Source organism: Homalodisca vitripennis, chromosome 3 (assembly GCF_021130785.1).
Source record: "Homalodisca vitripennis isolate AUS2020 chromosome 3, UT_GWSS_2.1, whole genome shotgun sequence".
In the NCBI taxonomy this organism is placed as follows: Eukaryota; Metazoa; Arthropoda; class Insecta; order Hemiptera; family Cicadellidae; genus Homalodisca; species Homalodisca vitripennis.
The window spans coordinates 12,969,085-13,036,320 of NC_060209.1; the positions used below are offsets into that span (position 1 = coordinate 12,969,085).

General features: G+C 32.1%; 3 protein-coding genes across 7 annotated transcripts; 1 reads left to right on the top strand and 2 right to left on the bottom strand.

The window, feature by feature from the left end:
• Positions 1–1,940: 1,940 nt before the first annotated feature.
• On the bottom strand, positions 1,941–15,745 carry LOC124356587 (peroxiredoxin-5, mitochondrial). Its single transcript, XM_046807678.1, has 4 exons — positions 15,614–15,745; positions 7,623–7,757; positions 6,000–6,131; positions 1,941–2,370 (listed from the first exon to the last, which is right to left on the bottom strand). The coding sequence occupies exons 1-4, from the start codon at positions 15,734–15,736 to the stop codon at positions 2,176–2,178; spliced, it is 585 nt and encodes a 194-aa protein (XP_046663634.1). The 5' UTR covers positions 15,737–15,745; the 3' UTR covers positions 1,941–2,175.
• Positions 9,438–26,796, top strand: LOC124356586 (ankyrin repeat and SAM domain-containing protein 3-like). 5 transcript variants are annotated; one of them, XM_046807674.1, is made up of 7 exons: positions 9,438–9,627; positions 18,422–18,523; positions 20,838–21,036; positions 21,887–22,005; positions 24,947–25,128; positions 26,434–26,566; positions 26,646–26,796. In XM_046807674.1, exons 2-7 carry the CDS (start codon positions 18,438–18,440, stop codon positions 26,707–26,709), a joined length of 783 nt encoding a protein of 260 aa, XP_046663630.1. In that variant the 5' UTR covers positions 9,438–9,627; positions 18,422–18,437; the 3' UTR covers positions 26,710–26,796. The 5 variants fall into 5 exon arrangements, with proteins under 5 accessions (XP_046663630.1, XP_046663633.1, XP_046663629.1 ...); XM_046807673.1 differs by lacking the exon at positions 9,438–9,627 and adding an exon at positions 15,673–15,812; XM_046807677.1 differs by lacking the exon at positions 18,422–18,523 and having other exon boundaries at positions 9,448–9,627.
• A 3,934-nt stretch (positions 26,797–30,730) lies between these two features.
• On the bottom strand, positions 30,731–50,582 carry LOC124356588 (coiled-coil domain-containing protein 85C). Its single transcript, XM_046807679.1, has 7 exons — positions 50,494–50,582; positions 47,332–47,503; positions 46,208–46,465; positions 43,959–44,142; positions 38,722–38,858; positions 35,150–35,287; positions 30,731–34,024 (listed from the first exon to the last, which is right to left on the bottom strand). Exons 1-7 carry the CDS (start codon positions 50,559–50,561, stop codon positions 33,977–33,979), a joined length of 1,005 nt encoding a protein of 334 aa, XP_046663635.1. The 5' UTR covers positions 50,562–50,582; the 3' UTR covers positions 30,731–33,976.
• Between the last annotated feature and the right edge of the window lie 16,654 nt (positions 50,583–67,236).

The following is a 67,236-nucleotide window of genomic DNA, read 5'->3' on the forward strand; positions in this document are numbered from 1 at the left end:
CTTTGGAAGCTACAAAAGAGAAAAGCGGCACGATTCCTGAAGGAGCTGACTTCTAGTACTGTTTCCAACAATGGGAAATTCGTAGGGAGCATTGTAGGGATAGAGAAGGAGGGTATATCGAAGGTCACACGATATGCCTCAGTGCTGTAGTTCAGTGATTATGTATCAAATTAAAAATTTTACATCAGTCTCGTTTTAATACAGTAGAACCCCTCATATCCGGCACCATGGGACCGAGCCTCTGGCCGGATAACGATTGGGCCGGATAAACCAACCTACAGTACACAACACTTGACGAAACAAAACAATTGTACTGTTCTGTACTAACCGCACTGGAAATAATCAACGAACTGTTTACAGGTTAAACCTATTAGCTCAACTGAGGACAACACAGGAAAATGTAAACAAATAGATACACCAAAATAACGCAAGAGTCGTGGGAGACTAGTGCGTGCAACTGCGCGACTGCAAGCCGTGGTAAATAAATTTCGATATTGGTTTGCGGGAAGTGGCCGGATAAACCGAGGTGCGGTAAAACCGAGGCCGGATATGAGGGGTTTCTACTGTAACCACACCTATTATAGTTTAAGATTTGTTCTTTCAAATAAGTATAATACAAAATCTGTAAAAGTTTAGTCATATTTTAAATAAAGTGTGTAAAGTAAGCTAGAAAATAACTAAAAAATAAATACAATTCTGTTATCAAAAATTTTAAAATTAATATACAAATAGTTACTAAAGTAAAAATTTTTGACGTGACGTCTTAAATTAGGTTGCGGCTCGGAGTCACTCATGAAAAAGTGTAACGCCCGGTAACGTTACGATGCTCGTCAGTGGGTCCGCCGTACGGGATCCGCACGGGATAAAGCAGATAACTGTGGGTCCGCCGCACGAGATAAAACAGGTAACTATGTTTATTCGTGAAAATGTGGAGTGCTTAGATTCCTCATTTACAACAACTACAACAATAAAGGTAAATAATTGTACACTGATATTTCATTATCATAAACTATGATTGATTGATTAATTGTTAGATTGACACAAAAGTTGAGAAACTGAGTTTATAGGTTATGTCATACTATTGACAAATGTTGATAGTGTTAAGTAAATTATTAGTTTAAATCACTCTGCAATCAATCGTAATTCAGTCGATTGAGAAGAAACAGCGCGTATTGCTAGTCAAACATTTAAAAATAACAAATTATAACCTCTAACCTGTCATAACAGTGCGACCAAACAAACGAACTAAACCGACCAATCACCACGCGCGGAGTTAGAATTTAACTGTGTTTAGCAAGAATTTCAAATTCCAATTTTAGTAAATGTTTTATTCAACTTTACCATTTACAATAACAAATTTTAATTAATTTCAAATTATGTACAATGTTTTAGTAAACAAAATATATTTCTATAGTTAAAAATTTGTGCAATTCTTATTTTCATTCAATTCCTTGTTCCTATTGTGCAATTTAATAATATTCATATCAATAAATATTCTACCGAGAAAAAGACGTTGTCACGTAAAATCTTCGCCCGTAAAACCGACTTTACAGGCAACCATAATTTTTTTTTTAATTAATATTTTATTACAAATATAGTATTTAGTATATTTAATGTACGTTTTACTGTAGACAGTGGCAAAAAACTTATTGCTCAACTTTTGATGGATTTTATTTTATAAAGCTTTAACCAATTCTTACATTTTTGCCCAATTTAATGCTGCTACTGGTCCTGCAAAGGCCTCAATGGGTTAATTACCATTACTGAGCCATAATTTATAAGACATTTTTTCAACTTTTTAAGCTGATTTATTTGTGGTTTACTGACATTTTACTGTCTTAAAATAATATTTCTTACAAAATTTTGGAGCTGGGATATATCCCAATAACCCTTCCCCTGGATACCCCACTAGAAGGTTCTGAACAAAAGAAAAGTACACATTATTTATAAAACATTTTATTAAACTTTTAAGGCCTATTCCTTTACATCTCAATGCTTACTGTGGTTATAGTTGGGAATGCCTTTATAATAACATCAACAAATTAACCGATAAAAATAAAACGGAAATGCAGCTTGAACGTGAAAGTGAAATTACACAAGTTTGGTCTAATAAATTAGAAACATCTAAATATCTCACGTGATGGCTTGAGTAAAATATAACGTGTGGGAGCAGCTCTACACGACCTTGAGATTCTTTGCCAGCGAACAGCTGAGACCGGTGCCATCAGGTTCCACGTTGATGCTGGAGATCACACAGTTGTCGATGAGCATAGAGTACCGCTTGGAGCGGACTCCTCCTAGAGGTGGCAGATCTGTAGCCAAGTCCAGGGCCTTTGTAAACTCAGCAGAGGGGTCAGCAAGCATTCGAACCTGTCAACAATCAACATGAATCAGGATTTCTTTAATACAATGCCATATAACTTATTTAGAAAATATGTACATTTATATTAGTTTCAAGGTGATGCAATTGTTAATTGAATCCTTGAAGACTGTTAAGGGGACTGGGATCACCCTAAGGGAAATTTTCACAATTATTGTTTTTTTGTGTATTTCCATGTTTGTTTCTATGTAAAAATTATGATTATCTGAGTAATATTAAAAAGTTATTGACATTTTAGTAATAACGTGCCTCCGCATTTTCACTAGCTTCTCAACAACACTAAGCAAGGTCTGACACTTCATCTTATTTTATTTTTTATATTGCTTTATTTTCAGACAACCATTTAATTTTCATGCTAAGCTACTGGTACAACTGTACAAATGTATAGCAGGAAACATCAGATGGTTTTATTATTGTTTCTACTTTCTGCTCGCTAAAAAGAAAATTTTCAAAAACCAAACTATCCAATGGAAAAACAAAGGGCAGTTGTGGCCGGCTAACTGATGCTGGCATCAAAGAAATCCAGCTTTACTATGGCCTAACAATAAGGTGTAATACTGACAGCTTACACAACATGTGAAGAGCTGTCTGGGCTGAGTATTTTCAGTTCTACTCATCCAATGAAATGCCAATGCAAAAGCTATCTCCCAACAGTTGGTGTAAATTCAATAAGGTTAAAAATAGCAATGAACAATACAACCAACAACACACACTTTCCCACAATGGTTATGGATCAGATAAGACCCATATTCAGGGACCTCTCTAATCCCGAGCTAGTCAAAATGTGTTCATGGTGGCACACAAAATCCTTGCAAGACGCTGATTCTGGTTGCAGTCTGAACCAGAAGATCGAAATCAAACTTTGTTATGAGAGCTACCCCTGAACTAGGTGTTTATGAAACAATAGCTACTTTTAACAATGGAAACATAATAAGATAAAGACTATTAGAAACATTGTGTATAAAGCCTTAAAGTAACTCCATAATAGTTATGAAAGCTCATAATGAAAAACAAATCGCAGAAGCTGAAAAATTGATTGAAGAATTTTTTTTAAATTGTCGTCAGAAGCGGCAGTTGGCCAAAAGGAAGTTGGAGGATAAATATGAAGTACAGGAAGACTCAGATCACCCAGGTTATGTGCAGAAATGCACTAAGGTAAAGAAAACTGCTTGTTTAAATAGTGTTAGATTTTTAAATTGCAATACCTGAAAAACTTGTTTTTCCTACTCGTGTACCTTTTTCTTAAAACCATAGGAGATATCTATTTAATTTTTGTTTCCTTTTGTTCTTATTATTGTTATTGACATATTAAGTTGAGACTTTTTCATAATTCATTTAAATTGGTAATTCTAAGCAATATATGGGTCAACCTCGATTTTTCTCATATTACAATATAATGTTCCAATAGTCAATTAGAAAAGGAAATGATTAGAATTTCTTGCCGGAAAGCAGTTATAGGGAGCAGGCAACTCATATTACAATATAATGTTCCAATAGTCAATTAGAAAAGGAAATGACTAGAATTTCTTGCTGGAAAGCAGTTATAGGGAGCAGGCAACCGCGAGAATTACCTATTAGTGATCAGGGGCACTGACGTGATCTGGGCTTCAAATTTGGAACTACTCGAGTTAATCTTTTTTCTAAAAGAGCAAGCAGCGCGAAGTGCTGCGCAGCGGGCAAGCATCGTGCATGATCTTCGTATATACTGAATTGATTCAAGCCAAAGGATGACACCTTTACCAGATTTTTACGGAGATTTTGTATTGGGCGGATTATATTGGTTTACTTTGCTCTCCAGCATGTAATTATGTGTTTAAAATGGTTTTACATACATTACCTACATTATATTGTAATATGTAATAACAATTTATGAGAAATTTGTAATAAAAAAAAGGATCATGCACGATGCCTGCCCGCTGCGCAGCGCTTCGCGCTGCTTGCTCTTTTAGAAAAAAAATTAACTCGAGTAGTTCCAAATTTGAAGCCCAGATCACGTCAGTGCCCCTGATCACTAATAGGTAATTCTCGCGGTTGCCTGCTCCCTATAACTGCTTTCCAGCAAGAAATTCTAGTCATTTCCTTTTCTAATTGACTATTGGAACATTATATTGTAATATGAGAAAAATCGAGGTTGACCCATATATTGCTTAGAATTACCAAATAGTAGTTTTTTGGGCATTTATAAAAATGTAAAATTACAGCATTTACAAAAAAATTATAAATAATCTTTTTTTTAAACGGCAACTTTTTAAACTAATTTACTCAGACTAGTACTATCTTAAAATCAAAACAAACAGTAAGTCTCTATCACTTATGGTTACAGAGAAATAAGTACATAAAGTTAACAAATTTAACATTGTGAGTATACAGGATATCCCAGGTCCCTTATTAGGGAAAGCTGTAAGAAAATGTTAAGTTATCAAAAGCTGTTTGAGTGTTGCACATCTTTAAACACTCCATAAATATTCAATTATAGAAACCTTTTGACGACTTATCAGGTATAATTTTTCTCTTTTCTTTTTGTATGCAAGTAATATTAATTGCTAACTTTTGAATATATTAAAAAGCAAACCTAGAGTGTGGACATGGGGAACAATACAATTTGAAAATATTTATTTTTATGTTACAAACAAACTATATTAGTTAAGAATAGTTTGTTAAAGATAGTACATAATAAAAAAATACTGAGTCACAAAAAGGTTTAGATAACAGCTGATAAGTATGAAATATCGCTTTATTATTAGAATTGTTATTTTACTGAACATTTATTTTAATCATGGCAACTGTACTGCAATAAAATGCATTAAAACAACTTTAATTTGGAATATTTTTATTGCTGTAAAATTGAAACAAAACAAACGCACATGCAATAAGATAAAAGTGTAATTAAATAGAAATTGAAAGTAGAAAATTCATTATTGAATTATAGCCATACTAACAAAACTTTAAAATGTGAAAGAAATATTAAATATGTTAACATAATTTAATGACTAAGTTCCTGACATATTAAACTATGTCTAATTGTGCTAGCAATATATCATCATTTTATTTTATTTTGTATATTTTATATATTTGAATTCTTTAGTTATCAGCAACATAAACAATGCCAAAAGGGATTAGGATATAAAGAAACAATGAATTATACGATGGACACCTATTACAACCTATTTAAAGACGTTCAAACTTTGTGCAAAATTCACAATTTTGCTTCCTAAATTTGAATGTTTTTATGGGAGGCCCTCTCAATTCCATGTTGACCCCATCAACCAAAAATCTTTTTCTGGCTACGTCTTTGCCCAGACAATTAAAATTTCAAGTTGTTTAATTAAGAAATCATAATTAATTATTCACTTATTAATGTTGCTGAACCAACGTTATAGACATGTCTGCTGAACTTTGACCCTGATTGGTAATAATGACAATTATATTGGCAGTTCATCACCACAATTAATTACATTCAGCTTATTTAATTTGAGTAATTATCTTGCAAGTGTTATCATCAACAAAGTAATTGGTAAGAAGACAGTTTTTTAAATTGTATTTTTCTGAAGATCTTGCGTGTATTAGAATAGTATTGTAGAAAATATTATGTAAAATCTTTGTTATACGTAAAACTTACCTTCCCTTCAGTCTTCTGGTCCTTGCCCCAAGCTGCCATCACAAAAGGATCATTCACTGACACACAGATGATCTCAGAGATACCCTTGTCCTTGATACTCTGGGCATCACTCACGTATCCTGGCAGATGTGTCTGGAGCATTAAATTGTCAAGTCTCAGTAAAAACTAATCTTTACAAAAGTTACATATATACTAGATAGTTTTATAACTCGATGCAAGTGGAAATTATAAGAAAAGTTACCAACTATGGAAAAAGGATGGGAAAACTTACAACATAATTTTATTAACCTTACTCCAGAAATGTAATAACTGATTTTAGGGTTTTTCTTGCTGTCAAATGGTGTCATCTCATTATATTCTTCAGAGAGTTCATTATAACTCCTAAAATAAAAATTTCCAAAGAAAATGTTAACAAATTGTTTGACATATTATTCAATATATCCTTTTTAATAAACTTTGTGTTTTGCCTGCTTCAAAAGATTTTAATTCAGTGTTTCAACTTCTTCCTCCTATTTTTCGGTCTAATGATTTTTTGTCTCATGATGACTAAGAGGTAGGAAAATAACTGAGATAAATACTTCTGGACCACTCAAGGTTATTTGTGGTTACAACAGGAAATGATGTCATATAAGTGACAAACCCTGGATTTCCCTTGTCAGCTGTGGTTACTGTACACCTTGGTGAGGAACATGGTTTGAGCTGCAAGAGAATATTTAACTACACTCACTTAATTATGAAAATAAATATTTAAAGATGAACAAATATCTAATAACTATAAACCTTATATTGCAATACTCAACACTCAAACATTTAAGGATTCAGGATTCAAACAAGACTTTGTAAAGCAAGACTCAATTTTGTAATGTACAATTTTACTTCTGTAAATGTATTACATTTTAATCTTGACGCCATGTTATTTCTGGAAGAAATTGACGATAAATAATTCTTTGGATTGAATAAAAATGACACATTTAACACTCATTTATATTTTTAAGTCTCTTAATTTTCCTAAAAATAACAAACAAAAAACTTATAAAAATATAAAACACATTCATCTAAGACAGTAATAGCAAAAGTAAAGGGACTTGTTTTTAAATTAAGCAAGGTTAATAACTATAACACTGTTAATAACTATATACTCACAGTTTTAAAATCCAACATTGCAAATGGACTTTTAGTATATTTGTAATTAATACTGTATTTAGCTATGAAGATTTCAAGGAAAAATTAAATAAACATTTTATAAAAATGATGTAAAAGAAGAAAAGTACCGAATATCTATATCCTCATATGCAGTTGGTAGCCCTAGTCAGAGCTCTAAAATTTGTTGTACTTTATTTCGTGTGAATGTTAGTATCCGTAGTATACTACTACTCCAATTCTCATCCGTCCCCAAGATTGATGGACTGTTTGAGATATAACATAACATTTCAACACAATAGTAACATAATATTTCAAACGTATTATCAACTTAACTTTACCAGCTTCTTCACTAACAGTGTATAAGAAGCATGTCATAATAATAATAGAAGCACACTCGCTTGACTGAGGCAGATTCCATGTCTCACAATGTCAAATATCTAATCTCTATAGTACCTTGTACAGATACTAGCTACAACCTACCTGAGAGCAGCCAGGGGTGAATGCTCCAGGAACTGCGAACAGAACCACTTTCTTGCCCTCACACAGCTTGGCAATGTTCACTTTGGTAGCAGGTGTATTTTCATACAGGTCCACGCTAGGGATCTTGTCTCCGACCTGTCAGAACAGAAGTGTGAAACAAACCTTCAATGGTCCTTTTACCATAATTACATGTGAAGTCTAATATAATGTAAAATCTTAGGTTTTCATAGTATTTTCATGAGAGGTTTCAAGAGAGGTTATACTGTCATTGCGGCTCTGTACTGAGTGTTCGCACAGGGCATATGTTACAGTCAACATCTCAAAACAGCTGTTGCCTCTCGACCTTAAAGTGGTCGTGCTCGCTTAAGTGGTGACAGATTTTGTTAAATAAAGTACTGTTGGAAATGTAATAAAAATATTTTATATCTTGTAATTTTTTTATAACTGATGCAAAAAAGCTAATGCCTCTCAACTGACAATAATGTTTGTTGCCCTCGGCTTGTGCAAGCGTAACCTTTAAAGGTCATGCCCCCTTATGCATTGACAAATTTCATTAGATAAAGTACCTTTGGAATTGTAATAAAAATTGCAAAACAGTTGGTATTTTGTAAATGTTTTATAACAATACAGTTTTTTTTATTACACTTTTAAAATTTGCAACAAGCACCAAAGGAAATCACACCCTTACTTTTTTAGAATTTTCCCCTTATTTATTAATATAATGTGCAAAGGTACATTGGTGGTGGTTCGGTACCTGTAGCTTCACTAGCTCTACAGATATAGTTTTATAAAAAAATACATAATGGCGGCTAGCAGCTAAATAAGCACTCTGTGTATAGCAAAATTTAAAACTTTGTGTTTCAGGCTCCATTTACCTTTTTTTGTATTTGGTTATGGGGCCATTATTTAAATAGCACTTGCTAAGAACCAGTTGATATTAGAACAAGGCTGCACCTTATTCACCTAGTATAACTCACCACACTCATCCTCCATATTCACTTTACAATACATCTAACCTACAGTACGTCTCTACAACACTAGCTGATAGTTGAATATTCCATTTTATAAATACTTGTGGATAGTTGAGCAGACAGAAATTTTAAGTTCCTTTTAACAGTCCAGTGCATTTTGTAATACTTTATTCATACTACAGAGCGTGGCAGTGAAAGGGGTATTCACAGAGAGAATAAAAATCATTTTTAATGCTAAGATAGTAAGACTGATAGATGTACCTAGGTGTATACATTTTGCAATGTTATGCAACATTATGACTAACAAGTCACATAACTATCGCAATGTTATGCAACATTATGACTAACAAGTCACATAACTATCAGTCGACTGATATAGCATATTGATAATATTCGTTTACCTGGCAGTACAGATTATTTTTGTAGTCATATATCATAGAATACTGGGGTCATTGTATGCTGTGAATGATACAAAATAGACAGAGATATAAATATAAATAGATTTCTTACACAGAATAATATAAAGAAGATGATAGATACCTCATATAACAGTTTAGGAACTAGAAATACTTCTAATATTTTTCAAACAACTATAAAAACAGTTCACTAAGTGATTTGCATTTCTGTTAGTTGCACAGAAAAAGTTTAAGCTATGGGGACAGATAACAGAATTTAACTGATAACGTTTATAATGAGAAATGCGGAATAAATAAGTAAATGGTTGATACATGATCATGTGTTTTTAAATTTTAAGTTAGTTACAAACATGATGAAGTAATTTTTTGGATTTACTGTGATTGATAAACACATGAACGTTTTAGTTCAAGCAGTGATGTTAATTTCATAGAAAATCAAATAATCAAGTATAGCTCTATCACTAAGTATTCAATATAGCCTCTTTCACCTTAATTTTTATAAATAGCGATTTTGTTGGCGTTTTAACCCGTGATATATCTTGTTTACTAAAAAATTTACTCAATACATCAACTAGCATAACCCTATAGCCGAGGAAACCTCTCAATATTCAACCATAGGTGAGTAATTTTTAGCAAATGGTTTTTCCAGTCATGAAGTGGTCAATCTGCAACTTCATATTCAACAAATAACATATGTATCCTGACTCTCTGAACTTCTCTTATTTAACTACAATAGCTTTTTATAAAATCAGTAGAAATAGGAATAACATCTATTGACTGATGACGGCTCTTCACAGTGATGCTGAAATATCTCAAGACTTTAATTGTGTTGGCAATGTTTCTACAACATATAAACCAAAAAACATATATGCTACTCATAGCACTAGCCACGTAGGCCTAAGAACTAAGATTTTTTAACATTGTTCTTATTAAGAAAGTGTGAAAGAAGTTTTACATTAAATTCACCTTCACTGTGACCGGATGGAAAGTTATTGAGCATTCTTAATTTTTAGGTACTAAGCATCAACGCAGGCAGAAAACTCCTTATAACATTTCATGCCCCTTTAGTACTCTCTATTTATTCTAAGTGCAAAAGCATACAGCTTTGTTTTCTGGAAATCATACTTTAGTACATGAGCATGATGTTAATAAAGAAACTGATCAATCGATAAAATCACAATTGATTAAACCCAGAATCTCTCCTGGTGAATTTTCCAACTAAATAATCTTTTAGACATACTTTCTGCACTCATTTACCATACTTTGAAACAATCATATTTTTTTGTTGGTGAAAAACATTTAGGTAATCATCGCTTGAAACAATCACTTTGTGTTAGTACACTGAAATTATAATTTCTTAAACGGTTTAAAATTATTTTTTCTTTCTCCTTCCTTGTTCATTTATGTTTATAATAAAAAGGTAACTCCAGAGAGGTTTCAATTCATTGAAATCATTGTTTCCTAATCTTTATTATGTGACTGTTTTGCATTAAGTTCCAGATATTTTATCCTACTTTTTATGCATTCATTCACAGATAGGTGAATAAGATAGAATAGGTACTGACTGATTCAACTGGATAGTCTAAGTAATTGTTTTCAGACAGTGAGTCAACCAAGGCCAAACACCATTATCATCTCCTCTGGTCACACAACACCACCTCCGATCAACCGACCGGACCGCCACAGACTATCGAATACACCAATGTCAAGCTAATTCACTTGGGCTATTACAGTCTTTTGTCGAGTCACCTTCATTAAACCATCAATACCAGTAACAATAATCAGCCACAAAAACAGATTCAATCAACTTCCTCAAACTTACCGCATAATATTAACTTAAAAACTTAACAGAACATTTTTAAAATTCACGTTAGTAAAATTAGATTTGTTGCAGAAACAAAATCAATGGATACTACAACAATAATATATCAGTAATATAAATAAAGCACCTATATATTTTGTAGATCAAAATTGACCTATTTATAATTATACGCAAATTATTCATGGATACTTTCAATGCACCCAATATGTTTAGTAATACTCAGTGAATATGTCTTCGTCCCTGCATGAATATTTCTACTAACAAAGAGGAACACTCCTAATATGGTAACCACATGTAAGGAAAGAGAAATTTTTAGATGGTAAAAAATCTCTAAAACTAGCTAGTAGGAAGTTTATAATTTTGAGATTGCTAAAACATTAGTTCACATTTGTTTTAGAGTTAATACTACTCATTTGAATAGGCTATTTATTTATTTCATTTGTGTTACATTCAAAAACAGCTAAAACAAAAAGTGTAATGTTTGACAAAAAGAATAGGATGGAATCCGGGGTGATTGTGGGACAAGAGAAAGGGGAACAAAAGAAGAACTGTCTCAAATAAAAGATTTATTATTCAGATTTTATCCTTAGTTAATCTGTTCTTTGATTACTTCTTGATTTAAAATCTGGTTTGTAATATTCAATCTGAAATTCTTTCTTAGGTACAATTTTATATACCTAACTTTACAGGACCTAGAAAAACTAAATTATTATGAAGAACACACTTTATTTGACTTACAGTGAAAATTAAATGTCATTATGACGATAGATTCTTGTTTTTTACTTCCCAAAAAGAATTGATGTCGGTGAGAATAAGGCCTCTCTGTCCCTATCTACTATATTAAATTTTGTTATAGGCTATTGAAGTACATACATACTTGTATGTATTATAAATATATTATAAAATTTAACAAGCGCTCATGTTTGCTGAGCTTGAATTACGTACTATGAATGTTTTTCATTTTTCACGCTACCTAAGTCCGCACTGATGGCCAGGGGCATTTTCAATCGGTACTTTCGAATCACATCAGATCACCTTAAACGATCTGGCACTTAATCTGAGGTCAAGAAAGTACCAATCGGAGAAACCCCTGGCCATTAGTGTGAACTTCACTGGCACCTTCGGTGTCAATCGTAAGGCTTATCTTTACTTTTGGTACAATAGTAATAATAACAAATAGTAGATAGGGACAGTGGCCTCTTTTCACCGACATGGCTTCTTTTTGGGAGACAGAAAACAGGAACCAATAATAATAATGATATACAATTTTTGCAGTAAGTTAAACAACACCTGTACTTTCTAATAATGTAGTTTTTTAGAGCCCCAGAAAAGAAAAGCTCTTCCATAAATAGTGACCTCCAGATAATACCAAAGCACCAATTTTCATTACAAAAACTAAATATTCAGCGCCTAACTTCTGCAAAATATTTCTTAATACGACTTTCATCGTTAACCCTATAAGCGTTACGAATAGTGATCACCACACGTTAGTGCATTACCAAAACAGTAAGTGAATGAACAGTGGTGGAGAAAAATCTTAAAAGATCTATTAGCACAGTCAAGCCATCAAGTCAGGATGGCTGTGTGGTCTAACAGCCAAGCTTGCAATGATGCGTTTTATACTATAATCAAGAATATTTTAGTTGTTATGTGAAGGTCAGCTGACATGTACCATTACTTTTTCGTACAGACATCAGATAGTTATTTCTGTCAAAAGTTCTCACATGATTATTTAAACTCAAATGAAACAACAAATTGTTAAGATTACACTTTTGAGTTAGGTTGCATGTTTCTTAATTGGCTTCAGCATCTAACATACTTGAGTGAACTTAATTACATTTAAAACACACAAACCAATATTTAAAAAATTTTATTTTTGTGAGGCCTTTCGATAGCCTTTTGTGATGTGTCTGACAAAGATAGCCTTGCTATTGAAAGGCCTCACAAAAATAAAAGTGTTAAGTATTGGTTTGTATGTTTTAAATGTAATTAAGTAAATAGTAGCCAATGCAAGCTCCATATTCAACATACTTGATTGATTTTAAAGGTGTCAAAGAACACCGAATCAATCATTAAAAAAAAACTATGCTTTTGGGAATACTGTCTCATTAAGAAGTGAAGTTTTTTTCTGTTCACTTCAACATTTTTTGGCACAGTTATCTCAAATTGTCAAAATGAGTAAGTATTCGATATAGTATCCCACATAGAAGGTGTCTAGGAGTCATTTAGAGAATACTTTCCAGAGCAAAACTGTGACTTCTAATCCATTTCATCAGTGTTACTTTGAACAGGCTAAGAACTTGTATAGAGAAGCACTGATAGAAATCTTGACATATTCTTCTCTGCAGTCCCAAGTTCAAAATTACAACTCTCACTAAAATCTGGGTTGGAGTGGGAACAGAATATCAAAGTAAAAGCGATAAAGCACTGAAATATATTGTTGCCCTTGAGAAGCACAGTACTTGTTGAGCATTTTCTTCAAATGCATTTATAGAAATTAAACAAAGGAATAGCCTAAGCCTGAATCATCTGCAGATTTGAGGCTTTACATCTCATCATTTGAGCAAGCCAGATTTTTAAACACTGAGAAGCTCAAGGATCTCACTGAATAAAATTATCATAAACATTTTCAAAATAATGTTTTCAGGATAATAAAATATCTACTTTTTTATCATATTTGTATGTTATTTTATAAGATTTAAATTAAGTTTTGTATAGTAAAATAAAAATCATATTTCACACAATGTGTTCAGGTTTTTTTGTAATATTAAAATGATAGGCTATTAAAGTTAAAAAGAATTTATATATAAACTATCGGAGGGGGAAGTAGGCATGAAGGAGACACATGTTTAGGAAAAGCCTGCTCAAGAGGTAAGAGATATAAAAAAGATTATGAACCAGTGTTATAGGCTGTCTTAAGCGTTTTAATTTGTATATGACAATTTCATTACTGATAAGTATTTACAGGTGATCTTGATCAAATAATATCATACGACTTCTTTCTCGACAGTGCAAAATCTCGCAAGCATGTATTTTTAAAGTAAAAAATTTGTCGATGTTAATTTATTTGTTAAGTTTTTATCAATGTTTGATTTATGATTAATGTTATGTTTATAGTTTTCTTTCTTTATGGATTTGTTGTTTTTATTATTGTTTATACTTATGCTTGATGTATGATTATAAATGTTACTTGTTTGAACTGAACATTTTCGTTAAAATTTATCAGATTTCATTGTGTATTGCCATCTTGTACGTTATTATCTCTTGTAAAATGGTGTTTACTATGAATAAATAAATGACAACACAAAAAAGGGGTAGGGTACGATAAGCAGACTCGGTTTTTTATATCGAAGAATATAGTCATCGATACCTAATATTCGCATCTCAAATCCTAGACTATCAATCAATATAAAAGTACCTATAGTCCTCAATAACAATCATATGTTTTAAATTAAAATATGAATTTAATATTTACAGTAATCAAACAAATTATTATAACCAAAATTAGGAAAACTGAAGACGACCATATTTACTCCTCTCACAGTTACAGTTGTTTCTTTCCCACAAATTTCACATAATGGGTTTTTCGGTACGAGTCCAACATGTTGAAGCCACAAAAAAGCAACGTCGTGTAGTTTTCTAAAATTGAATGCCATTTTTAATAATCAGAATTACTTATGTAAAATTGAAATATTATCCTATGTGTATTATTTTAGAGTGTTTACAGCTGTTGATATAGATTATTTAAGTTAGTAGTTCAAAATAATTGATTATATAGATGATTATGATTAAGTAATTTATCGTTTGCCAATTTCTATATAAAAAACCGGGTCCGCTTATCGTACCCTACCCCAAAAAAGCCTGAGGATCCCCCATGAGCCAATGTTAATCCCTGCTGTAACAAATTGGTAATTGGTAGTATAACAACACATTATAAGTACAGTACTCAATTCTAGGCTAATTAAAATTTTGTAATTTTTAACTGAATGTACAAGGCATTTATTTAATTTTTTTATTGGTAGGCTCTCCAAATTTTATCAAAATTAATTTAAGTCATAGGGTACTCAGTCTCCAAATTATACCTTCCTATTTATTATCCGATGGCATTGAAAATTTTGCTTAGGATAACCTAACATTCAAAAAAGTTATAGGCCTAGCAGTCTACATCCATGTTAATCCTTGGTAAATATTTTCGAGTGACTTGACACTGCCCCCGACCATTAGTGCAAACCCGATGCCTCCCACTGATGGTGATGAACAAAAAACATTCCTCTATCAGAAGTTTAGATGAACTAGTCACAATAAATGCTTCAGAGAAAGCTAAAAACATTAAAAACTCAGCAAACCATACTTTAGGCTTTTCTAGGTATAAATATTTCCTTTTCAAAAATGAATGGTTAGTGAAGGCCTAAGCATTTGTTGCAGAAATGATAACATATTAATAATACAGAAAATGTTAAACTACACAAAATGTACAGAAAATGATATAAGTAGCTGTAAGTCAATATTACGTTATCTAACAAATCAATAGATTTTACAATTATTGGTATATGGCTATTCCAGTTTAATCTTGTATTGACTCGTCAGACTTTGATAATAAATTAAATTAAACATTATTGTAATGGCAAAATTATGCATGCAAAATCAAGTACAGTACGAGTTATGAAAATAGCCGGCAAAGACAGGTCAAAGTTTAGCACTTAACCTAAAATAACTTCCTACAGTAATCGAGTTAGGGCTCGACATGACTAGTCAAACTACAGATAATAAGTAATTAATTACCTTAGCAGGCATATTTAATGCGTTTGAAGTGTGTAGTGCACGAAGAGCTTCGAACGACAGTAGTCTGCTGACTGTGGTTTCTGCGAGTACGTTTATAAGTTGCTTTCCAACAATCGATTGCATGACTACGTCCCTCCTATACAGGTTTGATTCAAGATGGGGGCTCGGTGACCTTGAAACTGAACTTGCGTTCTCCAAGGTTAGATTAACATTACGTCTAATGTTTTTTCACTCTAGAACAAAATGCATTGAGTATATAACGCATTCCATTTAATTGGTGTTTTTAATTGTAATGAAATTAATATTTAACTATTCATATAGTAGAATTTAGTATTTTATTGTACATTTTAAACTTTTAATTATATAGTTACCTAAGTGTGATTAACTGACTATTTATGTCATAATAATATGTCACATGCCAGAGTTTGTCGGAATCTAAAATGGTAATCATAAATCACGATAGAAATGTACCCAAAGTCATAAAAGAGGTCTCATGACATCCACCACACCAGTGTGTGTTTGTCTGTCTGTCTCCCCCCCCCTCCCACCATTGTATTAATACATACAATAGTAATTAATTGAACAAGGGAAGAATTGTTTTTATTAAAATATACATGATTTTCTTGCTGACAATAAAAGACTATGTAGTTTACATGATACATGAATATAAAGAGTTGAGGGCATGTTTCAATTATTGAACTCAATTTTGTTATTGCATTGCATTATATCTTTGGGTTAACGATTAAGAAAATTTAAACACTAGAATTCCCTTAAATTAAGATTTGCATAACCAGTCAAAATATATATTTACAATATAAACATTGTAGTATTAAATTTGTAATAAAAGTTTGTTAAAATCATTGTCTCTTTGTGGACTTCTTATGTTATTTGAAATTTCTTATAATTCTCATCCTAGATTTCATGATATTTTATGTTAACATTTTAAATAGCTACTATTGTGAATCTTATTCATTCATTTTTAATTTGGTTAGCCGGAATAATTACATGATTTGAATTAAAAAATACAAAAAAGAAATAAAAAATAATACAGAAAGCTTGATTCCAAACTAAACCTGTGTATTCACATTTGTTCTTACTGATTTGTGAGATATGATTTGTAACAGTGGTTTAAATTCATGATGGATGGAATAAGGAATCCATCCCACCCAGAGCATATATACAGGGTGTTACAAACTTCTGTGTTTATTCATCATTTCAAGCATAAACATTACCTACACATATGTTGCAACCTATATAGGTTGAGAAATGTGTTGTTTAGTCGCTACCTGCTATTTTGTATTTTTTTAATTAAAACAATATCTCTAGTTATCTAAAGAAACCAAATTTGGCATAAGTTTAAATAGATAAGTTTTTTTTTAATTATTGTGTTATTTTCCTTAATATTAACAAAATGGTGTATGTTCAAAATGTTTTAAGTCAAATAATAATAAAGCCACTATAGTTATAAAAACTTTACATGACACCAACTATTTGAACAATTTCATTACAATTCCAACGGTACTGGTTTCAACGAAATCCCTCAATGCATAAGCAAGCATGACCACTTTAAAAAGTACGCTTGCACAAGCCGGATACAACAAACATTTTGTCTTTTGATAGGCATCAGCTGTTTTACATATATGTTATACAAACTTTACAAGATACCAACTATTTTGAAATTTTTATAACAATTCCAACAGAACTTTTTTCAAGAAATCTGTCAATGCATAAGTAAGCGCGACCACTTTTAAAGGAATGCTTGCACAAGCCGGGGGCGCCAAGCGTGTCACAGTTGAGAGGTATCAGTTGTTTGTTGCTAAAGACCCAAAATGACATATTTTTCAACATATTACATAACTGTAAACAATGTTATTCTTATACTTTTTTTCTATATCTTTTAGGGTTTCAAGATGCGCTCATGTTAAGTTTCTAAACAGTTGAGAAAGATTATATCTCAGGTATTATGTAGCCATAAAGCAAAACAAAAAAGTGTTTTATATTCTCAAGTCATTTACAATAATGTTTATTCTTAGATGGATTTTGATCTCTCTTAAGGTTTTCAGATAGTGATCGTACAAAGTTTTGAGTAATATACAGTAACACCATGAAAAAATTTGGAATACTATAATTACCGCAATTTTATGCCGATTGCAGTAAACTTGGTGGAAAAATATAAATTATAAATGACCTGAATATGTTTGTTAGCTATTCGTAAACAGCAGAAGGTTTCAAGATGGTGGTTTCGCATTTGTACAATATTGTTATCTTTGGAATTTCATAATATAATAAATATTGAAACTTTATAAAGTTTTCAAGGAATTTCAAACGACATGTATTCTTGCAAATTTATCGATAACTGTTAAGATTTCAAGATGTGGGCCTCTCAAAAGTTATATAAATATACAATTGAATCGTTACAACTAAATCAAGTCCACATTTTTTACAAACAAATGTTTGCGCTTAAAGGATTTTTTCTTGTACAATTTTAGGATGATGGAGTTCCTAAATACTTGAAAGCTTTATGAGTCAGAACATGCTATACTTCAGAGTTATTGTTCCATTAGTGTTGTTTAAATTAAACATCACAATTTATTGATAATTTATCTGCAGTTTGACATGTGATATCTACATTTCTTCCGACTGGAAGGAAATAAGCCGGAAAGGGTATTTTTAAAGACTTTTATTTACTAAATTTATTGTTGATATACTCAGCATTGTAGTTATTAGAAACTTAGATGTACTTATTAGTACCTTATTGGAATAATAATTATTAAAAAATCTTAAACTTCTCTGTGGTTGGTCATACAGAATATGGAGATGCAAGATGGACTTCGAATCGGAAGTAAAACACGACATTTACACTGCTTGTAGTTTGGGAGATGAAAAGCATGTCCATGAAATTTTAGAGAGGCAAGTTTGAACAGTTTGTTGTTTGACACAACGTATTTGAATAGTCCTTTTAGTTTTTATTAAAACAAATTTAATGTCTTATTCAAAATTACTGTAAAATGTGTCAACACATTTTTAGATTCATTTAATACTTAGCATTCAAATGGAGAGGTTGAGTCTGCAATATTCCAAATCACCTGAAAGAATACTGAAGGGAAGGTATAGTTCATTGTTACTCATTAAATTTATAGTTAGCTATGTTTTTATTGTTGAAAGCAATACTAATTGTGAAAATATGCATCAATACACCTAATATTAACTAAACAACAGAATGGCAAAATGGTTTTAATATGAACATATACTGTATGTATATAGGCTATTTATAAATTTACAAATGTACACTAATAGAGAAGTAAAAATTAAATCTATATTCTATACAATTAAATAAATAATTTACACTAGGCAGTAAAATAAAACCATTATTGCAAACATTTTAATAAAGCAAAGTTGTGAAATTATCTTAGAGTCTCGTAAAATCGTTAAATTCTGTTTCATATTACTCATCCATTGAAACACATCTGTGGGGAGTGCCTTCTTTATTACCTAACAAAGTATCCTAATTACTCAAATGTAATTTTATCTAACCTTGAAGAGCACTCCTACACCTACCCACTATCTTATTCCCTGTTTATCTAACAAACTAAAACAAGCCTTTGATTTTAGACTGTGTCTGTGTCAAATCTGATACGACTATGACAAGACATTTTCATCATCAAATATCCCAAGAAAATTAAAAATAGAAAAAACTATGAATTTTAAAATTTATTGCTCACTGAAATGTTACTTGATGAATAGCTTGAGACGACCTGTCTGTAAAATTATAAAATTATTTGTAAACTTAAGAAGGTACTACAGCAAATGGTAGGACCATTGGTTATTACAAAATACTCAACATTTTATCTCTACATTACTTTGTTTATTTATTGGAAAATTTTTGTTGGTAGGTACCTTTACAGTGTTCCAAAAGACACACCCTCGCTTGTTCTTAACTTTTGAATGGTTAAGAATTTAAAAATTTGTTTGAAAATATCATCTGAGGACGTTTTTAATTGATTTTAATTCTCTATTCTTCAAAATGGAGAGTGGGCAACGCAGAAATGTTAAATAGTATGACTCCAATTCAACAACAACGTCCTTATATGTTACTACATAAGTATAACACCATACATTCTCAACTATTCTAAAGTTAATATGGGGGAGGGTGATAGTTTTGGGACACCCAGTATCCAGCAACTACTTTATAAAAATAAAGAAAATTGTAATCTATTAAGAAAACATGTGATTAAAAAATTGTATCGTTTGTTTAAACTCCTTTGTCCTTGAACTATGTTTTAGGTGATAGTTCTATAATACCACCTGGAGCTAATTTAATCAGTCATTTTATCCTGTTTAAATTAGTTAGTCAATAGTAGTTTCTAAAACTAGATTATACAATATTATATGGTATTTTTTTTTTTTTTTTTATATTGTCATTTCAGTTGATAGAGTTTCCTGAAATATTGACTATCAAGTACTGTTTTTATTTTGTAATTAATTATGTATGCAAAATGTTGATGTATCAGTTAAAGTAATGACTTTAATTGCTATATAAATTAAAATTTAATTATAAATAAGATGCTATAAATTAAAATCAAACTATAAAATATATTCAACAGATAATTAAGTTGCAATGGCGTAACTAAGAGGAGGGATGAGGGGTATAGAATCCCCCTCCCAAAGCCCTAACATTTAAAAAAAATATAGTTATAACAACAACCCAACTTGTTTGAAAAACAGCAGTTAAATGTTTACTTTGAATTGGGCCTATCTAATTTATTTAAATTTATTCCATACCACCCCATGTGTTGTGTTTTCCAATAAGATTCATCCTCTCCGAAGCCAAGACCTAGTTACGCCACTGCTAAGTTCTGTCTGTAACAGTTTTATTGTAACACATAATATCATAAAATTAAAAGAGCCGTTTCACTAACTATTTTTGTTATTGTTCAATGAGTAAGATTTTTTGAGAAAATTCCTTAAAATTAAACTAATTCATATTCAAATCTAAAGCAAATTATTGCTATTTCCTGCATGATAATTCAAGATACAAACTTTTCTTATGACTGCCTCATTAGTTTTTTTTTTATTATTTTTTTTTTTTATTTTTGTTGTAGTTCAGATGCAGTTTATTTTATAAATACGGCACTTGAATTTTGCCATTTAAAAATTCATAGAACATAATTTTGGTTTTCCTTAATACTGCTGGTTTAAATTTAAGAAATGTTTCAACATCTAGTTGGCCAGTGGATGTGAATGCAAGGAATGCGGGAGGCTGGACCCCTCTGATGTATGCTTGCTGGGGTACACATGAACGTGTGGTTACATGTCTGCTGGCTGCAGGTGCCGACAGGAAGATCCTCAACTTTGAGAACCAAACTGCACTTCATCTTGCGGCCAAGAGTGGGTCTCTAACCATTGCTCAGCTAACATTCCAGGTCATCCCTTTTTCATAGGATATTAAGATAATGAAGTAAATAATATACAGTTAGGTTCAAGTCACAATTGACCTAACCCCCTAACAGTTCTTTTTTTACTTAAAATTATGTTGTTTTCCTGAATTTTTGCTGTTTTATTACAGAAAATAAATAGGTTTTTAAAGTTTAAATGTAATATACTTTTTTAGCAAAAAAAGTTATTTTTAGTGTCTATTTTCAAATTATGGTTATTTTTAGCTAATGTTTTTGTTTAAATTGCTTTGTTCAAACTCAAATAAACCCAATCATCTATTCGTGTGTCGGATATTTCCATGGTACTATAAATATTAGAAATAAAACCATTAAATACTCCGGTATGGATAACATACAACACGGACTCAAGGTGTAAATAAAACACTCATGAAAATGAACCAAGGAGTGCTGACATCTAGTAGAAAATGCGAGAACTACTTGTGCAACGACAGTTGTCATAGAACTTGCTCAATATTACGGCAGACAATATAATAAACAAAACAATAAGTATAACAATATGCACAGTATTACGTCAGTGGCACACTTTTACGCAGTCACTATTAACATAATATAAACCGTGAAGGGGTTAATATAAATATAAATTAACATTAAAAATAATTTATGCAATTCCTGAATTAATTCTTTTACTTATATTGAGATAAATCACTTTTTCCATCAGTTTTGAGCAATTTATTAGTTAAGTCATGAAGAAGAATATGTGATATGTTCTGTACATTTGGTTTTAATCCCAAAATTTGTATACAATCAATCTTCCAATGTACAATAAATCACTTTTGACACCAGTACAGTTTGATGTTAATCAATGTTGATGTTCCAGAAAGGAATTGTGGACTTTATAGACAGCCAAGGGAAAACTGCGTTGTACAGTGCCGTAGAGTTTGGACATGTGGACATTGTGGGCTATTTGCTATCAGAAGGAGCTGACGTCAATTACAGGTTAGATGTTAGAACTGACTCAACTAGAAGCTTATAAGGATCTGTTATAAATGTCTGAAAAGATATGGATAAGAAATGTAATCTCCAGTTGGTGATATCTAGAAGTTTTCCTGATCTTGGCAGAAGTTAAGATAGAGTGATATAAAAGATAAGATATTAGTACTAAATATATGGTAAGTCTGAAGCCATACTAAAAACTTATCTTTCACCCAGTCATTTTGTTAAATCAAGTAGAGTGAACAAAAGTTTTGGGTTTAATTCTTGATGAACACATAACTTGGGATTTGCATGTTGATCAAGTTGTTCAAAAAATTACCTCCGGTTTATTTGTAATTTACAGAATGTCAAAAGTTTTTTCAATTGATACTTTAAGACTCCTTTATTTTGCTCGTGTAGACTCTGTAACTGTGTTTGGCTTATGCATTTATAGAGCTACATCGAAAATGAATTTAAATATTAATTTTTGTGAAAAATGAATAGCTCACTTAAATCTAAGGTTTGATGGGCCAAGTTTTGTTCTATTGATAGGGTGGATATTCCCTAAAAGCTCTTTTGGGTCATTGTCGAATAGATGTAATTTTTAATTAACTTTGTCTCGATAAACTGTGATAGAAACTAGCTACAGAAACAGGTAAAAGTCAACAAGATTTGTAAGAGTTATGTCGGTGCCCCTGCCATATAACTTTTAATAACATATAAAGTTTTTAAAGTAGAGTTTAAAAGCAACTCTAACCAGTTTGATCTAACTTTTTGCACGGAAAAGTACAGTATCTTACTTTTTTCATTTTTCTCATTTTGCCGACACCCAAAGGTGCTGCCCTAGGCGGCCGCCTAGTTTGCCACCCCTGACTTGGAATGTATAAAGCTACAAGCATAGTTTTATAGGCATTTTATGTATTGGTAAATTAGTCAGGACCTTACGCAGATGTGACCGGTGCAGAAAATAAACATTACACCTTAAAATACTGTGTTTTAATTTACAATTAAAAATCACATCAATTACATAGGCACATCAATTATAATATTAAACTGCAAAAATTCACCAATGGCATGTTTGTTTTAATTTATTATAGCCTAATTTATTTTCTTATTTTATTTAATAGTTAAGTATTAGTTTACTAAATAAATATTGTAAACGTTTTCTTATTTTATTTAGATTCAATACGCATATCGTCCTAACTATAGTGGGTGTAACTTAAGGAAGCCCACACAAGCTACGGCTGTTCCTGAAATTGTTTTTAGATTACATAAATACATTAGTTTAAATGTTAATGGTAGTATACAAAACATAACGTACTAGTAGTTGTTTAATATCAGTTATTTCTGTTCAAGTGTAATATTGTAATCCATAAAATATGACAGGTAGCAAAATGTTTAATGTATCACAATAGTTATTTAGTTTTTTGTCTTAACAGAACATTCTTCAATAATTAATTAATTAAGCACATTCTGTTCACATAATAGCTTCTTGTTTTAACCCTGATGAGTTCCCATGAAACACGCCACCGAATAAATAATTTAAAAGGAGTTGAAACTTCAGACATGCAACCCAACACACTTCAATATTTTATGTGAACTTTCCAACAGCAGATTCATTAAAAATGTATTTTGTTGTGAACTACTTTTTGCTTTAAACAGTACACGGTTTGTGTTTTTGTTCTTGTTTTAAGTTGTACATAAAATATGTATCTATGAGTTAAAAAAACAATCTATTGTAATTTTTACAAAGTAATAAATAAAATTTTGGAAAAGTGGTGTTCATAAAAATATGCTTCCAGCATGCAACAGAGAACAGAAAGGACCTATTTATCTTAATACTTCACACATTACTAAGAAGTGACAAAACAATTAGCAAGTTTTGGAAAATACATTCTTAGAAGTGTACACCTCTTTTATACAAGGTATATTAATGCCAAATTGATGTCTGGAAATTTCAGGGCGTACTCTAGGTTAAAAGTAAGACATTTTGTAAATGAACACATGTCTGGAAACACCCCCTAGAATCTACAGGCTCTCTAAAACGAATAGAACACACACCATAATTTTATCACTGCATTCAAATTTATGAATGTATTAATCTTGAAATTTGAAGAGTTTTTGATGAGACTAAAAATCCTACTTTAAAAACTGATAGTGAAATTTAGAGGAAGTTTGAGGGGATTTTTTTTTTAAGGGGAAAATCTACAGAATATACAGGTTTAACATAAGCTCAAAGATAGTTTTGAGGGGTTCATGTTCTTAATGAACTTTGTACTTCACATTTTCCTACAAGGCTTTTAAAAATAATACGATAACCAACAGTTCAAACAACCAATAATTTTCTTCAAGAAAGAGAATGAATGATTCAAATTCATAAAGAACATAAGAAAAGAAATGCATTTTATAGTGCAGCTTGTTTGGTCTATTCTGTATTAATGAGTAAATGCTAAAATAATAATGCCCACAACGTTTTGAAAATTTTGCTCAACTGATGCTAGACTCCTTTATTTTGCTCATGTAGATTCTGCCATTGTGTTTGGCTTATGCATTTATGGAGCTACATGAAAATTTAATTTAAATAGGATACTAATACTACAAAAAGGTGTATTCGAATTATTTTGGACCTTGATTGGAATGATATTCAAAAATAAGTTTTCTAGTTTGGGTATCAAGACAATTTATAGTCATTACATGTACCAAGCTATTCTCTACACTAATCAATTAATGAAAGCTGACAAACTACCTTTTTTAGGAAGCAATCACTGTTATAATACTAGACAAAAGAGCAATATAGCAACTGAATCCCATAAATTGGAACTTTTTAAAAAGAAAACAATTTATATTGATGCAAAATATTTAAGCAATCTCCCTACATATATAAAAAATTAAGTGTTTAAAAAATTGAAAATTTAGCTGTGCATTGTTTACGGCATGAAAATATTGTATTTGGATTTGTTGACAGTTGCCAGGGCATGACGCCATTGATGGTAGCAGCAGCACAGGGTCAACGCTGCCTAGTGGAGGTTCTGGTCAAACATGGAGCAAACAAACGAACACGCAACCAGCAAGGGTTCACAGCAAGCCAGCTGGCAGCCAAAAATGGCCACTTGGAACTGGCTCAGCTGTTAGATACTTCTGAGCAAGGTGTTAACACCAGAGTAGCTGTAGCATTTGTTCACTTATCTTGTAAATATTTACATTACAAAATATATATTGACAACATGCTTGGTACACAACTATCTTCTACTTCACTATGCTCTGTTTCTAAACAATTCTTGAATTTTTTTGGTGAAAAGTAAATTTTACTTTTCGTTCTAAAGCTATTTGAATCAAATAAAATCAGACTCCTTATCAAAGCAAGAAGTATGCCACATCACCTTTTGCGTAACACGCTTTGCTGAGGTTGCAAGCGAAATTTCAAATCTATAACCCATTTCATTCACAAGATGTACTGTGGATAGATAGACAATCATACTGAATAGAAATGTTTACATCCCCCGACAGACAAAAGAGAAATTGTGTCAAATTACATGGTTAGACTTGTACTATCAGAAAACTCATTTTTGTATATTTAAAAATTTAGAAAAATAGAAATCTACAGATGAAATCTTTTTCGAGATATCTTGCCACATGATACATTCAATTTTATGTTCATTTAAATTATTAAGGTTACCTTGCAGTGTTCAAATAATAATAAAAATTCTGGTGAGCTAGGGAGAAATGCCTATAGAAACGAAGCTTCGTGCCAAATATCAACTTTATAGATCGGTTCGTTTGCGAATAGACAGACAGAAATTATATTTTTCCACCTCCGCAAGCGATAGGCTTCGCTAATGCTCAGCCAGTTTGCACAGATCTGATGTTAGTTTCATCTTTCTTCTCAAATAAAGAAAAATAATTAATTCAGAATAAAAAAAATTGTTAGCAACGATTCCCGAAAAAAAGAAAACTATGGAATAAGACATTTACTGTTTATATGAAGAAAAATTTATTCTGAACAAAACAACAGTATAAATAATATACACAGAGTGAATAGATGTTTGACTAAATGAATTTGTATTCATAACAGTACAATGTAAAATTAACCAGTAAACAGTGACATAAACCTATTCAATCAAACAACAGTAAATTTTCAAAAGCATCTCCGTCGACTTCAACAACTAACAAAGCATTTTTGGACCCATGTTTATATAAACATTTTTCATTATTTTTACATGTACAATAAGCTTTCATGGTTTTTTCATATCTTCGTGAATCACCCTATATCATAAATCAGTATATTAACTGTAAATCAACACTTTAAATTTTCATTGGGAAAGACGAACTAATTTCTATTTTTTCGTGAGAGCCTCACAATTATTAGAGTGTGTATAAATGTCTGGATTATGATAGTAATTAGCAAAGGAAAAAGTAAAACACTCATATTAATAATGTAATTAACTGTTTCAGATATCTCTAATTTAGAGACATTCCTTGAGACCCTATCACTGGAAAAGTACTGGCCTATATTTAAGAACAAAAATATCGACTTAAAATCTTTTCTTAATTTTTCCGAGGATGATTTGAAATCCTTTGGAATCAAGTAAGTAATTTAATTTAAGTAATAGATACAGTATGTAACTATATTTTCATTTAACTATTTTAATTGCTTTATGTTTTAGACTCCTTGGTCCACGGAGAAAGATGTCCATTGCAATCTCTGCTTATAAAAAAAACCATCAATGACATTTAGTGAAGTATAACATTTTATCCTTGTGTTTAAGTTTTACTAAATAATTTATTACTGTAATTTTATTAATAAACTGTTAAAACTAATACTCGCAAATGTTCTTTATACCAAATTACAGCAATTTTCGCTCTAGTAAGGAGTATATTTTATCACTAAAACGTTATAGTACCTCATTTATCGTACGTTGCACTAAAGTGGGGAAGTAGAAGAACGTACATACGTACACAGAGTATGTAGCACTTCCAGTTCAGAATTAATTTACTGAACTGAGTAAGAAAGAAAAACATGCACATAAGTATGTAAAAGGATATATTGAGGAAACAGGAGTATTCGTATTCAAAATAAACCACAATTATAAATGCAACAGTTTATTAATGAGATATAAATATACCGATGAATGTACAACACTAAACTTTTACAAAAATATATGACTTCTCTAAGTGGAATAAATATGATCTTAAAATAAATAATAATCTTAACCCTTAATATGAATAATCTATAACAATTTACAAACAACACTATATATTATACACAACAATAGAAGGAAACATTAGCAGCACCCGGCGAATAATACTAAGGTTACTAAAAATAGTTTAACCTTGCAGGCAACATTAACAGTCTCATCATTGTTGTCACATTTCACTTCCAAAGATAAAAAACAAGAAAACTAGTCTAGAATCAAGAAAAAGAATGATAATTAATCAGTTTTACTCAATATTTTGAAGAAAAATTAACTTTTGCTGTGCAGTAATTGTATTATGAGACCTAAAATGAGAAAATTTAAAGTAATTTAGATAAGCAGTAATTGTCTTATATTTCAAATGGCTGTGTTGGATTACAGAATGTGACTTTGGCATATATTAATTTATATTTGGCTACTAAATTAAAGTACCTATCCTCGGTAAGTTAAGTTCTAAATGTTTAGATTAAATTTTTCAGTTGGATTTTAAGATCGATATTTTATAATTAAAGTACAGAATAAAGTGTTAACGTCTTAGATGTCAATGCCCTCGAATAAATTATTACACCAATTGATTTTTAAATCGGTTTTTACTAAATAAAATTTCTTGGAATAAAGTATAAAGAACATTTATTTTCTAAGGTGAAAATTTCCTTTTTGTAAAGGTTGAAGCAAAATTTATAGGATATCCTGTGAGCCAATGCTCTAGATTTAAAATGTTCGGAAATTGCATCTAAGGTTCTCTAAAAATTTGTATCATTTTAATTAAATCAAATAATTTCATAAAAAAACTTTATTATATGTATTGATAACTTACTAAAAACTATGCAAATACAAAAATAGTCTGTTTGTTTACTGATTTGTTTATTCCATGTTTTTCTCGTTTTCTACACGGTTCCTCTTAGCCCCAATGTTAAATTTCACATAGTTTATTATTACTAAAAATTTTTTCGTGATGTAAAAGATCACAGACATTAATTTCTGAGGCCAAATGCCTGGAAATATGACCTTTTTATCTTTGGTCTACATAGGTCCTGATATTGGGTGTTGAACATAAAACATATTTTTTTATTAATTCCCTCGTACGTTTCCCTGGTTCACTCAGCTGCTGTTGTTATTCCACCAATCACAGTATTTCTTATCTAATTGTTTGTGTCGGTGGTTATTTGTATATCTAACAGACTGTTTACAACAATGACTATTTACAACAATGAGTTACGTACTAAACGTTTGGACTGTTGCTTCTGTGATTGTTCAAATGATTTACGTTGACATTTAGTCTAAATTTTAATAGTGTGCATTATATAAATACACCGAGACTTGTGTAAATACATAACTTAGTGTTTTAACACGTTTATTTGTAAAATATTCCAGCCTAACAATTGAACTGCACGGTTAAACGCTTACACAATCAGAGTGAACGTTAAAGCGTTTTAAAATGTAAACATTTATGAGAAGTAGCAATTTAAAATTTAATGTTTTACAATTTGTTACAACATTTATTAACCTTAATTATTTTTGTTGTTATGTAGAATTAAATACTCAACATTTTATATATTTTTGTTTTTAATCCCTGGACTGAAAGTCCAATTCATGTTTCAGTAAAAACAAAAATGTAAATGTAAAGCATAAAATGTAATGCATTAATCCACAATAACTGTAAATTTAAATACAGCAAATGACTGAAACAAGGGATTCTTCTTACTTCTAGTAATTAGAATTTGACCTAAATAAAAAAAAATGGTTTATCATTTTAGCCTTCATTTATTATTTTAACCTTCATGGTGCTGTATTTCAATACTATTATAATTTCATAATGGTAAAGTTTCAGATGAACTATATTTTAGTAATTAAATTACCAAACAAATTTTTAAATTATGAAAAATTTCCATTCATTTAGAACTAGTTACGCCAAAAATTGATAGGTCACATAAATCAAACACAGTAAATAGTATGTTTTGCTTAATTTTTGGTCTCATTATTTCACGCCCAGAGACCATTAACTATCCGTTAATTAAAATGACATTTATAAAATAGAGTTACGTTTAAATTGGAAGTTGCACTGCAAAGCTAAAATGTAGCCTAATCATTAGTGGATGGCAAGATATTATTAATCAATTTACAATGAGTAATTATAAATGATCCGGTGGAGTTTTTTATATCTAGGGTTAGTCCCGTGGACATACAATAAGAACACCTTATATCATAAAACAAATTTACAACCAGAAAACATCTAAAAGCTAATGAAATGTAACAGATAGATTTAACAGCTAGTAATAAAACTCTATTTAAATGTATCCATCTACATAACAAGTAAAGAGTTATAAAAATACTTGTAGATGCAAACAAATACACTAATTCTCTCAAATAACAACTCTTTTATCAACCCCATTATTATCGCAAAATATCACATATTTCATTTAGTTCTATTAGTCATAGAGAACTTGTTGGAGGGCAAAATACTATTATAAAGAGACCCTATTTCAAATACTTCTAAACAGCAAACTGCTGAGGTTTCTCATGGCAAGATGGGCAACTTTAAAATATTTAATTCATTCACATTAGAGTTCAATTTGCATGAAAAGAACAAAATTGGAAATGGTGAGACTTTTGTCTTACACAAAATACCTCACTTTACATTTAATTCCACCCTACACGAGTAAATGCAATCTTTACATTTACTCCACTTCCAAATCGTACAAATAATACTGTTGATTTAATAATTTAAGCAATAATTCACTATAATTTAGTCAATAATTAACAGACTCAATTTGGCAAAAATGTATTTATTGCGGAGACCAACTACCAATATTGAAATGTCTTAGTTGTAGAAAAAAATGGCAAATTTTTTAAACAGGGTGTAAAAAAGTCCCAAACAGGCTTGATAATTCCTGAAAAATTACAAGTAAAGCAATAAAAAATAATACATCATTACTGCATCAATAAAGCTACTTTTTTAAGTAACTACCGTTATTTTATCAAGTCAGGGAGACGACTCGCAAGGAGTCAGAAGGAAATCTTAAGAGGATAGGTCGAGTAGTACATGAAATTAAAGGTCTATGTTAGTAGAGTACGATGCCGCAAATCTGACCTGAAAAGGTTCACTCTTTAAAAAATTACGCTGGTTTAAAGTTTGAAACATTTACATTGTAGGTCCTGTTCTAGATGGTTTAATATTCTTGCCTTGACTGAAGTTGTGAAAGTTAAACTTAGTAAATGAATACTGGACTTAAGGAATAGTTTTCAAGGTATTTATTGACTCTTCAAATACAATGGGGGATGGTCTAACAATTTTAAAATAATGTACATTTTGAGCTTTGCTTACATTAAATTTTTCCCCCAACTCCTTGTAGACCATCCTTCATTGGATGTAAAGAGTCAATAACTACCTTAAAAACTATTTCTTTAGTCCAGTATTCATTTATCTAAGTTTAACTTTCACAACTTCAGCCAAGACAAGAATATTAAACCATCTAGAACGGGTCCTAGAAACATTGTAAATGTTTCAAACTTTGAACCAACGTAATTTTTTAAAGAGTGAACCTTTTGAGGCCGGATTTGCAGCATTGTACTCTACAAATAAATACCTTTAATTTGATGTACTACTCGACCTATGCTCTAATTTAAGATTTTCTTCTGACTCCTAACGGGTCATCCCCCTGACATGACAAAAGAATAATAGTTACTTGAAAAAGTAGATTTGTAGGTGTAGTAATGATGTACCAAGTTTTATTGCTTTACCTGTAATCGTTCAGGAATTAAAAAACCCGTGCAGCACTTATTTACACCCTGTGTATGTAGTAGGACTTTGGTAAGACGTACAGAATACAATAAACTTCCAATATATTAGAAATTACATGATAAACGGTTCACATTTATTCTATAACACAATTTCATTATAATCGAGAAAGATCGTAAGGTGATAACCTAAATAATGAAATGTCACAATTTTGTAAACACTACGTTATTTTGAAATTTGTGTTTCCTGTATCTGTATATAGTCATCACCTGTTCAAAAAGAAACAATAAGATGACCATTAAACAATGTTTACATCGTACTTTGTATTGTTTCTATATAATCTCTATAAGAATATGTAAAATTTATATCTACATTTTTTTATCATTATTCTGGTAACCCATTATAAAATATTAAATAAAAATAAGAGATAGAATATATGACTCGTTTTAAAGACTTGCATTTTGAGTTACGTTTTATATTATTTGGTGGTCTCCAAATGGTTTTAAAAATCCATTATTTAACTTCCACGTTTTAACTCAAATTTAGTACTTACTAAGAGGTGTACTTGGACAAATTTTTAGAATAAAGTTGACACTCTGAAAGACTAATCTCAATTCTTCTAAATAATCCCTGGATTATCCAAATAATACAGTACAGGTTGTATGCTAATCTAAATAACCTCTAAATGAGCACCAGATTTTATACTAGACTTATAAATTAGGTTTGTTATAACTTCCACTAAAACATATACTATTGTCAAAATCTTTGTCTTGTTCTCCTGATACTGACAATTGAACATTTTTTATAATTTCTAAAACATTGATTTTGTGCAAACTGTTCAGCAGATTGCTCAATGGAATATTGCTTGAAGAATAATTGTTTCAATTATTTCAGTGAAATTATCAAAAACATGTGCACTAAGGTACAAACAGAAAAAAAGGTGATTTTAAAATTAACAACCACGGTAAGAATGTCCACTTCAAATTAAAATTGTTTTCACCATAACACTTTTGACACTATTCAAAAACAAAATAACTATTGTTTTTCCTTAACCAAAGGAATAGAATGTAAATTTTAAAATGCCCGTAACTGTACACTGTGAATTTTGAATGAATGACAGATCTTGGTGCAAGTGTGTTTGGTGTCCATATTTGCGCTCACAGTGCATGCATTTAGATCATCACAGCCGTCTCTCGTTACTTGCAGAGATTCAGTACCAAAGTATGTAAATTAATGAAAATTTCACTTAAATATTTGAATCTATCTCTGAGCTAGCTACATAACAGTGTAAACAAAATCAACATTAGAACCAGAAAATTTATGAACATTTTAGTTGATTTTCAATATCACAGAGATTTTGATACAAAATTATAAAATCTATTTCGTAATCGAATACGAGGACGTTGCTTCTTAAGGAAGAACAAGCAGAGCAACGGTGAAATGGAACTTTAACAAAAGATTTTGATTTTTCAAGAAACTCAACTGATTTTACCTCCTGAGTGAAGTCTTTATACATTGAAAGTATAAAAATATTTATTTTAATTTAAACTAGAATTTTATTCTAAACAGTACATGAAATGTAATCAAGTAAAAATACAGATTATAAAATTAAAACATTTATATTATTATCATTACTATGGAAACTAGCAATAAATCATTCATACATTTATGATTAGCAGATTACATTGGTTCAATAAAAAAGATGTTAATAATTTTTAAAATATCCACAAGTGCTTTATCTTATTCATTTTGTAGTTAAACTCAATCGTGACAATTATTAGGAATGTGCTGATTTGGAAACTTGATATGTAATGGTATTTAATACTGTGCCTCTTTTCATTTTATTCTGATACCAATATTTTCAAAGTATTTTAATACATTATAACGAATCTAATAGAAATGCTTTAAAATATGCTTGGAAAATCACAATTTCACGATATCACGACTAGTGATAGGTCAAGGCTCAATCTTTTGTGAACTCAATAAACATTTTTATTAGTATAACTCCTTAAATCAAATAATTCCAAAACAGTTAATATAGAAAGAATGACAATACATATTTCCTTACTTATATCTTGAAAAATGCAAAATCAGAATCAATTTTTTTAACATTTTCAAAAGTACATTACTAGTCCGTTTTGTTGCCTGACATTTTTAACTCTCTAGCAAGTACATGTGTTAGCTACTAAATATTTAGAAGTGATTTTCCAAAATATCATTTTCTAGTTTGCTAAAAAATATTTTTTTAATGTTATACAGGTATGTTTAACTTTTCTATACATAAAGTTCTTTAAAATTCATTTAAAGGTTATTTTAAATGCAAGATTTGAATAACATTATTAAAACTGGAAACAAAGATTCATGTTTTTACATTAAGAATAAATTTATTACAAATCAGACTCTCAAGACTGGAAATACTCTGCATTATTTATAAACTTTTATTTACCAGAAGCAGTCTTTTTACTTCTCATGCTCAAAATAGTTTGTTTCAATTATGTTGATTAGATGATTTAAATAGAAAAAGAATAAAATGGATATTTTTTAATTTTTATAACGTTACTCTAAATTAAAAGACATTCGGCAACGTAAGTATCCCTCAAGATCAAAATGAGAAAACAGATCAAATTGAGTTATATAATAATAACAAACATCATGAATGAATAAAATCATCAAATTTTTGTTTATATATGAATTTTTTGAGCCCAACCATTCTCTACAACTGCTTTTTAAACCAAATTTTCCTTTTTTATTTACTGAGTTTAAATTTGTACAAATTAATCAACACCAATTGATAATATCATTTTTACAGCAGTAAAACGTAAAAGATTATCGTAATGTAAAACGTAAACTACGAGACACGTGCTTAGCGGAAATAAACACATAAATCGTACAGACAGACATGGAAAGTTGACAGTGGTGAAATAAAAGAACAAACGAAATGCCTCCAGAACCACTAAACTGCTATCTTTGGGACGTCAACTACGGTAATGAAGGAGGCAATAATGCTAGGTTTGTACTGTTCTAAGGCTATGGCTAAGTACTGTGGCCACTCTAGGAACCTGTGTCACTGTCTCCTTGCGTTCGGTCCCTCCCCCAGCTTGCGCCACACCACCTGTCACATCCCACACATGTTACGACTCACACATAGCTACATTTATTAAATTAACACATAGCACAAACAGTCAATTGATTTCTGACACATTTCTAAGGATTTAGACAGGAGAAGTAGGCTTGTTTTCAACTTCTTGTGGCTACCTCAGTATTTAAAAAGTAGCCAGTTACCTTAACGAAGTGGTTTCTGGACAATTTAATTTAAATCTATATAAATCTAAATTTTCTCTACTACTTTAACCCTTCGCATGCCAGTAATAAATTCATTAACTTTCCTACAACGCCAAGACAAGTAAAAAAATTTTGTTTCTGTTTAAAGCTAATTTTTATTGTAACTAAATTATAAATGGTAAAATGAAATAAGTATAAAACAGAGAATTTTACTTAAAACTACCGTATTTATTGATAAAAATAAAAAAATAACTATTTACAAAACTGTTTATTTCAAATAAATTTTAATTTCATTGTAAAATGTAATGAAACTGAAACGTTTAGTTTTGCTATCAAACAAGATAAATATTTCAAATTAATTAAAACAATACCACACGATGAAGAATTAGAACGAGATACATAGTAGACGCGCACACTCATAACAACCGAAAAAGCAGTAATACATGCTATGAATGTTTGGTTATGGCTCTGTAGGAGTCGCAGAACTGACGACCAAGTGGTCGGAGTTAGGCAAAGGGTGCTCCCCTCTTCCTGCTGCAGAGTGAAGGTTGTTTATAAATACTTCCTTGGCAACAGTGATAAGCACATATTCACTGGGCATTTCAAAAAACTTTTGTGAACTAAAAAACTCTCCAAGAGACACAATCTATAATATCGGATATAACTGTTTTTGGCGTTTTGGCCAAAGTCTACCATTCTAATATATCCGTCTATGGCGTGGGAAGGGTTAATATTCTTACTTACTTCTTCTTTACAAACCCAAACAACCATATGATTACTATTGAATTAATATTACATGACTTCTTGAAAGAATTGCGGAGGATCTTTTAGCCTCCTTGGAAAACATGACTTTATAACGATTCCAAAGTAGAAAGAACGGTGAAAACATGTGCTTAGCTACAAACTGTGGATAGAGAACTGCTAGATTATTAAAGTTGCCGTTACTGGTACTCACATTACACATCTCCCTGAGGAGAGCCTTCTCCCCATCGTCCATGTCCGGAGTGGTAAGATCCAGGTCAGAGCCCGAGACACTGCGCTCCAGCTGCTCCCTGACTTCCAGCACTTGTAGTGCCTGCACCACGGCCTCACACTGCAACCAGACATTGAAATGCATTGCTGGTTGAAATGGTAATTAAAACATTCAAAAATTGTTTTACTCTTCTGAAAATTTAATTTAAAAGTGGTGGAAAATATGACCGAATACGACTTTAAACACAATGTGGGATAAATATGTCCCATAGAACAATAGAGAACGTGTTTCGTCAAGAGCTGGTATAAGATCCTTAATCCCAACAAAGAATCTGAACATATTATATTATATTTATAGTTTAAACTTCAGTAACAGTTTGGACTAAAACTATAAACAAATTTGTCTTTTTAGTTCTTACTTCTGATATCTTTAACCCATTGGGGAACTTGCCTGAGCGTCAAAAGTCATTGTCAAAGTATCTTTATTACATTATCATTAAGAACAGTGGTTTGTCAGATTATAATACAAAATTATTATAATATAATTGCTATATAATAGTTGTGAGTTAAAAGTAACTCGTTGTGGCCAAACGAGACTGATAATCTTGCCCAAGCTCGTTGTGCTCTTTCTAGACGCTAATGATCATGTATTTGTTTTTTTCTGCTAGATCACAGTTTTGTGACCTCCTGCATCCTTATGAACAATAATTTAATTTTGATTTGTTATGTTTGCACACTGGAACCACAAGTAATACACAACTTGTTTTATTATTGTTTACATTTTGCCATATGCTCCATTTTCGTCACTTCAGTGTTCTGCTTACATTCTATGTATTGTGTTTCAATGTTTAGTGTTTAACTGTTTATAGTTGTTCAATGAGTTTTAAGTTCTTCCGCTACCACATGGAACAAAACAATTTGCGTACTTCAGAAGTAGACAGATACTTGGACAGTGATACTGAGATATCAAAGATACTCAAAGACTGACACAAAAGTGAATTATAAAAAAGTAAATGAATGGTCATTGTATATAATGTAAATAGTTTATTTAAATTATCATTTTAATAATAACAATTGAATGCAACAAACAGTTTTATCTCATCTCCCAGACAACTAATTCAGGAGCTTGTCATAAAATCATCAAAAAGTGAAAAAATGTAAAAGAATTTTTACTGTTTTGTTATTACACTTTATAATTAAGTAATCCAGTAAACACTGGTGTTCCATGTAAAAAACATTGTGCTGTTGTGAATAAAACATTATTGAAAAAATAAACAAAAAAAGTAATAGAATATTGAGAGTTGCTTTTGATTTTGTTTTTCTTACTACAAAAATTGTAAATATATATAACAACAAAATTAACCCTTATAGTGCCAGGGTCTCCCGTAACGGGAGACCTTATATACTTCCGAAAAGTGCCGAGTCTCCCGTACCGGGAGACCCCGTAGTAGCGCAAGAAGTGCCGGGTCTCCCGTAACGGGAGACTTTGTATTTAATTTATTATACAATTTATTTTAAGTAAATATATGACCAGTAAATAGTGTCATATATTTACTGGTTTACACTACATCCAAAAGTTTCATGGATATCCAAAGCGTACAAAAAAAATATTTTCCTTTGTACTGCGGGCAGATGACGTGTTTGTTTTTGTGGTACTTTGGGATTAATACCGACTACACCCAGACATGAATCGTTATTTGACATTTTGCTTCTACTGATTACTAGATTATCGTAGAACAATATTTCGTCAATATAAAACAGGAATTGTCTTATCGCAAACTCCTCCCCATCCTCAGACAGAGGTCAAAGTCGAGCGGTCTAGTAGATAACGTGATTGCAGAGTCTCGCTGCCCGTTCAGCTGGTGCGTCGGTTTGTTGTACTTCCGTGTTTTACCCCTACATTCCTCCAAACACAAAAATTCAACAAAAACAAACATTACCAAACAAAAACTAAACTCTTTATTGAAAAAAACACTCAAAACTTGTTTTTATTCTTGATCACACTCCGCCACCCAAAATGCGAGTGCCTCCGGCCATCAGCGCGGGCTGCCGAAGCCCGCGCTGATGTCAACGAAAGAAAAACATCCCTCGAGATAGTACCTATCAGTAAAATATCAAATTCTAGAGGGGCTGATAAGAAATATAAATTGAAAGGCAATTATGTACCGTGCAAAAAACTTAAATAATCATGTGATGCCGCGCAGCCTGCCGTAATCGGGATTCTCGAGAAAGATAAGATAACAGCGACAACAATACCGATCACAATACCTGGAAATGCTTGTAAGTTTGTAATTTTGTAATTAAAGAGTTGTTTTTTCGTTCTATCATGTTTGTTTCTATAAATTTATATTTTTGTGTTCTTCGTACTGGTGTGGTCGGTATAATCCCAAAGTACCGTTTTTGTTTTGGTGTTCAGCTGTTTTGATGCAACGACGATCGCAGTGGCCGTTGTGTGTTGTGTTTCGTTGTTGTTTATCTTGCTTGAGAGTTTTCAAGTTTTTAGTGCTGCATTTGTAGTTTCAACCCGAAAAATGTAAGATAGTGATATTAGAAAATTTTTTGAAGCTACTTGTTTTTACACTTCTTACAGGATATATTAGGAATTGAAGTAAAAAAATGTAATATTATTGTTAGAAACATTGTTGCTTAGAGAAGAAAATCTAATTAATCCTTATAAAAAATTTGTAATTGTTAGATATTATTTTCAGGTAGTTTTAGTTCAAATATAATGTTATATATTATATAAGTTCTGTTTGTTCTTTCACAAAAAAATCATCAAAATATGTTGGTAAACCAATTTTTTACAGCATTGTAACCAAATATGGCATAACCAACAATTTGTCATTGTATTTTTTTTTCAAGAAGGTTTTAATTCAGAATTATGTTATACATATGAATTTTGATTGTTTTTTAATTATGTATAACATAAAAATATTTCTAACTAAATAAAACAAAAATTAGTTTATGTATTTTATCTCAAACTTAAAAAAGTGTTTAAACATTTTTTAAAGCCTATCGATTTTTTATAAAATTTAAAATTTGTACAGTTCTTTGTGTACTCTTTTATGATAGGTAAATTAGAACAGTCTTTTACCAACAAATTAAATAAAAAATCATGAAAATATGTTGAGAAACCAATTTTTTACCAGTTTTTACCAGTCTCACGTTTTTGCTGAAAAATTCCCGGCACTTCTTGCATATACCCCATAATTTCACCTGGTACTCTTACAATGTGAAACATTTTTAGAATTGTGGCACTCAAAGGGTTAAATAATAAATTATTTGGAGAAAGCAACAAACACTATTGTAGAGCAAATACACTAAAATGTCCTGAAAATGTAATAATTTATCTATTCTATTAGATACTCATTCCAAATATTTTATTAAATATTTGAGTACACACATGCATTTTTGCCAAAATCAATTCAAACACTCAGTCCTAGAGAGGCTAGGTTAACTGCTTCCCCAATGGGTTAATGCTACGTCAGGACAATCACTAGAAATATGCATGGTTAGGATATAATTTTACTGTTTTCAGGACAGATGAGTACTCACATTGTCTGTAGGCTGGGGTTCCCAGGGAGTGACAGCAGAGACAGGGGTCTGGCCCAACTTCTGCTGTAACACTCTCTTCTCCTCTTCCAAGGATTTTATCCTAGCCTCTAGTCTCTGCACATACTGCGCCATCTCCTCTGAAACACAACGAGACCGTACAGCGCTGCGCAACTATCTACAAAAGTGGAGTATATTGAAAACTTAGATATAGAGATTTTTTATAAAATGTCAATATTCTTTGAAATTTAAGTTCTTAAATTTAAGAATATACTAGCTTCAACAATCAAATTGTAAAATCGGATCACAAATTGTAATTTTACAACTGTTCCCAAACTTGTTATACAGGGTGTAAATTAAGTCCTGTTAAGCCTGGATATACTCCGAACAGATGGAGATATTGATATATAAACCTTCACCATACTTATTAAAATATTCTTTTGGATTTTTTGAAGGATACAATAATTCTTCTCCCCCCCCCTTTTCAAAGAGGGTTACAGAGGGGTAACTTTAACCCTTTCCGGTCGTATGGCGCAGTACGGCGCCAATAAAATATTTCAAACATCGCGCGTATGGCGCGGTACCCCGCGCCATTATGCAAGCCCGTGAACTGTTGCGCTCTAGTGGCCGATTTTCGAACTTCTAGAGGTTTTCTTTTCTGTTGACAGCTGTTTCCCCGGCGTGACTCACGGCCACGTGCGTCTGTTGCTATGCGAATGCTAGCCAGTGTTTACTTCTCACTGAGTTTCGATCGTGAGTGTTGTTGAGGTTAACGTAATGTTTTAGATATTTGTTTTATAAATGAGTAGGTGTTGTTAGAAGTAGTATAAGTAATAATGTGTTCAGGAATGTGTCTTTTTATGTAAATAAATTATTCGTGGTGCAATAAGGAGTTTGAAGACAAGTGTATAGTTGTAAGTTTTGAGCTACTAGCCTCATCTGAAAATTAGTTTTTATTTAGTTACAGACTAAACAATATTATCTTTTAGTTTTTCAATGAACAGTTATATTTTATGACATTTACCAGTGATTATAATAAAATGGATAACCCAAGGCCTTCTACAAGTGCTCTTAGTGACACTGCAATTGCAGATGAACTAGGCCTAGATGAAGAACTATCAGGATTCAGTAGTGACAGTGATGAAGAAGTGATTTTACCAACGTTAGAAAATTTATCTGATGAAGATAGTGATGACAGTGATGAAGGCAATTTAGGACAAGGACCTTCTCAATCTAATAGGCCCTCTACTGATTGGTGTGCTTACAAACGGGCCAGACTTTGTTCAATATTCATACACAAATGCAAGTGGGGGCTACAAACCACCATCTACGAAACAAACCTGTAAGTGTTTTTTACAGTTTTTTTCAATTGTTTTTTACATCAGAGCTACTGTCAAATATAGTCAAAGAGACCAACCGATTTGCATCAGAAAAAATTTCATTTAGCCCAACCTCTAAAGCCTAGGTCAATCTGGCAACTCATGGATTGATGTTACTTTTGGAAGAACTAAAAGCTTTATTGGTGTAATTCTGGCTATGGCTCTCTCTCCAAAACCTTCACTAAAAGACTACTTCTCAAACAATTGGCTTTTTTGAGCAATCATTTTTCCATTCTGTTTTTTTCTCGCACGAGATTTTTTCCAAATATTTTGGTGTTTACACTTACCTGCTCCAGTGACCAATCCAAATGTTAGGTCAAGAAGTGACAAAATCAAATCTGTTGTAAATGTATTTACAAACAAAATTTATGGAATATTTTGTACCACTTTTTGAAAATAGTATTGACGAAAGTACTGTTGCCTTCAAAGGTCGAGTAAATTTTAAAACATATAATGCGCTCAAGCCTAACAAATGGGGGCTCAAAGTGTTTTGTTTTGAGCGATTCTAGATCTGGTTATGTGTATAACTTTTGAACCTTATTTTGGGAAAAACAACCACAGAATCTCTCATTCGACCTGATTTACCATTTACTGCCAGAATTGTGGTACACCTTGCTACAAAGTTGAGTGAAAACCATCCTGGTTGTGGCTTTCATTTGTTTACAGATCGGTATTACACTGGCTTATAGAAATTGGCTTTAGAATTAAAAAATCTAAATATACATCTGACTGGCACAATTAACCAAAACAGAAAAGGGTTACCTGATGGTATAAAGAAAAAAAATTTAAATTGCAACAACACAAAACAAAAAGCATTTCGACACAATAAAGAATGTTTTACTTTCCGCTTGGCGTGATAAACGTGATGTCCTTATGCTTAGTACTTTATATAACAATGAATAAAACAATTGTCAAAAGGAAAGGAAAAAATGGTGCTACAACAGACATTGAGAAGCCAACAGTTATTTGTGAATATAATAAATTCATGGGAGGGTGTTGATCTCATTGACCACTACCTTTCATCATACAAATTTATGAGAAAAACTGTAAAGTGGTGGAGAAAATTATTTTTCTGGCTTCTAGAGGTCTCAGTTGTTAACAGTTACCTTCTATATAATATGGAACAGTTGAATAAATCTTCCAAACAAATTGAACACCGAAAGTTTAGGGAGTTGTTAGTAACCTGAGCTTGTTGGAAACGTTCGGAGCTCAGCAACTCGCAAGCGCAAGTCCACCACCGACAACCCTGAACGTCTTGATGGTAAACAGCACTTCCTAAGAAGCTTTGAAAATAAGAAAAAAGACTGTAAAGTGTGCAGCAACAGAAAAATTAAGAGGAAAGAGACAATGTTTTATTGCGCCAACCCACCTGCACCCAGAAACCAAGTTTGTGTCCTACAGAGTGTTTTTGAGAAGTATCACACTCTCAAAACATATAAATAATTATAGAAAATTTGATTTTCACAGTTTAGAAACTTTATAGCCTTTTATTGTAAATATGTAATCTAATTGTTTCCATAGTGTAAATTATTTAGTACCAAAAAAAATTTTTTGGTTGTGTTTCCAAATGAATTCGATAAAGTGACATATTAGTGTTATAAATAGTTTTTTATTATTACAATGCGTATGTATTCAACCTTCAAAAGATCTTCATAAAAGGTAAGAAACTATCATAAAAAACATTCATAAAAAGTTATAAATAGGTTATGTGTTTAATTTTTAGAAGGTAATGATAAACTAATATCAAGTTATGTAAAATTTTTGTATACATATTTGAATTTTAGATATATATTTTTTTAACAATAAAAAAATTACCAGTTTGATAAAAAAAACTGTATTTCATTTATATTTTAATAATTTTAACAGTCCCTAACAAAAAGAATATATTTTTGTTTGGCAAATTAAACATCTACAGTTGTTTAAAACAACTAGAAATGTATGCATGCTAAAATCACTAAAAACAGTCGCGACCTGGCTGAAATCAAGGATAAAAAATTTGCGACCTGAAAGGGTTAATTTTCCAAATGATATGATCGTTTGTTGGGTTTCTGGTCACAGGGGGGTTTCGGGCAATGAAAGAGCTAATGCTTTGGCCAACTTAGGCTCAGCTTCAACCGTTCTGTGGCATTTTTAAGTGTAGATCCTTTCGATCTGTCTCGAAGTGGGTTCATACAAATGAGGGAAGGTAGAGACTGTATCCAGGTCTGAAGAAGATTAGGTTAGTTCTACAGTCGCTTTCCCCAGGGTGGCGTCTGATCTTCTCTCCTTAGATAGATCAGTGTCTTCTCCGATTGTGGGTTTAATTATGGGAAATGGTCAAGTGAGGAAGCATCTTCACAGAGTCTGCATTTTCCGGGAGGATCTGCTCTGTAGATTGTGTGACGGCCAGGAGGAAACTGCTGAACACCTACTCTCTATTTGTCCTGCAATAGCAAGGGAGCGCTACAACACCGTCTTCGGTAGTCTGGGCAAGGATGGTAAATTTCCCCAGGAGTATCTGATCGATTGTTTTCAGTAGTTTGACAACCTGCCAAAACTGTAATCTGGTTGGCCTCATGATATAAATTCGGGGTCCGCAAAAGACCCTTGACACTTAAGTGAATGGCAATAGTCCACCCCTTAGAAGAAGAAGAAAAACGGCCATTGAAATACTAAATTATAGACAAATTACAGTGATTATTGGACTGAATAGGAAGAAAATATTTTTAAAACTCACATAAATTACTAATTTAGAACCTAATAGATGTTACAACTTGGTCAGATGGCTCAAATAATACGCAACATTACTTTAAGGGTTAAACATTTTATGGAAAAATCACCCACCACAAAATTGCTGTGCTTTATTTATTTATTATAAATTACAACAGACAGAAAAGTACAAACTATGAAAATCTGGTCAACTTATTAAGAAATGTTTCTATTATATTAATTTTCTCCTTCTGGTCAGTTGGAGACAACAATAATCATGGTCATCAATCATATTTACTGCCAGACACGTATGTATATATACATATATATAAGAATTGTATTCTGCCAGGTCAGTAATACTGAATTATTTAAATAATAATAATACCTGAGATGTTGGCAGTTCTCAAGCACATTCATCAACTTCCTGATCAGAAAAAACCAATACTGTAGATTTGTTGTTTATTCTGCCAGAAAATATTCCACACAAATACATTAGCACGTCAATACAATATTACAACTTTTGTAAAATAATGAACAGTCTTGCTTCGTCCACACTGTTGAGGTGTACTCTTTCCACCGAATAGAATGATCTTTTACAAATAAAATAATTTAGTTTAGCTTTAAATTCCATATCACTTGACTTTCTTATATCTAATGGCAACTTATTGTATAGTCTAATAGCCGTCATCATTAGACTTTTGTCGGTTTTAGCTGTTCTAGTTTGAGGTAGGTTGATATTGTTACAACTCCTTGTTTCATAATTGTGAACATTTTTTCTTAGGTTTACTTTATGTAAATTAGATCAGAGGTAAAGTAGGCATTGTTTTATATATATATATATATATATATATATATATATATATATATATATATATATATATATAAAGAGAATAATGTAAAAATTTTAAAACGATTGAAAAGGCCTCTGCAACTATGATATTTATTGACTCCTGCCAATATTCTGACAGCTTTTTTTGGATGATGAATACTTCATTTGCATAAGGAGAAGAGCCCCAAACTATCAAACCATCATTTAAATGACAGTGAAATTATATCATTTAATGTGTATATTTACAAGAACGAACTTTTAAAACAAGTATATAAGTTACAGAAAAAGCAAGTAAATTTGATGTGTTTGACACATTTGGAGGTTTCTGAAATGACAGCACTTACCGTGAGACCGAGTGGTAGAGGGTGGTGGAGGCCGGTGGAAAGAGTGGGGTGGGGGTGGAGGTGGAGCGTGAGGCTCGTCTGCGTTGGTGCTACTGCTGCTTCCATCCCCGTCGTCCCTGCGCAGCCCGGCCCCACATGCGCGACACACACCGGACCTCTCCTCGTCTAGGTACAGGCAGAGCTCCTGCAGGGACAACTCTCATATTACACACAAAATAAAAGTGATACAAGATTTTTCTTTGATTAATAATGTTTTACTGAGGAAAAGTACTAATTCTGGTTTTCTTCAAATAGTATTTTATTTTAAAACAATGACACAGCTTAAAATGGCAGTAGTAAACATCTGCTTCTTTGTACAATAACACTTGATAATAGTACATTGAATTGCAAGCGTTGTTATAGTAAATATATAACAGTATCAGTTCTTGTTATATTGAGTTATACATGACAAAACCATTTGTTCACTTATTATGGTATAACGGATCCAGATTTTATGTGGACTTGTCAGAAAGTCATCAACAGAATAAAACACACCTGACACCAAAAGGCGTTTCAAACAAGCTTCAAATTGAGTGAAATTTTGAATTTTTTAAAATCATTTCAGGAAGCCCATTGATTAGCTTGGTACCAAATTGTATTGGGGATAGACGATCTAAGAGAGAGAATTTTTTATATCTATTGGGTACACACCGGACTTTTGTAAAACGGGTCATTAGCCGATGGGGTACATGTTGCTATGCATTTCCTTATTGCATTTTTATTGTTTGCATGACTTGGTGGTTTGTTAATATTTGTTCCCTGCTTAAATAAATACCTTAGACTATTCTAGTACCCCTTTGGGCGCACAATTGCTTAATTTTTTAATTAAATCAAATTGTTTTGTTACCCCTTGGGGTGTATGGGGAAAAATTGATAAAACATATTGAAATCATTTTTTGTGCAAAACTGCGAAGCCTACATTAATTTCTCGTTATTCTTAGACGTTTGAAGTAAAAAAGTCAGGAAAAAAGGTGATATGGAAATGCTTTTAAAGTTCATCCATTCTAGCTAATCATAATCCAGTACATTACAGTTTATTATTCAGTAACATACAATGAAATTTTAGGGGCTAAGAACTCATTGACAAAACAGTGAGAAATGGCTCAAAGTAGCACTTCTTGGACCTGAACTGATTTGTGGTATAAGCAAATAAACTGCTTACAAAGGTATTAGAAATGGTTCAGAGATACGCATTGTCATTGGTGGCAGAGTTTCTCTGGGCATTCATTTGGTAAGAAAGACGTTAGATGCACTAACATCCAGTTCATGAACTAACTGATTAAGCTAAACAAAGGCCTTTTGACACAGGTAATTTCTCTTATTACTGGACACTGTTAATTAAGGGAACACCTACAGACCTTAGAACGTACTACTGAAAGTCCTATGTGTAAACTAGTATGTAATCAACTGCAGAAAACTTTAAACACATTATTTTGGATTTTGAAACGCTTGAGGTTAGGAGAACCCTATTTGGAATCTCAAAGCCTGGTGATGTACTCATGGAAATTGTTGAAGGTACAAAGATAGGCAGGTCCTATTAGCGGAATTTGGGGCGTGCAATAAACTTAGGTTGATGCATTGAGAACTAAGTCCTTCATATCCCGTAATCTACGCTGAGGTTCTAGAGACTTTAAACTTTGTTACATAGTTTTTTCTTAGTCCAACCCTACTGATTTTGGCGTTAAAAGGTCAAAGAGGAATCTGCCTGTCTGTCTGTCCGTCTACCTCTGTGTGCACTTGGTAGAAGTCTTATAGACTTGATACATGGTACATGGTTCCCTCTCTGAGTCTGTCGATCTATCTGTTTGGTGTTAAAAAGCCTGCCTGCCTGTCCACCTATCTGTGTGTATGATAATTATTGATAGAAATACCTAAAATTTGAAAAATGGTACATAAGTTTATATTCCAAGGAAAAACTGATTTGGAGGTCAAAAGGTAAAAGAACAGTCCGTGTCTGTCTATATGTTTCTCCGGCCAAGGAAGAACCGTATTGATTTAGGGGTTAAAGACCAAGGCCTGTACTTCCATCTGTGTGCTACCTCTTTCGTTATATTCTTTTGGGTTCTTTGATGTTCCACTTTATTTCATAAAAAAAGATTCATTGAAAAGTAGAATAGCCACTAAACACCATTGATTTAAGAATATATACACAGAGACTTCTTAGCTGGGATTAGATTTAATTTGATGTTCTACAGAACACAAAATCTGACCTTGAGCTCCAGATTGTCCTTGATAAGTTCATGCTGCTTGGTATCAAGCTCGCGCAACTTGGTCTGATACGCCGCCACCTCCTGGCGCATCACGCTGGCCGTGTACCGCCCGAACCTTTGCCACTCGCGTGCCAACTTGCGGCCCTTCTGGCGGTCATCATCCAGGAAACAACAAAGATCGCGCAACTCCTGGTTGTCATCACTTAGCCGCTGGTTGGCCTCCTTCAAGCTGCGCACTTCTGCCGCCATTCTTCGTGTCTGCAAACGGATCACAATAAAGATACAAGGAACACTATTTGCTAATTATAAAAATGTTCTATGAGAATTTCAACTCCCTTTTGGTATATTAGTCAATAGTCAATTATTTATTGCAGAGACAAAAGTAAATTTGTATAGCAAATGTCAAGTATTTAATAATTTTGACACACATGCCACATCAAACTCTCATTTATACATTAAAAAATTGGACACTAACTCTGCTCCAATCATCGCCAATTTTTTCCCACCTCAATTCAAGAGTAAGTCTTCTGATTGTGCAGTCTCCCAGTTATATGCCATAAACTCGTTCACCCTATAAAACGCGTTCAACACTAAACTTTTGAAAACTGACCTCTCTTAATTTTAATCTTGCAATGATGTGTATCGCTCGTTTTTGAAGCTTGAACACTCATAAAAATTGGTTACTTGCACATGCACCCCACAGCACTAGTCCGTAGGTGAGATGTAGATAGATCAAGCCATAATAAGCCGTCATCATAACCTGAATAGGGCAGTATTTAGCTAGAGACCTCAAAACATAAATGCCTGAGGCTAATGTTGAGCAAACGTAATCGATATGAACATTCCATGTCAAATCTTGATCAAGGTAAGTTCCAAGGAATTTCGAGGAACAGACCTCTTCAATATGGCCTCATCCAACACGATAGCTGGGCCACATTCGCAGTCTGTCGAGCGCAAAGAAAAATTTACAACTAAGCAACAAGAGAGGCACGCCTCGGATGCCATGGGATTCCAATTTGTCAAGCAGTGGTCAATTTGTAAGATGGTCAATACAATCGAATGCTTTAGAAAAATCGAGAAACACACACTTAGTATTAAAATGTAGTACATAAGTATGATCTAACCTGTTCGGCAGCAAGTCTTGCAGCCTCCGCGTCTGGTTTACGCACAAACTTGAGCATTTCTGCAGGCAGGGGAGCTGATGAGGGGGCACCTGTTGGAGGTGCGGGTGGGGGATGGTACTGTGGTGGGCGGGGTTTACTGTCCGTCAGATATGTATTGTCTGTAGGCTGATGCCTGTGGAAGTAGAAAGAATTGTTTAAAATTTTAGTTCTGAATCTCTCTATATTTAATTTTAGAAATGTGACAGCTAAAAGCATGTAATATAATTTTATTATTTAAAATAAATTTTACTTTTAAAAACCTTTCACTTTGTTAAGACACTCGCAAACAATATTTTATGTTATTAAATTTGAAATCTCTATTCTCTATGGAATAAATTCTTGTTATGGTAAAAACTAAATTAAACATATGCATTATCTATGGTTAAGAGCAAATTTTTACAAAACAACCTCAATACAAATTGCACTGCTTGCTATATAATATAGTACTTACTATATTTGAAAACAATTTAGTTTGAACTTGATTGGAAGTGAGTATAAGAGAATGAAAAGATGATTATCAATCGTTAAAAAAGGATAAGACAAAAGAGAACATTACTTATACGAAAATTAAAGGATTACATAGTGAGCTTCAGAAGCTCTAAACAATCCCACATACAGTGTGTTAATCAAATGTAATTTTTTAAATTTTTGTTGTAAAATTACACTTTGCTGAATTCCCAAAAATCTACTTTTTAACAGTTAAGAAGCATAAACTCTGTAAGTAAGTAATCTAGCTTAAAGAAGAAGAAAAGGTGATACAAAAATTTAAGTCTATTGTTTTTTTTAATACATCTTATACAGATTTTTCTTCATACTTCAGGCAATGATTAAACATTTCCATGCCTACAGAAGAAATATAGCTTTCCTCCTTGACTGTAAATTATTCTAGCACCTGCCTGGACCTCTTCATCTGGTATTTAACCCTTTCCGTCCCAGCGTCCGGTTTTCCGGACTTTCGAAAAACATCGCAAAAATCCCAGCGTCCGGTTTTCCGGAAGTTCAAAAAAACATCACAAAAAAATTCCCGGGGGGGCGTCCGGTTTTTCCCGGACGTTAAGAAAAAAATTTTTTTAATGTTTATTAACTCGGAATATTTATATAAATTATATATAAATGTTTGGAATAACATATACCATTATAAAAACATTGATTTTATTACACTATAATGTTTTTATTATTGCACAACAACTTATTTACTTCTTTCTCTTTGTGTTGCGTCATCAACTGTGTTTGAATTTTATCAGCTGTATTTGTTGGGTTTCATTCCAGCTTGTTGTTGAGAGGGGTAATAACATAAGTATTACAAGTAAAACGTTCCAAAAATGAATAAGGGAGTACAATGACTTTATAGGAGGGGATTGATGGAAATGATCAGATGCTATAATTATTATTTCAATGAAAGGAAAACCATCAAATTTTGGAAGAAACTGTACATTTAATTATAATTTCTAGAATGGTCTTAAGTTTAAATACAATTGTACAAAAACAACAAACCAGATAATCCTGTAAGTTAGGCTTCAATACATATCAAACTTTGTTGATGGAATTGAACAGTTAAATGGGCACATGTGAGAGGAGTAGGCCTAGGTACTCATCAAAATGAAGCCAGTAATGCAAACAACGGTGGTACAAAATCATTTTTTTGAAAAAAAATACCAGAAAATAAAGAAAAAAAATTGCTGTGTGTGCAGTGCAGAAAGTACAAGAAGTGGAGGGAAAAGAAAAAGTCTACTTTTATGTGTGTTAACTGCAAAAAGGGCCTGCACACTAATGTTATCCTTTCCATAGATGTTTTGTAAACAAAAAACAAAATTTTATTGACTCGGATGGTAATTTTCAGTTTTTTATTAGTTTAGGATTAGGAGTTTTTTTTTAGTTAAAAATATGAAATAGTTTTCATTGTTTTGCCTATTGACATTCAATATATTTGGTTTAGAACTATGTGTTATGTACAAGTGGAACATGATATGCCACATTGTTTGTTATAACTGGGGAAAACTCCAAACTACAGTGATTTAAAAAAAATCCAGAACTTTTTTATTTCTCAACATATCAGTGTGAAGTATGGATTTTTTTGAGACTGTTAAATGTGGTTTTGTCAAGTGTTATCAATCTTGGTTAAATCATTTTTTTATGCCCATCCACAACGCAACAAAGTAAAAAAATCCTCAAAATATTTTTGGTAAGTTACATAATATTAAAAAAAGTTATTGTAAATATTTGCATGTCTTTCTAATATTTTATGTTATAGTATATATAACATATTTAGGAAGCTAATAACACTTAAAACTAATAAATTTGCTTCATAAATAAAATTTGTTATGGGTTTTTTCTAGTAAAACACGACAAAATTAACTAAAAGAGCCTGGGATTTTTGGGCATGTTCATTAGTAAAAATACTTAGGATTTTTGGAACAAATTTTTAAAAAGTGTATGGGATGGAAAGGGCTAAAAAATAGGTTAAATTTTAAAATTAATAATGGTAAAAGTCACAAAGGGCCAGGTCTAGGCTTTAGGATGGAAAGGGCAATTTCTTGATTGTTTGTTTTGATTAGTTGCCATCTAAACTGACCCATATGTTTTAAGGACAATGTACTAACATAAAAAATTGGTAACAAGATTTAATCAATTAGTATTATTTGTATAGTTGTTTATGTAAGATTTGATCAAATTGCTGCTGGGTGTCATACTCATGTACAAACAGCGGCGTGTAATGACATATTAAAATTGTTTCCTCGAGTAATGTTTTTTGTACCGATATTTCATTATTCTATCAGAAGGTCGCACCTTAACAGCTATGTCTGAAATACATGCAACGAACTCAAAGTGGTGCATAGAAATAAATAAAACTGAAATAACTTGCCATTATTATTGAAAAATATTACAGTAAATGAAAAAGTCCGGGAAAAAGCTGTCGTTGTGTTAACAGACACTGTACGGATGTAGACGGCTGATATCCATTTCACAGAAGCTGGCAATATTCTTTCATTTTTCAGTAAAGGTTTAGGCATAGTTTCACTTTTAATGAGAACACTCTTTCTTTAAAAATTTTAATTAAAGTGTGCACTAATATAACTTGGGTTTATCAAAAATAATCTGAGATAATTTACTATATTCACTAACCTGTCAATTTCAGCGACAGTTTGGAACTGTTTGCCGGAATCTCCGACAGCAACTACGCAGTCAGGCATCCTGACTGGAGGTGGACTGGAGCGGATATTAAAGAGCCTTGGGTTGGGGAGGGTGGCTGGTATCGCGGGGGGCAGCACACCCGAGTCTACTTGGGCCTTCTTGGCAGTTGACACGTTCACTGACGGGCTTCTTGATATTGGTGGACATTTTTACACCAGCTCACTTCACGGGACCTTGAGCATTCGATGGCAGACGCATCTCTCGAATCTAACTTGCTGTTCAAAACTGTGGGTTTGTTGGCACAAAAACACTGAAAAATAATACTTTGGTTAACTTTTTGTATTCTTGCAGACTGAATAAAAGACAATTTGTGTTTTTAACACTTGGATTATAACTTCTTTCTGTTTAAAAAAAAAATATAAAAATACAACCAGTATAGACTATTTACTTATTGATAACTCTTAATTTATACAATTTCTTTACCTACTGAAATATATAATCTAGAGATATACATCTTAATATATACTGCTATTTATAAAATGAAACAACTTTGTTTATATTGTTATTCAACTAAGGGAATTTAAGCTTCATTCACGAGTAGTCTGTACTAATATACTGGATGTTACGTGATTAAATATTTTAAGATGTAAGAAAAAATAAAAAACTTTAAGCATCCTAGAAAATATGACCAATGCCAAAATTTAAATTCTTGACAGCATATAGAATTATCTGTTTCGAACCATACAGTTTCCTATATTCAAACTTAAAACACTTTAACCACGTAGTAAGCATTAAATTACATTTTTAAAATAACACAACAGGTTCTGAGATGTTGTATAAAAGGTTTTTACCATACCATAAAAATAACTATGATTTATTATTATGATGGGTACTCAGCAAATTGTGAAAAAATAATAGTAAAAAAAGGTTATTGGCCCGCATTTAATACGAAATAATATATAAATTATATATTTAAATAATAAAATAAATTTGAAGAAATAAACTTAGAACGATAGAAAAATTATGACACTAAAATGCAAAAAAATAAAACAAAAAGTCATAAAAACTTAAATAAAAACAAAATTATGGGTCAAATAATCTAGCCCTTGTGTACCACATTAACCGAGAAACAAATGACTTCCAGACAAATGCTAAGTGTCTGAAAGCGTGTTCTTAACCGCTCTAGGTGAGTGAAGAAGTCAGTGTCTAATCTACTGGCAACACTCTCCACTTTTCACGAGTGGACATTAAATCTTACTTGACCGACTGTACATGTGACATAGGCCCAAGTATCAGTTGTAGTTGATTTTGTTTTGTTTCCACTTACATTTTTGTAGTTTGTAAAATATTATTTAAAACACAATTAGTAGGCTGTGTGTATTTAGTGAAAGTTGTATCTACATTGTAAATTTTTTTTAATGTATTAGTACCGGTAAATTTCTTATTAATGAGATAAGTTTTTGTATAAAAGTTTTTTTTTAATTTATCTTACTTGTATTTACACTTTGAAAAAATGATTAGGAATGTTTCTATGAACACGGAATAATTTGTTATATAATATCAGTACGACGTAAATGCCACCTACGTGTTTTTATAAGTCATAAATATATCTTTGACAGATATAATTGATTCCTAAACCATCAGTGTAGTCCTTATTTCGGTAAATCTTAAGATCAGCGATATTACCGCTCAGATCGCCGTAATTTTTTGCATACTAACACAGGTTAACGTAATTTCACCGAAAAAAATAGTCCCGATTGTCGCCCGTAGCCGTTTACTCCCCCCCCAAAACAAAATTTTAAAAAAAAATTAAAATTTATAAAAAACCTGACTGACAGTGCATTTTATTCGATTTTTTGGTGTTATTAGTTCGTATGGGCAGTAGTCCAGGTACTACTTCATAAAGTATAAACACGTCTTATCAGTGATAAACGCGCGCCGCTTATCTTTTGCCTGTAAGAAACCTGCGTTAGTTCTGTCTGATTTTTGTGTGTGTAAGCAGTCATGGCGTGATCTGGGCTTGGACTTTGCAAGCTCGAGTTAATTTTTTTTTTCTAAAAGAGCAAGCAGCGCAAAGCGCTGCGCAGCGGGCAAGCATCGTGTGATCTGAGTTTTGAATAGGCCAAGCTAGGGTCATTTTAGCGTGTGACAAGAACCATCGCACGGCCATGTCATATAACTTCACTAATTATTCCTTGTCCATGTGGGTTTGTTTGTTTTCGTCTGGCGGTCAATCGAAGCCGTCCTATAGGTCACGTGATCCGCCGGCCAATCATCGGAAACTTTCCTGTTTGTCACGTGACTACTGTCAATCATCAAAACGAACCATGGTCAGCCATTGTTTTTTGAGGTTGATATGTCGAAAATCTTGTTATTTAAATGTGTTTTGTATTGCCAACATTGTACTGCAGAAAAACTGGTTTTTAAATGTTAGCAATAATCGGGACTTATTTTTTTCGGTGAAATTACGTTAACCTGTGTTAGTATGCGCAAAAAATTACGGCGATTTGAAGCAGTAGTCGCTGATCTTAATATTTACCCTTATTTCATTTAACCCAAATTACTACCTAAACCAGAGGGAATAAGAACTAAGCTATTGAACAATACATACTGATTTTGACAATTAAGTTTAAACATACATTTTCGGTAATTATCATATTAACGGCCGGAGGCGGAAAAATACGAGTTTTTGCGTTAAAAACTTATTGGAATCGTCATATAGAACAAAAAAGTATTAAGGTTTGATGGGGGAAATGAGAAATAACGAAGTTCTAGAAAAATGAAAAATTAAATAACTTTTCAGTAATATCTCCATGTTCTACATCCACGTCTAGCGTTCACGAGACCTTTTGTGGCCAATGATTGAACCTCGTGATGACGTCATCGGTAGCGCCGCCATCTTTGCAAACGTAAATGAAAAATAATACAGAAATGAGCAGAATTTTTATCAAAATAAATAATGTTTTTTCTTAATTTCGAGAAAAAAATTAATTACGGAGTGCCTCCTGGCCATCAGCGCGGGCTTCGGCAGCACCGTTGCCCCCGCGCTGATGTCAATAAAAGAAAAAACATCCCTCGAGATAGTACCTATCAGTAAACATATAAAATACTTGAGGGGCTGATCAAAAATATAAAATTCAAAATGTAATGCAAAGGCAATTATGTAAAGTTTAAAAACTAAATAAAATCGTTTAAAAACTCAAATATATAGATGGATCAGAGAACAATACCATTAGTGTATTGGCGGATACAGCTGAGCAGCAGCAAACAAAAAAGTCATCTATCACAACGAAACGACAAAGTCTCTCCCGGTTTAAAAAACACCACTCGACGCCCCGCAAAACGAACACATACACTCATTTTTAAAAATTCCATGTTCAATTAAAAAAGAGATAATTTCGTTTCGGTTAAAACGTAAACTCTTTACGTGCCCTACGAAACACTCCGACACACACAATTCACTAGGGTTGGTTGAACTAGTGGATGGTTGATTCATCATTGTAAACGCACTCCACTCAATCCGACCTACTGAACACGATATCTTGTGTAGAACTGACCCATGCCCCGGAGAACTCAGATAACAGGTACGTTATCAGGCTGCTATCAGTCCCGGCCGCAGATAATAATTCAAGTAAATCAGATTATCCTGACACACAGCACACAAACTGAACATTAAAACATTAGGAACTTAACCACTTATCAATATAACCTTAACCCTTGTGGTCTAATGTATCACCCCTCATGTTGCACATAGTTATATATATTTTTTGTTCAGGAGGGTGAGCAGAATACGTTGGTAACGTCAAATTCGTGATTTGCCGCCCCGGCGTTTTAATCTTACTGGTACGACATCATTTCATTTCAGTTCAAATGTTAGACTATAGTTAGGCCAAGAACATAAGTATAGTTTTTGTACTGTTTTTGTTTAGCCTAATGCCTTATTGGGTCAACTGCTGTAATATTTTGCAGTGATAAAAAAGAGATAAAATGAGTTTTATTTAATTTTATTTTAAAATTATGAGCGTTTAAATAGTTAATATAACTGTCAAATCTTTGTGACACTAATTAGACATTATGCAATTGCACCTTTAGTGATTTTGTTCAAACATTTAACATACTAACTACAAGTATATTAATTATAATACAATATGAGTGTAAAATTTATTATCATTGAGTCAAATTATGTATTAGTTAACATGATTCAATAAATAAGTGATCATGCTGCATGACAGCACTTATAAACTACAAATTACTGTAAATACAATAATCTAACCTAAGAATGTAACAAACGTCTTGTGGCTACTTCAATTGTAGGCTACGAAAAGATTAGTTTTACTTGTTCTTCCTACCTTATCAGTTTAGTTATTTAGACATGTTTACTGAGGTTGATATAGTGTAAATTATGTTTATAATCATTCTTTAAACAAATATCAAGGTCACCAAATGAAAGTATTTAGGCTAAACCTATATTTCAGTCCCGTTAGAGTCAACCAAAAGAGTCTAGGCTAGACATTCCTAGATAAGTTAGTCACTTAGTACACATAAATTTACACTATAATATTATTATTTTAAAGATAATATATTTTAAACCAAAATACATAAGAAAATTTATAATCTTACCATCGTAACATTAATACAGTGAAATTGATAGCAAATAACTAGCACACATACACACATAACACGAACACAACCTCGTTCTACTTCTGCTAGACCAATGCCTCTATTATTTGATGTCTAGACAGTATTAAAAGGGCAAAACTTGATAGGAGGTACTATACATAGTTAAATTGATAGAATAGTGCCTTTACTATAGAGGTAAATTGTTATATAGTGGATCACGCCCTACTTATTAAGATAATGGTTATCCAGGGTTTTGGCTACACTTCAGTACGATGGTTCAAAAGACAGTCGTTATTCAAACACTACTTATTTGTAACATTTGCCTCGTAAATTCCCTCAGAGTGTATCCCCTTATCTTTTCTGCAAGGATCACTACTCGGCCCTATATATTTATGATTTTCACGAATGGACTTGTAGAAGGTATCCCCAATCATGACTCTGTCTTGTTTGCTGACGATCCCAAAGTGTTCTTAATCATCTTTAAGGAAGAATATTGTTATTCGTCTAGAGAACTACAGATAATTTGAACACATGATACTTACTAATAGGATGGAACTCATTGATGGAAAGTATTAGGCCATAACATTTCATCGATGTCTCTCACTAATAGAACAGGTGGGCGATTTCCTAAGTTAGGATTTAGTTTTTTTTGTTCTCAATGCCGTTTTGAGGTTTAAAAATAATCTTTATAGATGAACTTTCAATTCCTCAAATTTCAACATCGTAAGGATAAGTACATTAAGTATACTAATCCGTAATAACAGGGGTGGCTTAAGATTACTGAGATATGTAACGCTACACAGGGTGCCGTATTGGAAATAAAAAGAAACAAATATTAAAAATCCATACAATAAAAATGGAATCAAATTTAAAGATACGTCTGTAACTGGAGTTGATACTGTTCTATAGTATCACTAATCTAGTAGATTTTGGAAAGCTCCTACATTAAAGGCACTATTTTTCAACCCCCGTTTTTCAGAGGGCTCACCGACCTGGAGACTCAGCGTGACTGTCCCTTCTCGCTCACACATACTCCGCAGATTCTAAACTGCGTGAATTATAAAACTGGCAAATAAAATCTACCTGCCTTATAATTGCAGTAACGTATTCAGTAAATCAAGAAGGTCTACCTTCCCAAATCGCTTGAAGAAAATCATGTCACTTATTTCAGTCAACCGTGAAATGAATTAAAGTGACACAAGTGGAATGAACAGCGATACCACAAGCTGAAAGATAACTTGTATTTAAAGCCATTTTCTTGTGGTATGTAAACGTATTCGTCTTTACCAGTTTCATCACGGAACCTCTTTTTCTTTCGTGTTCTAGTCACTATTAGCTCAGGGCCAAATTTTTAATAGTATCCAGCCAGTGACACAGCTGACTTGGCGTACCGTGAAAATAAGAAGCTCAAGTGCGGTAGTAATGATTTGGGTTCTTGCACTTAATTTCTCTGACGATTAGAGTCCAATTTCTATTCGTTATACACACTTTGACGAATAGACTATAATTAAAACCTCTAAAATTAAAATTAAATACATTACCAAATTATTCTGGCATTACTTATTACCTTATTGGATTATACTACTTTCTTGTGTTAATTTTAAGAATTTATAGGAGTTAGATCCAATTTGGAAGTGAATAAATTACGATTTATTTTCCAATTACTATTTACACAATTATAAAAGTTACGGTACATTATTTAGACAAATAACTGGCCAAAAATAGAATAAATTCTAGACCCTGGCAAAAAAGTTAAAAGAAAATAAAACGTCGCGTTCTGCGCTATCTGTATAACTTAAATACTTAATAAATCAGTATACAGGGTGTCCAAAAAGTCCCGGGTCGGTTAAATATTTTTCAAAAGTGTTTGCAACTTAGGTTAATGTAAAAAAATACACTGATGAGCTTTTTGATTTTAACTTTATTAACCCAAAACTGTTTACAATTAATTGTTGTTGTAGAATAATAAGTTTCTCAAATGACTGATTCAATTGTAAACAGTTTTGGGTTAGTAAAGTTAAAATCAAAAAGCTCATCAGTGTATTTTTTTACATTAACCTAAGTTGCAAACTCTAGCCATCTTTGAACGGCTGTCATTTTTGACTCGGTTATCCGTTTGAGGTCGGGTTTGCGGCTCTGTACTCTACTAATAAAGACCTTTTATTTGATATGCATATCAACCTATGCTTACATTTAAGATTTTCTTCTGACTCCTAGCGGGCCGCCCCCCTGAGGAAGTAGCGGATCACTGAATATGTGATAAAATAGATTTTTATGCCCAGTAACTTTGTGTAAAGTTTTGTAGCTCTATTTTAAATATTTGGAAAAATATTTAACCGACCCGGGACTTTTTGGACACCCTGTATACTAAAGAAGTATATAATGCACAAACAAACAAAAATGAAATTTCGAACAAAATATACAATACTATAATATAATAACATAATATTTACAAGGTTATTAAAAATCACTGACCACATACATACAAAAAATTAAGTTTATAATCCTATATTTCACGAAACTATATGACAGATGATATAATTAACCAAATGTATCATTTCAACCATGTTATTTACAAAAAGTTTATATGTGATTTATACCAAGACGTTATTTAAAAATCAAGATTCTGAATAGAGAGAGCAGTAATGTTTGTACAAAATTCTTTTAAATTATTAGTTTTTTTATATATCTGCAGGATTAAAATACTTGAGTCCTAGATAACAAAAGGAGTGGCCGAAAGTTGATCTTTTATTTTTGCAGGCGAAATTGTTTATTGGCATTAAATCGAGTATTATAGATTAAATCGTTTCTCACAATATCACTCCTGATAAAAATAGTCTTAAAAACTTAAAAATAAATATAAGTTGGGAAGGTAATATTTTCATCCGTAGAAATAGAGGAAAAGAATTATCACGCTTATTTTTCTGTAGTATTATACGTTAAAAAAATAATTCTGTGTAATCCCCAAGTCCCTCCCCAGCAAGTTATACCATACTGCAGCCTAGGGTCAACCTGAGAAAAATATAACGATCTCATGATGAAATGCAGAAATCCCTTAAACAATAAAATGTTCTTATTGATAATCTTAACAGCTTATACAATTTCGTAATGTGTGTTGCTGAAAAGTCAGTTTTTCAACAAAAAATACTCCAACATATTTTATATTATTTACTTTCTCTAAGGCGTATCATTACAATCATATACATAAAAAAGTACACATTCTAAAATGAAATTTCAAAGGAATTGGTATGTTAAATTTTTAAAATCAAAATTTATATATTTTGTTTTGGTTACATTAATTTGCATCCTATTACACAGACGCCATTATCTTGGCATGAGTAAGTCCCTGTTAATTACCTGACCAAACATTTCCTGATTTCATGGGTGTAACAAATTCGAAATGTCATTGACAAAAGCAATAACTTTACCATTGAAAATCAAAATTAAATTAATCATTTATAAATATTAGAAATAATATCGCGGATGAAACCGATCCCTGCGGAACGCCTGCTTCCACCAAAACTATAGAACTATAAGTGTTTCCAATTTTTACTTGCTGTCTTCTTTCTACAAGAAAGGACCTAGGAAACCAATTTAAAAATTTAATGCAGTGCCTCTTATACCCATAGCTTCTGGTTTTTCTAGTAGAATTTTAAAATCAAAATATTATATCAAAATCCTTTTTTAAATCAGTACACGTAATCCTGTGATTTTAAGCCAAGAATTTATACTGTTACATATTACCTATATCTGAGACTTCCAAAAGTGCATCTTCAGTTGACTTCCCAATGATAAAACCAAATTGATGTGAACTGAAAAAATTTAATTTTGACAAATAATTATGGAGCTTTTTTAACAGTTTTTTCCTAATATCTTAGAGAATACTGATATCAAGCTGATTGGTCTTGTTTTATAATTTAATGAAATTGCTGTCCTTAAAAATATACATTACTGAGTTTATTTTTAGGCTTTCAGGAAATATATCCTTACTAAAACCAATATTTATTACAAAAACATACAACTGATACTATGTCATTAATTGTGTATTTCAATAAACGTACCTTGTCAAAGGCAGTTTAGGCTATTTATTATTCTTTAACACATTACTATGGTCTTAATTTCGTTTTCGCCAGTAAAAGTAATAACAGACTACTGATAAGTGCGAGTGTGAAGAACAAATATAATCATGAAATTTAATCATGAAAGGAAATCGGGAAATTTAAAAACCAAAACATAATTCATCTAGATTGCAACGTAATTTCTACCTCTATGAATGGCTGGCCTTCATGAAAGACCTTTAATTTGTCTGTTGAGAGCATAAGACGTGTGTGTAACATTTCATCTTTATAGGACATTAGAATGTTGAAAAACAAAAATACAGCTCTCCTATGGGTCACAACTTTTATAAATAGCTGATCTACATGAAAATGCTTTAATTTTTCTACTTAAGCCCAGAAACATATGTATGCAGAACTTCGGCTTTCTGAGATACCGGGATGTTGGAAAATTAGTGATGAGTGAGTGAGGCCTTTTATACATATGGAGATTGCAGTGGATATAGATAAATAAGGTTCATTTTTTAAATAGCTGGTACCATTAGTAGTATTTAAAGTTTCAAGATGATAGATTTTACATTTTTTAAACTGTTACATTAACATGCTGACCTTAGGGTCACAAGACAAATTCGCATAAAAATTAATAATGTATTTTCAAAATAATAAATATTTCGTGACAACAACCACACATAAAACCTACCTTTAGGCCTACTCATATTTTCCAGAAATAATATTTGATTTATTATGAATATTCATAGTGATACCTTAGACATTGTTAATTAAATCTCGAGTCATCTATATAACCTTTTATTGGTTTGAATATGAACCAAAGTCATAATGTATTTATGTGGCCAAAAATGTACTTTTTGCCTGCATCAATGTGCCCACATCTCAAAAGTTGTAAGTATTTTGGGCAGCTCAAACTTTTAAAATACAAATCCCTATCATGTGAACCCTCTTTTGAACTTGATATTAAAAAAAGAATATGAGGTGTATACTCCTATCCCGCCTTAAATGACAACAGTTAAAAGAAAACACATTCTTGGAAATTTCTGAAAACCTAATTCAATCCTCAAGTTGAAACGAGTTGTTAGGAATCATGATATATCAGGTAGACCTAAATTAGCAATTTCTTAATATCAATGTATGACAGTTTTACGGTTTGTTATTGAAACAAAAACTTCAATGTCTAGGCAACATGGAATTATATAAACCTTCTTTGGATGCGGGAACAAAACACACATACACAAACGTACAGAAAAAGTCAACTGGCTTGACTTTACAAGAGGTTGGAGAAATTAGGAAAACTACAATTTAACAATGATTCAGCAACAGATTATTCGAGCCATCCAAGTGGTTACAAATGATTTTTAAGAAGTCCTGTTTCAAAAGATGGAGCGCTTCCAAATTACTTTGTTTTAGATTATGCAGAATACAGGGTTTACTAAACAAACAAACAAAAATGTTGATATCATAAATTTAATATTCCATAAAATCCAAGTATTCCTCAGCTTCCAATTCCATATTCCAGCTTCCAAGTTTACCTTTTTACGAAGCTAGCTTATTGTCAGGCCGTTGAGGAAAGATATTCGAGCATCTCGTGTGGAACAACATGTTGATAATAAGACAAAAGTTACTTATCTCATAAATAATGTTTATGCAACAAGTTGTTCTTATTATAATAGGAAATGATTCAAACATTTTCCAAGTTGTTTCTTGGGCGTAATTCAGGGTTAAAATGGATGTAGAGACCTGTAGTTTGCGCTGAAGACCTTCAAAAAGAGGGGTCACACGATAGGGGTTTGCATTTTAAACAGTACTCACTGGAGTTGTATGTAATACTTACCATTGTACCTTTCTCAAATTTCACACTTGTAAATTTATACAAAAATTACAACAAATTACCCATACATGTTTTTTATAAAGTAGCAGTTTTATGTCATTCAAATTTAAGGATCAATCATGATCACCATTTTAAAAATAGGAAAGATGTTTTTACAATACCAATTTATCAATTATAATAAATATATTATGTGGAAAGTTCCGATTAATAGTGCGTTTTAAGCAATGAGTTTATATGAAAACAAAACACACAAACCCCAATTAAAAGGTGATTTTCAGACATAAATAATATGATCTTTCTTGATTTTACTTACCTACTCGAAAAGAGTTTCTCTAAAAAAATACTCTGTATATAAATTTATTGCATGGAAATAGGTTTTGGGGGTTGGGTGTATGATGATTGGCGAAGATAGATTTTCTGAAATCTCATCATGACGGATATTACTTATTCTAATTTTATTATTCAAGTACAAAATAGTACTTGTGGTATATGTAACATGCAGGTTTGAAGCCGTAATATCTTATCAAATATAATTATTGACTAATACTTGATAGAGGCATGTAAACATTTACATAACTCTGAGGTAACAAATACATGAATTACATATGAATTTTCTACACTTAGGACTTTAGTTATTGTGGCTGGCAAGGAGTGTTTTTTTTTTTTTCAATTATAATCCATGTTGTTACTATTAAATATCGGCTATGAAAATTACTACATACATAAAGTTTTGGTATGTATAACATTCTCTGTTAAGTTCATTATAATAGAATTTATAAAAATTAAGAAATATAGTTTCAATATCTCCACGTTGCTCAAATGATATATTGAGGTTTTAGTATCTTAGTTTTATATAATTTCTTAATTAATTTGGGAACATACTAGGACTTTTTCAACCTCTGATCTCACGCCATGACGGCCAGCCACGTAGGAGGTTCTGTGGTGGTGCGCAGTGGACGATCGCGGCATCTTCCCCACATTTGTCACCGTCGAGTTCAAGTAGCAAGTTTGCGCTGAGCTGCAGTCGTATAAACATGGCCGTCTCTATTGATTTCTCCCCAGCTAAATATGTATTTAGGTGTGTTTACTGTAAGCAGAAGGGGTTGGTGCAGCATAAAATTCATCGGAGAACGTGCCGTGTTTACGGGTGAAAACATTATGAGTGATGGTTGTTGTGCGTGAATGGTGTAGAAATGTTCAAAAATGGCCGAACTGGCTTGCACAAGGAAGGAGGCCAAGTGCTTAAGTGTGTCGCTACAGGCAGCCTTGTTGAACAAATTGATAAAGTTTTTAGAAAAAACGTAAATTCACAATAAGTGCTTTGTCTTAGGAATTTGTATAAGTGTTGAGATCTTCTCTTTATTCTATTGTTACAGAACATTTTGGATACAAAAAGTTTGTGTTCCCCGGATGCAAAAAATGTTGACTGACAACCAAATAAACCTGCTGAATGGGCTTCAGCTTTGACATTCCTTTAATTGACCCTTGAATTTGTGATTCCCCATATTTAAACTTTTGACACGATTCATGATAATCTAACAATCCTGAATATAAGCCTGGACTTTGTGGATTTGTCACTGGTGAATAACAAAAACCTCCAGATATTCCAAGGACGTGTCCAGCGTGGAGGTTTCAAGGGGTCCTGACCACCCCAAAGTTTCTATTTTTTTCATTTAATTTTAGTATACTATTATTGTTATTTACATAATTCAGTAATTTACTGATATGTACTGCTGAAAGATCATTCTCAACCAAAGAGCATTTGTGGAGTTGCCTGAAGATGAAACCTTTGGAAACAACAAAACGGACATGGGCATCTCATAGTTGTATTATGTCTAGTCGTTAAAGTCAACAATTATTCATTATGTCTTTTTAACCAAAAGTAGCTAAAAGGTCTAGTGATACTTAAAATGAGTATCGAAAGGGCAACATACGAAAGGGTTGTATAAGAGACGGACTGCCCTGCGAACTTTTAGACCCCAAAATCAAACTCATTTCTTCTTTGGACGAATTTTAAGTCTCTAGGACCTTCCCAGCAGACACAATTGAAACTTTCTTAAAGTGTGTTTTGATCAAATATTTTCTTTTTTCAGGAAGTCAGTGAAAATTAAATTACATATCGTACAAGAAATGTTGATAGTCTCTGTCATTTGCTAGCCGCATGTGTTGTTGGTAGCAGTGTGTTGTAATGCTAAGGCATTTATCTCCAACGAGCATGCATGTAGTGGTATTAATGGAATCGGTAAGTTAATTATAATTACCCATTTAAGAATGTGGATATTCTTCTCCTTGCAAATAACATAGTAAAGGTTTATTTATTTATTTATTTTCAACGACATGACCATTTAAAAAGTACATATAATCTCATATTTAGAACGCAGATAAATGATTAAAAAAACATAAGTTAGTAATAAACACCATTCAGAAGGTAACAATAATAAATATTTGAACATTAATATAATAATGAATATACTATAAATATGGTAATAACACAATTCTGTTGTAGTCAAAATAGTAAACTTACAGCTACACCTCAAAACATTTAGTCTTTGAGGGAATGGAGTAGCCCAAGAGTGGTGCTAGGACTCACATGTTCAAAAAATTACCTTTCATAGTCTACCAACTTTGACATCCCATGGATCAAACACAAACGCCTCTTAGTAACATTGTATGCAAAAACAAATTGTTTTAATTCCAAAAGAATTTTTTGATAAAATTTTAAATTTCCCACAGGATGTCAGTGACTTCTGCCACACTTTTTCTTGTTTTTATAAATGACATTTTGTTAAACAATTTTCACGGACTCATTCAAGATTTCACTGATGATTTAAGTCTTACTCTATTCACACTCTTGTGTAAATTTTCTTTGGAATGCAATTACTAGTGATCTGTAACTTTTAGTGTAAACTCAATTCTCCTATAGTTGTTCATAATGTTAATAGCTTACATAATAATTATTATTGCGAAGAAATGGAAGAAATTGGTAATTTTAAAATATTTAGGAGTGACTCGCGTGGGCAAAGCACATTTCAAATGTACAAAACCAAGTGAGGCAGCACAAAAGAAAATTTTATTCCCTCTTACGAAACTATTGTGATGAAAATTTAATCAAAACATTATATTTCGCAATTAATCCATTCACGTGTGCAGTATGCTTATTAGTGTGTTAAGGAGAACTTTTAAAGTTCTCATTAGTAAATTAAAAAACAACTCAAATTTTTGTATGAGGAATTATATGAAAGAAAAGTAAAAATGAGTGCTCTTTTCTTCTGTTTAGATTGTTGAAAAAATACTACCAAAACTGAATTTGTTTGTTTTTTTTAAAGTTTTAAGAATCCTTTACATTCCCAGTGGTAGCCTAATACTTGTATCAAAATTGTATTTTACACATAAGAAAGGAATATATTTAAGAAGAAATATTTAAAATATCATATAATTTCTTGGGATCACAAAACTAACTTACCAAGTGATATAAATATTTGTGCTGATAAAACCTCGTGTTTATGGATAGTTAAAAACTTTGTTATTAAATTTCGAAGATGTTTTATATTGACTTATATAGGGTATTAAGTTAATTTTGTTTGTACTAATTCATTTCATAATCAAATTTAATTTATTTTATAATAGAAAGGGGTATATTTTTATGTTTTACTCTTTGTATTTATTTTAGTTTTCTCATTACGCTATGTTTTTAATTATTTATGTTAATTATAAAGAAGTAATTAAGTTTGAGTTACCACCACGGCAACGGTTGAGTACAATGTTGTTTTTGTTGAAACTAGGCTCTATCTTTTGTTGTTTACTTTTAGTGTATTTTGTTCCCCTGATCACAGTTACTTGAAAAAGTGATCAGGTAATTTCCTACCTTCTATACTATTTTGTATTATATCTTTAAATATGGAAATAAATTCACTATTCATTTTTGACGGCACTGAATCTAAATATTACCTTTATTCCATCACACAAATGTCTAATATAGTAAAGATTTTGCGTATTACAGCATTCCTTTTCAATTACGAGCTTTATTCAAAATAGCAAGACACGGCCTTTGCAAAGTTAGCTTAAAATCGATTAATATTTGTACTTAATAGACAGATAAGAATTCTTTGTTTCAAGTTTGTTTTTGATGATGGAAGGATTGTGAAAGAAAAAGGTTTTTTCCCGGACACTTTCCATTGTTCAGTGACACAAAAGAAATCAGTAAACACTACATTTCGAGATCTGAAATCTGGTGATCTCTTCTTCAGGTGAAATAACTGACCTAACACGTAATTAAAATGTTTGTTAAAATAACAAATTATACCTGAACGTTGTGTGTAAAACTTCACTCTAATGCATGCACTTAATAAAATCAAACCACAAACGCTAATTATTACTATATCCAAGTTGAGTTAATCGGAACTTTTTAACTGCCATATTAGAGAACCATGTAATATTATCCGTCCATCCAATCTTTTTTAGCAATCCCACTTAAAACACTGTTATCCCACTCTACCGTTTTAGCCTGATAAAATGTTTAAACCATTGCATGAAATCAATAAATTCAATAAACCAACTTTGTTGTGTATCTCACGTTTTGACAAGTTACTGGAAAAAATTAATCTTCACAAAATGCTATGTTTACTCACTTGTTTTTCTCTAATCTCTTGTTGGCAATATGGTTAACCATAAGACCAATGTAACCAGAGTCACTTTTGACCGGCAGAGAAATGGACACTCAAAGGGCCGATGAAAGTAAGGATGCCTTGTTGAAGATGGAGCTTGTATTGGCTATTTGTTAACTTATTTGCATTCAAACACATTAACCAATATTTAAAACTTTTATTTTTTTAAGGCCTTTCGATAGCGAGGCTACCTTCGTCAGACAAATCACAAAAGTAAATGCAAAAAGTAAATTTGATTTTTTACTTGTTGTATTTACTTTTGTGATGTGTCTGACGAAGATAGCCTTGCTATCGAAAGGCCTCACAAATAAAAGTTGTAAATATTGGTTTTATGTGTTTCAATCCAAATAAGTTAAGGGTGTCTGATTTTACCAGACGAAGTTATGGCTAAGAAGCACTCCTTTACACTTAGCCTGGGGACCAACGGCTTAAAGATAACTTCCGAACCACCACCATTGGCCGGGCAGGCGGGCTGCTTGCAAGGACAGAATCGCTCAGCGGCCACCCCTCCAAGCAGCAGACAAGCTCGAAGTTGATTGATCTGGTTGTCTTGCGATAACCGTTGTACCCGTAACACTGCGCCATTGGCCAATACCAGTGTAGAAGTTGTAGAGTTGTTTCACCTCTAGGTGGCCTCACTAGACAGTTATTGCGCATACAGAAACTGATGAGAGAGAGACCGCGCCAAACGTTCAATTAACAACAAATAGAACACCAATTGTCAGATTAAAGACAGATTTTAATAACCTAAAAAAGAGATAAAATTCCTTTTAGTGTTTTTCTTTGTTGTGGTAAGTATAAATTCCATGTTTTTAAACTTATGGCCATTGTACAACAAGTGGCAGTCATTGTTTCATCAGATACACAAGTGATGAGACAATGAGACCACCACTTCACCTATTTATAGGTGTCTCTGATGTCGAAAAAATTTTAATGTTTCGTTTTGAGCTTCTTCGTCGCCGACTTTCTTTCAAACTTCTTCAGACGAACATTACTCCAGATTCCAGGAGTCAAGTCTGAGATAGCGTCAGATATCAGACGCTGCATTAAAGAAAGATGAACTGGAGCTAAACTCAAAATTCAATTGAATTAGTTGATTCAAGGGGGAATCAACCCTTCTTACCATAGCTACCCATGAATATTGTTGCAAATCACATACATCAATATTGAATGAATCGTATTTTGTAGTGAAAAATTAATTACAAACTCATAAAAGATCTCAAGGAACGGCAATTGTGCATATTTGGGTTACGCCACTTCTTGTAATGTCATAGACGATGTTAACTGGATGTTTCTGGTCGGCAAGATCATTCTTTTTCCTCTCCCTTTCTGCCCTGGAGATATTTCTTGCCAAATAATCTGCACTAGGGCTAGGCTCAGAGCTTAGTAATGAGAGCCTCCTCAAATTTCGTGGTTCTAGGAGAGGGATTTGTATATATGATGTATTGGCAAAACTGGTGGAACAGTATGTGATGGTTAGCCAATGAAAGAGCTTTGAATAACTAAATTAAATGGTCAATAAATAATTGACCATTATTTTTTAGAGGAGGAA

What these genes read in the sequence shown, in the direction of transcription:
- LOC124356587 (XM_046807678.1), bottom strand. Translation starts at nt 15,736, where the DNA reads ATGCAATCGATTGTTGGAAAGCAACTTATAAACGTACTCGCAGAAACC. An exon ending in CATTAAATATGCCTGCTAAG is followed by an intron (nt 7,758 to 15,613) that starts GTAATTAATTAC and finishes CTGTTCTGACAG; the next exon opens with GTCGGAGACAAGATCCCTAG. An exon ending in TCACCCCTGGCTGCTCTCAG is followed by an intron (nt 6,132 to 7,622) that starts GTAGGTTGTAGC and finishes TTAATGCTCCAG; the next exon opens with ACACATCTGCCAGGATACGT.
- LOC124356586 (XM_046807674.1), top strand. Translation starts at nt 18,438, where the DNA reads ATGGACTTCGAATCGGAAGTAAAACACGACATTTACACTGCTTGTAGT. An exon ending in GTCCATGAAATTTTAGAGAG is followed by an intron (nt 18,524 to 20,837) that starts GCAAGTTTGAAC and finishes TTCAACATCTAG; the next exon opens with TTGGCCAGTGGATGTGAATG. An exon ending in GTTAGATACTTCTGAGCAAG is followed by an intron (nt 25,129 to 26,433) that starts GTGTTAACACCA and finishes TAACTGTTTCAG; the next exon opens with ATATCTCTAATTTAGAGACA.
- LOC124356588 (XM_046807679.1), bottom strand. Translation starts at nt 50,561, where the DNA reads ATGCCTGACTGCGTAGTTGCTGTCGGAGATTCCGGCAAACAGTTCCAA. An exon ending in CTCTACCACTCGGTCTCACG is followed by an intron (nt 38,859 to 43,958) that starts GTAAGTGCTGTC and finishes GTTGTGTTTCAG; the next exon opens with AGGAGATGGCGCAGTATGTG. An exon ending in TCCTCAGGGAGATGTGTAAT is followed by an intron (nt 34,025 to 35,149) that starts GTGAGTACCAGT and finishes GGGATGTGACAG; the next exon opens with GTGGTGTGGCGCAAGCTGGG.